The 72,089-nt window shown below is 36.8% G+C and overlaps 3 long non-coding RNA genes across 3 annotated transcripts; all 3 read left to right on the forward strand.

The window, feature by feature from the left end:
• Positions 1-20,895: 20,895 nt before the first annotated feature.
• On the forward strand, positions 20,896-21,899 carry LOC138122243 (uncharacterized). The gene is made up of 3 exons (XR_011156396.1): positions 20,896-21,351; positions 21,420-21,725; positions 21,784-21,899. It is a non-coding gene; the product is annotated as an uncharacterized lncRNA (long non-coding RNA).
• Positions 21,900-44,107: 22,208 nt separating this feature from the next.
• Positions 44,108-44,982, forward strand: LOC138133396 (uncharacterized). The gene is made up of 2 exons (XR_011160352.1): positions 44,108-44,545; positions 44,742-44,982. It is a non-coding gene; the product is annotated as an uncharacterized lncRNA (long non-coding RNA).
• Positions 44,983-47,968: 2,986 nt separating this feature from the next.
• Positions 47,969-49,234, forward strand: LOC138141259 (uncharacterized). Its single transcript, XR_011163057.1, has 3 exons — positions 47,969-48,126; positions 48,184-48,297; positions 48,362-49,234. It is a non-coding gene; the product is annotated as an uncharacterized lncRNA (long non-coding RNA).
• Positions 49,235-72,089: the final 22,855 nt, after the last annotated feature.

Below are 72,089 nucleotides of genomic sequence, written 5' to 3' on the forward strand. Positions count from 1 at the left end.
AAGGAACAGATTTGTGACTGGGTGGATGAAGATTGCTCCTTAACTCTTCAGCAACTGAAAACAAAGTGTTTAACCCAGTGGCCAAATATTAATCAAATTTCATTATCTACTGTCAACAGAGCCGTTCAGAATTTTCATTATTCAGTTGAAAGAATTTCATTGGTTCCCGAGAAAAGAAACACACCTGATACCATTCAAGCTCGGTTTGATTATGCAGTTCAGTATAAGAAAAGCATTTTGTATAAAGTGAAAGTGATTTGAAAAGTGATTTAAAAAATTGGAAAGTCATTTGACAAATCGTGAAACACAATTGACAAAAGGAGAAAAGCAAAAGAAAAACAGTGTAATATTTTAATTCTAAACTAAAATAAAAAAAATATTTCCAAATTTTTTATTGAACAAAACAGAATCTTCAAATTATTAAAAAATTCTTACAACTATGTACCACCTTATCAGTACCGTAGCCAACGTTAAATAACTAGCCGTGCTGAGAAAAAGGCAACGTCGCAATCGTTCAGACTGGCGGACCGGGTGAACCGCCGAACATCGAACGCCTAACAAACATAAAGGCGCGTTTTTACACGTTCTCAATAAATTGACATTGTTTATTAGATGATTATTAGTATTACAACAATTCCCATCTTACCCCCATGGAGGATGATATCTAATTTTACACTGTCCAGCAGTAGCGGCTCGTAACAAAATTAGAAGGGGGAGCAAACTTTTTTTTACAGACAGAATAGATATTTATAACAAAGGTGCTGTGCTACATACTTTTCCTCATCACCGTAGAGGTAGAGTGCAAGATGCGTTTTTTTACTGTGGTTTCCCCAGTAGGCCTAATCCACAATAAGAAAAATTCTTCCTAACAAGTAACTAAATAACTTGTGGAGATAATTCTAAAAACTTTTACTTGAAGACATTCATTAATATATATTTTTGTCTCAATATTTAAAGAATTATTAAAACGCTGTGACTAGCCTCCCGGCTCCGGTATTCATATGAATCCCGGTTTTGTTACGACATCATGCAAGTGACGTCATCGATGACCGGGATTATTTAAATCCCGGCTGGGAACGTAATATTTGCATCCAGACGGGATGGGCAATACTCGTCAATATACGGATCTCGGCCCAGTGAAGTTCAAATATGCTAGGTAGAGGTGATAACATTAACAACAGTTGCAGTAGTAGTAGAGGGTGTCCCATCTAAGAATTTCGAGCCTAATATCTCGGTTATTTGCCAATTGATTTTTAGGAAATTTAAAATTTAGATATGTTAGACGGTAAAGATTCAATTAGTGATAATAAAATTTAAAAAATGTAATTTTAACTCATGTTTCTTTATTGAAAATTAAGCGGATTATTATTAAATTGTGTCTACACAAACAATTAACTAAATCGCTCGTCTGATCCAACCAAAAAATTAGATTTTGTTAAAAATTTGATCTTAATTTTGAAGGTATTTGAGCAGTCATCTTTTGAAATAATTGATGAGCAACATTTTGTACACTCCTTAAAATCTGTAAAAAGTGGGCGCGCTTTATTAGAAAAGTAAAATTGTATAAATTTATTGAAAATACTTTAAAAATAGAAAATAATAGCAGAAATTTCAATATCGTTGACAAAGGAAACAAACTTTGCAATAAATAAATAACAATAAAACGTAACAATAAACGTCAAATGTCACCTGCGTTTGTGCGACGAGGGGTGACCAAAATTCGACGATAGTGCTTATTTGTTTCATTAACATTTTGGACAACTTGCCAGGCAGCATCAGAGAAAAGGTTACTGAAATATTAAGTAATAGTTGTTATCATTAAATTGTCTTAGAAATTAATTAGGTATTTATTGTTACCGAACCGCATGAGGAATGATTTCCGATCTAGTTTCAACAGACAATTACGTGAAAAAAAGCACTGCGTCGCCCGCCGAGATACCGGTCGTCGATGACGTCACTTGCATAAAACCGGGATTCGTATGAATACCGGAACCGGGAGGCTAGTCAGTCACAGCGTTATTAAAATTCAATGTAAAAAAATATATACTTACCAAATTCAACAATTTTATGTTTCCAACCAATCTAATTAAGTTCGATTGAAAATGTTGTTATTAAATCATTAAAATTGTTTATTATATCTGCTTTCATAAAATTCTCTACTTCATCGTTTTGCCTTTTAGAAATTGTTTCACCCCTAAACTCTGGATCAGTTCTCGCTTTAATTGCTGGCTTTGATAGATAAGACGCTAAATTTGGAAACACGCTAGGAACAGCCGCATCTTTTAGTCTGGGGCTTTTTAAAAGCAATTGTTTACAGTTTCCATCAGGTTGCAAATGTTTATCATATAAAATCATATCATCAGAACTAAAATGTAATTGACAGACCACACTTTAAGCTGAAGTTTTTTCAAGGGATTGCTTTTAACCATGCTTGTTTGCGCTCTACATTTTTAGGAAATTTGAAAACACTTACACCGCGATTGTTTTGTGCATTTCTTAAAGACGAGTCGTAATTACTTTTACAGCCTGTTACACAACACCTACTAGGCATGTTTGAATAATATTTAAATTTTAAATACCTGTTAGAAGTTAGAACCAACGATATTTCGTTTAACACACAAAAGTTAGGTTAGGTTTGTCTCGGTTTAACTTCCACCAAGTTGACGGTTTTAATTCCTGAAGAAAATGCCACAATTTATTTCACAAACTCTATACTAAATTCCCTTCAACATTTAAACAATTTAGTAGCTTAAAATTTTGGAAATAAACACAGTTTTCTGAAGTTAAAACGTTAAGATCACTGTGTACACAAATGCAAATCTGCACAAACTGACTCGGTCCTAGGTCTGCGGGCATTGTTGCCAAATTTACTTGAGCACGGCTAGTTCATTTAACGCTGGCTACGTCAGTGTTACGTTATGTCTTTTGGAAATAAAACTGTTGTTTTATAATTTAATATAACGTTTATTCTGCGTTCGCCATCTTGAGCTCGTCTTGCTCAAGACTCTCCGGGAGGTCGCCCACGTGTCATAGGCAACCAACAATACATCCTTTTTTTTTTAAACATAATCTCTCATCCAAGCTGGTTGAGAAGTAATTCGTTGAGATCTTCTCGGAACAAAACCACTATCGTTACTATCTTGGACAGACGTAGTTTCATCACGATTTTCTACATTTACAATAGGATTTTCAGCTCCCAAGTCAACAATTTCAGGTTCTGTTGATGTAGTAGCTGGTACATTTGTATTATTACTATTTTCTATATTTTCAGGATTTATTAAACTAAATTCTTTTTTATATGGAACATAAGGCGCTGAAATCAAATGCCATCTATTTCTACGATAAGTCCCTGAATCTGTTTTAACAATATATGAACGAGGTTCATCTGTCTTTTTAACAATTTTACCATATTGTCTTAGATCAGTTACCCATACCGAGTCATTTTCCCCTAGTTCACTTAGATCTTTTACCCTATGCCTTTTATTATAGTTCCTTTCCTGCTTCTCTTTTCCCTTCTTTTGCGTTACTTTTACTGAACTTGTGTCAATTATTTTATTTAATTTTGAAGGCAAAAGAGGCACAAAGGTTTTTATTTTCCTGGCCAACAAAAGCTCCGAAGGAGAAAAACCGCACTCAAGAGGAGTTGATCTGTGTGCTAACAGAGCTAATTGCAACTGCTTTGTTTGCAACCCGTTCTTTTTTATTAAATTTTTTGCTACTTTAATAGCTGCTTCTACCGCCCCGTTGGATTGTGCGTAATGTGGACTAGATACTCTATGATTGATATTAAATTCTTTTAAAAATTCTTGAAACTCCCACCTGAATTGTGGGCCTCCGTCAGTACAAACCGTATCAGGAATACCAAACCTTCCGATCACCGATAACAAAGAATTTATTACCTTCTTACTTGAAAAATCATTATCCAACTGGAAAATTTCTATGAATCTAGAATAATAATCGGTTATGATAAGAAACCAATTTTTACATTTGAAAAGATCTAACGCAATTTTTTGCCATGGTCTGTCCGGAAATGCATCTTTTACGAAAGATTCTTTTTTATTTACTCTCTCTTCTACGCAATTAGGACAATTTCGTACCAAATTTTCGATTTGTGTTGCTAAACCCAACCACCAAACTGATTGATTAGCACGTGCTCTACATTTTACAATGCCTTGATGTCCATTGTGTATAAAATTTATTATTTCTAACTGTAAACTTGATGGAATCACTAGTCTTGTGCCTTTTAGTAAAAACCCTTCAGCTTGTGAAAAATCATTTCGATATTGATAGTACGGTAATAGTTCATCCGGTAATTTACTCTTCTCCGGCCAACCTAAATGGTAATATTCAATCAATTTCCTACAGACCGAATCGTTACTTTGCATTTCTGCAATTTTTAATAAATATTAATCTTTACACGGTAATACTCCAATAACTTGATTTACATGAGCTTCGATTTCTGCTCCCAACTCTTCATCCGTTGATTGCAATTTTATCGGATTCCGCGATAAAGCGTCTGCTACCAGTAATTCAGTACCTTTCGTATATTTTACAGAGTATGTGTAGCGCATTAAGCGAATTCTAAATCTCTGTAGACGCGGTGTCAATTCGTCAAGATTCTTAGTTTGTAGTATTTGTAATAGCGGCTTGTGATCCGTTTCTAACACGACATTTAACCCCATTATATACTCTTTAAACTTTTCGCACGCCCACGTAAGACCTAAAGCCTCTTTCTCGATTTGCGCGTATCTAGATTCGGTTTTTGTTAAAGTCCGTGATGCGAATGCCACGACTTCACGCACGCCTTCCGAATTTACCTGAAACAACGCAGCTCCCAAACCAAAAGAATCTGCGCTTACAATTATCTGTTTCTCTAAGTCAAAAAATGAAAGATTTGGTGCTTTTGTTAAGATATGCTTTGCTTCATCTAAAGCTTTTTGTTGGGCGATTTCCCATACAAACTCTACATCCTTTCTTAGTAAAGCCGTTAATGGTTCTAGTAAATGCGATTTCTATGGGATGAATTTATCTACAAAATTAATCATTCCCAATATCTGCAAAACTTCTTTCTTATTTGTTGGACTGGGCATGTTAACTATAGCCTCGACTCGACTAGGATCAATCGTTAAACCTTTCTCCGAAACAACATATCCTAAATACTTTACTTCCTTCACCCCGATTTCACACTTTCCCCGATTCAAAGTAATTCCTGCGTCATGAATACGTTTCAAAACTTCCTTTAATTTTTCATCGTGATCCTCTCTAGTCGCCGCATGCACTAGAATATCGTCGATGTGAATCACAACACCCTCCTTTATATCGCTCAAAATACTCGTGAATTTCTGACTGAAAAACTCTGGAGCACAAGAGATACCAAACGGCAAACGCGTAAACATATATCTCCCGAAAGGCGTAATGAAGGTTGTAAAACGCTGCGACTCATTATCTAACTTGATTTGGTAAAACCCTGAGCTAGCATCGAGCTTTGAAAAGAACTTTGAATCTTTTAACCTAGCTAACGTAGATTCAACTTTCGGTATTGGAAAATGAGGTCTCAAAACACTTTTATTTAACCGAGTGTAATCACAGCATAATCTAATATCGTTATCTTTTGGCACCACCACAATAGGCGCAACCCAACTGGTGTGTTCCTCAACGGGTACGATAACTCCTAGCTTGAGTAACCGGTCAATTTCTTTTTGCAAAGGTTTTCTTAACGCAATAGGAACTACTCTCGGTACAGACTGCACGAACGGTTCTGCATCCGAACTAATATTTATCTTAATTTCGTCTTTGTAAACGCCTAAACCATTAAATATTCCTGGATACTGGACGGCAATTGTCTCAATGTTAAGATTTTCCAACTGACTCACATGGCCCACTAAATGACCTTGACTGAATTGGATTAACTTTAATTGAGATAATCCTGTCCTACCCAATATAGGAACTTTCAAATTTCTAAACACATATACTTCAGATACCGCCGAAATTTCTTTAAATTTAAGCATTAAATTGATTTTCCCTACTAAATCTAATTTAGAGCCATCTGGGCCTGATACAACTTCTGTACACTGTTCTACTTTTTGACTATTATTTAGCAAATCTAACGGTAAACAGTTAATATCAGCTCCAGTGTCTACTAGAAAAGGAACGGATTTCTTTAATTCTTTTACAAAAACATTTGCGTACCACTGTTTATTTATTCCACCTTTCCAAATGGAACCCAAAAATAGCTCGTTCGCTTCATTTCCATTGCTGCTTTCTACAGTGATGGACTTGACCTCCTTCTTTTTCCTGCACACTCTGCTGTAGTGACCCTTTTTCCCGCATAAATTGCACTTTGCTTCTTTCGCCGGACATTTGTCTCATGTTTCATGCATGTGTCTTCCGCAGTAACCGCATTCCACATTGGAATTGGATGTAGAAGGGTTGGCATTGACCTTGGAGTTTGATTGTTGCTTGCTCATTGACCATTTGTTGCTAGACACAGCAGCAATCGTTTTGTTCTCCTGTCTTAACACCTGATTTTGCTTCTGCTGGTTTTCCGCTCTTCTTGCCATCATCACCACCTCGGCCAGCTGCACTTCACCTCTCAATTGAATGGTTTCACTAGTTTTTGTGTCGGACATTCCCACTACAATTCAGTCGCGGATTAGTTCTTCTTTTAGAGCTCCGTACTCGCAATATTCAGCTAACCCATGCAAAGCTGTTATAAAACTATCCACGGACTCTCCCTCTCTCTGTGTTCTTGAGTTAAACTTGTATCTCTCGAAAATAACGTTTTTCTTTGGGATGAAGTACTTATCAAACGCCCTTACCGTTAAGGCATAATTGGCGGGAACTTCTGCAAATTGCAATAATATTTCCTCACTCTCTTCTCCCATTAAATATAACAACACGTTTATTTTCTCGTCGTCGGTTCGATTTGATAAACCAGACACGATTAAATATCGTTCGAAACGTTTCTTCCATTGTGTCCAACTTTCAGGCCTCGTGAAGCAAAATTTTTCGGGTGGACTCACATTTAAACTTAAATTTAACGCTGCCCCTGGAACGACTTCTTCAACTGCCATTTTTTCTCACCACGGTTTTTTCTTTTAAACTTTCACCGCTGCCACCATGTTACGTTATGTCTTTTGGAAATAAAACTGTTGTTTTATAATTCAATATAACGTTTATTCTGCGTTCGCCATCTTGAGCTCGTCTTGCTCAAGACTCTCCGGGAGGTCGCCCACGTGTCATAGGCAACCAACAATACAGTCAGTACATACTTAAGGCGAATTTACACGTGTCAAGTAGCTAAAGCAAGTTACTAAATCAAGTAACTAAAATTTAGTCGTTTGTATTTAGTGGGCGTCTACACGTCGTTAGTCCGTTTGTGTTTAGTGAGCGTCTACACGTAGTATTCTTCATATTTTTGGTTGTGAGATAGTGTTCATTTAAACATGGACCCAAGAAAAGTTGTCCGGGCAGCAATGCAGAATTGTATAGTGGATATATGTGGTGAATTGTCAAAAATAATATCTGACGAAATCAACAAAAACAAGCGTTGCTGGGTACGAAAATGGTTGCGTCGGAGTGAAACATATGGTGCTTCCTCTACATTATTAAGAGAGCTGGCAGAGGAAGATTTAGAGGAATACAGAAACTGGATACGAATGACAAAAGAACAGTTTGAGACGTTGTTGGCTCAAATTGCGCCTCAAATAAAAAGAAACGATACTGTAATGAGATTGGCTCTTCCGGTCAGAATAAAATTGGATATCACATTGAACTTGACTAAACTATCTGTCTAGACGTGGAGGTGTCCATTCGGCCTTTCCGGTGGTCGAAAACGGTGGTGGGGGAGGTTACTTGTTCAAGTAAATAGAAATCGTTTCTATCCACTTGACTAAACAGTTTGCTAAATCAAGTACTTGCGCAAGTACTAAATCAAGTGGTTTACACCATACAAGTAACTAAATTTAGTTACTTGTATGGTGTAAACCACTTGATTTAGTACTTGCGCAAGTACTAAATTTAGTTACTTGATTTAGGCCCGGTTTCTGGAAACATTTTATTTGGCCAGTTAATTAACTCTCCGATAAATACAAAAATCATGCAATGTGATTGGTCACTTTCTAGCGTTTCTATAGCAACGCTTGATTTAACCGGCCGTTAAGTTATCGGACCGTTCCAGAAACCGGGTCTTAGTAACTTGCTTTAGCTACTTGACACGTGTAAATTCGCCTTTACTTAGAAATGAATGTGAATACTAAAAAACTTGTCGTTCAATAAAAGAAATAATTAAAAAAATAAAGTCAGTCTCAGAAGAAAAATAAATATTTCTTGGAAGTACACATCATTACTGCTAGGAAACAATTTAAGACTTCTAAAAATGTGGAATTGATTTTCCTAAATCTTCCAAATTATCACAACTGGGTAAATTGATCCAAAAGATTTGCTTTCTTGGAGGCATATGAGGCAATAATTCCTTTACAATGGCATCCTTCTTTTTGGAATAAAACAATTTCAAATAAAATTGCCAAATATTTTAATCTTGATTGCCCTATGGACACAAGTTTGAAGTTCCTAAAACGATTCGTAATGACTGATGGCCTTCCTTCAACATCAAAAACAAAATGTACTGTGTTGCAGCTACAGCTCAAACAATGGTGAGTTGTATCACAAACTTCGATACATTGACAATTCCATCACCAGTACCGTAAGAGAAGCACCAGTACAACATACTGACATTCAACCCAGAAGTAATAAAGCTGAAACCTGACAGTAACCAAATAATTTCTGCATTGTTCTCTAAAGTGGAGAATTGTAACAATAATGTTTACAACTGTAATTTTACAAAATAAATTATGTTAATAATGTTGCAAATTATTAAAATGTCTTGTACTTAACCACTACTTCCTGGTAAAAACGAATCATCTTTCTTCAGGTGAATACAAGATTTTGAGGTTAGAATGTTTGGTATATTTTTATTTTCCAGTCGCACTTTAGCACTAACAGCTGGATAAAGTAGGTACACAAAACCATATATCAACTTGTGTGGTTTTGTTTTATTGTGCAATTTTGCAGATTTATGAAATAAAAATTGTCAAACTTTTTGATATACATATATAGCTGCCAACCCAATAGGTTGCATTTTTCCTGTTAGGATTATGATTATTTATTGGTCGATATAAATTAAACAAACACATTTATCGGAAAAAGTATACAGGCAAATGTGTTTTTTACACTAAATTAAAGTAACGTATGGACACTTTAATTTTACAGTCACTGTGAAAAGAATAAATTAACGGTGTCCGCACATTTTTCCCGTACTCCACCAGATTTTTCCCACACTCCACTAGAAATTTTTGACATTGTTCTTGAAATCGCAGCTCCCTTGACCTAAAGTGTAAGGTAACGCTATATTTCCCAGATTGGGAGGCCGAAAAGAATATTACTATTCTAATTGGGCCTGCATTACCGATCAATGAGTTCAATACTTAACTTTGCAAAATGTGTGTTTTGCAAATAAAACAAATGATCGTTTGGAATCTGTAAATAATAAATTAAAAAGTGTAATAAACACATACAGATGTGCAGATCTCTCATATCTGCCGTACAATCGTAGAAGGTAGTAACTCGAGTTGCTTGGAAATTGAGTTTTTTGGTTATTCCGACTCCCATGAATGAAACCTACTAGCAGCTATCAAAGAAATTAAAATTATAGCTCTAGTTACTGAGTTATTAACATATAGATTTTAGCATGTCGACTTACTAGAAATTCTGATTTAGCATGTACACTTACTGCCAACATTTTGTATTTTTGATTATAAATTTTGGCACTTACGAACGTAAAGGTACGTAAATAGTGTTGCTAAAAATTCGTTTACACATCTGCAATTTAATAGTTAAGTAAGTTGACATACCGTTTATGGGTTTCTTATTATTGCAATAGTAAAACCAAGTAAGTCGAGCTGTCCTGTTTTATCTTTTAATTTTTACAAAGTTAAGTGAAGCATCTATTGTTACCACCGCCAAATTTTAACACAATGCAATTCAAACGTTTAGTAAATCTGGTTAATAAACCGTCACTAGTGTTGAAATCCTACAAAAAATAGGCTGGGTGTAACTTGTCTTAAATTGCAAGACTGTTAGTTTAAATCATTTAAAGAAAATCGTGCATGGAGGGCTCGACGTGCTAGCAGTGGCAATACAATAATACAATACATATTCCCGCCTTAAGGCCTGTGTTTTATCATTAAAGATTGTTCCAGTTAGTATTTTATAGGAAAATGACTAGTGGTCGTGGTAAACATCTAGTAAATCTCGCTTTGGATGGGTACGTATTATTAGCAAAATAATCATTTTAATATACAGGGTGGTCCCGATATAACCTGCCAAAAAATTCTGGGTCATTAGAAGGATCTAACAAGTCCTAAAAAACCCTTTTCATTAGGTCCAAAATAATGGGGATAAATTAACCCCTATCCACACCCATTCGACGCTGCTGACCACAAAAATACGTACCTACTCAGGAATTAATTGTTGGTGTTTGTAAGGATGGCAGTATCTATATACCATTCACGATGTTTTGGCATAAGGGGAGGCTATGATTTCATTTTTTAACGTTGGATACATGTTTGATTTCTGTCATCTCTGCTGTCACTAAAGTGCCTGACATGCAGACCTATCAAAATGTACGTAACATGTTGCCGAATTTACCGTAATCATAATTAAGCGAGTTTAAAACGTATTGATGGTGTTTGTATTATACTGCAGAACATATTTTCAGTAAGTTACAATGAAGTCAAGTTTTTTTTTGTGTATAAATTGAATCGTAGGTGAGTACTATGGCGGACAAAAAATTTTGAACGATCAAATTTTGGCATATCAAAAAATGTCAATGTAAGCTGCCCTTTACTGTCATTATGACGTTTATAAATTAAATCGAAAAATTGACGGTTTGAAGTAAACGTCTCTCAAGTTTATAATAATAATTTAGTGATACAATGCCAGCCGTATCTGAATTTACTAAAGCCAAAATAGTAATCTTTCACCAGAGGGGTAGGATGTCGTATGGGCAAATTTCGACGAATTTAGGGTTATCGAAGGGCACTATCCATGCCATTATGCGGACTGGGACGGTGGTTCGGCGTCCAGGTTCTGGAAGAAGGCGGGTGTCTTCCGTGGAACAGAACGAGGCACCCCCGAACTATCACCGAAATCTGTGCCTGTCCATGAGGAATAGATTGCGCTTGGTTGTACAACAAAATGGAGCAATGATCAAATATTGACTTCTTCAGTTTTAGTTGTAAAGTTTTTTTTTTATTTTAAACTTTTAATTTTAAGTTTAATAAATAAATGTTAAATTTGTTAGTATTGTGGGTTGATCTGTACTTTGAATTTTTTGATATTTGCGTACCAAAATACAACCTGTTGGGTCGTTCTGTCTTAACGTAAATAGAACTAAATTTGGTTTCATCTATGATGAAGACATTCCTGATTTTGTGTTGATGCTAAACCTCTAAGAACTAGATAGCTACGTATCTACATTCTAGACCACTCGATAGCCTAGGGGCTGCAGCGACTTTCGCAATTTCGACGGCAAAGACGATTGACTAATCTGTCACTGGTGACATGACAAGAAAGGCAAAAATAAAAAATGAGGTTAGTTGACCATAAAGCCAGTTTTGCATTTATATGTCAAAGGAATAACAAGTCGTTCAAAATTTTTTGTCCACCATAGTACAAAATAAATAAATAGCACGGATAGTGAAGGAAGAAACAACGACCCAATTGAAATGGCACACGGTTTTGTAAGACCTATTATAACTTCGCGATAGAGTTGTGAATTTATGGCTTGAGTCTATTTTGAAATGTACTCCTGAAATTTGTCAACATTTTTGTAGATATTGTGAAGAACTTATTTCGGAAGATTGGGCAAAATTAATGTGAAATCTTTTATTTGAAAACGTTCTTCCTTTAATAATTTCATTAGGAGAATGTGACTCGGTATTTGATTGGGATTTTGATGCAGGTAATGATGATTCAGAATTTTCTAATGAAATTATGGAAGTTGAATAGTTTTATTCTTTTTTGTCATAGACGATGGGTGTGTAAATATTTTGCAGAAAGATTCGAATAAAGTAAGGCTTAATAAGTAGGTACAAGATTTTATACAATCTAGTTCTAGGAATGTTTTGGTTAAAATGAAAAATTCATTGAGAAGTTACTAACTGGTTGGTTAAGACACTGTATAGGTGGGTTATCTAAGTGGTGCATAAATTAACAGGATCCACTTCGTCTTCCGGTCCCGGTCCCTACTATTCTGTAGTCCGTTCAAGTCAGTTTCCTGTTTTGTTAAATTGGATTATAGCTATTAAGACAACAAGGGTTTTATAGACGATTTAAAAATCGAGATCGTAGTTTAAATCAGAGCGACCGCAGGGAGCGAGGATTTAATAGATCGAGATTTTTAAACTATAAAACACGCGTTGTCTTCAAGATTTTTTCTAACACTAACATCTTATCAGAAATTTTATTAAATTCAGAAATTATTCGAGGTAATAATATCAACAAATTTGGAAAAAAACAATTTTCATCGTTGAAATGTGCCAAAACGTTCCAGAAGAAATAAGAAAAAAAGGGCAATTTGTTACCAATGAAGTCTAAAAGTGCATACGAAAAGGTGTATGTTTCGTTTCAAGGCCGGAACAATAAAAAAAAGCACCACGGAGGTAACGGAAGATGTCATTTTGGCTTTTCTTGATATGGGGTAAGCGTGTAGAACTTCATTAAAAGTTAATTCACACTACGGCAAGAATCATTTGAAGAAAATGTAAAGATTGCCATTTTCGATGGCCGGGCACTTGCATTGGATGAAACAGCAGAAGTTAAAGAAGAAGATGTTATGAACAAGAGCACGAAGCTAATATGGCAATTCCAATTCAATAATTGTACTTTTCACTTTTGTGATAATTACTGTAAAAATGATGAATAAAATGTTACTTGAATGATGTGTGTGAGCGTATTTTATGACTCTATAAGATACGTTGCTATTGACGACGTGTCTTATAGAGACAAGCGAATTTTATGGGAAACATAAGGTGTGAGCTCAAATGCACCATGGAAACAGTATAAGATATTAGTGTTAGAAAAAAAATGTGTGAGTATTGTTCTATTGCAAACTAGTAAAACTGACAACAATGCACTAGACAATGACGCAGTTTATAACCTCAAACTTAGAAAAACATAACCTAATTCAACAGACATCTTTACTGCCAACTTAAATGCACTTTTTCCATGGCCTCCCCTTATGCCAAAACATCGTGAATGGCATATAAGTAACATATAGGTACCTGAATCGTTTATGACAAATCCCAAATCTGACAAATTAAATCAAATTAATGACATTTATTGAAAACGCTCTACATTGTGTGCGTTAATTCACAAGCTTATTTAGGTACAAAAGCTGATTTTGTAGACTGAAATGAATTAGTAATAAATAAAGTAGTGTTCCTCAATGTGTAAATAAATGTAGAGGTAGTGTGTGCAAAATTGTGGAAGAACTGTGTAATAAGAGTATCGTTTTAATTGTGATTAAATAGCCAAAATAATGTATTGAATAAATTTATTTACGCTTTACATATTCGTACTTTCAACTCTAACTGAGAATATCTACTAACTAATGAAAGGTAAACTAGACTAGAAAAATTATTTTATAATAAGTGTTCTGTGTGCCTTCCGTTTAAGCACATTTGAGTACGCCGGTAACAATTTTCATAAACAGAATTCAGCATTTCTGGGTTTTTACGAATCTGGTTCGCGGCGTCTGTGACGCGTCTCTGGAGTTGGCCTTTTGTATTTATTTCAACTTCGTATACCAAATCTTTCGTGTGGCCCCAAAAATTAAAATCCAGAGGGGTTAAATGGAGGATTGGGGACGCCATCGTATTGGAATCAGTCAGGACCACGGTAGAGAATAATATAAGGTAAAACGACGAAGCGCTAAGCGGTGACTCTCGAGTGGTAGACCGTCGTGTTAGAAAGAGACGGAAAAGGTAGTGCTGCAGCGGCTCACTAATTTCTGCGTGTAAATTAATATAAAAACCCAAACAACTATCAGAGAGTTCTTGAATAGGTTTACTCGTAGTGCCATAATGGTAAACGACATTATAAACCAATAAAATGGCTTAAAATAGTGATGTATCTAGACAATGAACCTTTTAACGTTTAACGTAAATACGGCAAACGTATTGCAAAAATACTCTACTAACTAATGGTACCTCCCATATTAAATTATTCCTTGTTGTTGAATCTCCTATTTAAGTTTTCTTTTGCATCAGTTTTTCGCAGTAATGGTTAGGGAACAAAATCAAATGAAAATGAGATTGTAAAAATATTAAATATTTATTGCGCTTGAAGTCTTGATTCTTTCTTTTTTTTGATGACAATTTTTTTGTGTTTTTGAAATCAGTTTTGTAATATTGTTTTATTCTCATCACCAAAAAATAATAAATTAATTTTGACATAATTTCTTGTTGATGCATTTGACAGGAAAATTCAAGTACAATATTTTTAGAGAAAATCTCGTCTATTGTTTGGTCAAATGCATCAACAGAGAGAACGTGTTTTTTAAATATGCACTCTATTTTTAAAAAAAGATTGAAAATTGTTAAAGGTGGGTGATTTAGACCACCTCGAGATTTTATGTTCGTAAGAGCGCTAAAATTTGTCTCTTCTTGTTGGCATGTTGAGTACAGATTCTTGCGACATGTTTCACAGTTACTGCTTTTATAAATTTTCTTACAAATGAATCCGGTGAGATAATAGATTATGCAATCTATGGTTTCTTGATCGTGACTATAAAAACTCATATTATCATCGAACTCTGCATTTTCCCTATCTGTGTCAGTTTTTTCAATTAGCAAATCAATTTTTTCCCGAATTTTCTCTAATTGATTACTTCCAGCTTCTTCATTAAAAATTGATTTGAATTTTTCAAATGTCAGCTGACTTTTCTTCATATCGGGATCTAAAACTGAACAGTTGCCGAACTGTGGTGGCTTTAATATATTATAAGTTGACAACATTCTGTACAACTGTAAAAAAGTTGTAAACGTTGGATGACCGTTGGCCCCTCCAGCTTGACGTATAGTGCCAAAAAATCTCTAAAATAGATGTTAAATCGGAGATACTTGTTGAAAAGTTAAAAAAATATACCCGTAATGGTTCTAAAAAAGAAATGCACATTCTGTGCGTGTTATACAATACCCATCAATAAGCGAAATTTCTTTTAGTTATTTAAATAAAGAATAGTATATTATTATACGAGTTTAACAAGACGTTTACCGGGTGATTTTAAATGAATGTGACTTTTTTTCATAGGTTGGTGATATTATTGTTGGTTATTCTGCTTTTTAATGTGATAGTTGACATAAACATAGGCGTCCTCGCCTATTTGACACTATTTATTAATACATAAAATGTCAAAATGACGTACGTACGCCAATGTGTTGCTTAGGGTATCAAGTGTGCCAAAATAATTTATGAAAAATGTTCCCAACTTAAGAAAAAAAGTCACAATCATTTAAAATCACCCGGTATTATCACATGAGCACGACGAGCGTAGCGAGAAGTGCTTTAACGGAACGAATGTGATAATACGTCTTATTAAACGAGTATAATATACTATTTTATCTACTTTGCTTTACTAATTCCTGAAATTTCAGCTGTTCAAGTTTTCATATTAGACTAGGGACTTTCGGGTGGGTTGGTAACAGACATTTTTCAGAAAAATGTAAGGTTATTTTACTAAATTTGCTTCGTAGTTTCACTGGTTACCTTGACGCCTGACGTCAAACGGCTGATTTTGCCAATATAACAAAAGCTAAAAGTTACCAAAAACAGTTTAATAATATGCTTCATTATTAAACTGTTTTCAGTATAATAATGAGCCTATTTGTAACTCAAAGTAGATAAAGTAATTTTCTAACTAACATACTCGTACGTACATAACAACAAATACATTTAATTTTAAAACTACTGCAAAATAAAAAATAAAAACGATAGTCATGCATAGCATGCGCAATACACATAATTCATTATACATTTTACCAACGTAACTACATACAAACAAATCATAAATAATAAGCATTCCTTAAACCTAAAATAGAAGATTACCTCAAGTGGATCCTGATTAAACTTATTGCTTAATACGTAATGAAATCCACAACTTAATAAATATTGACTCAATTCAATAGTGGACAAAATTGTAACGCGCAAACCTTCAGCGGTACTTTTAGTTAGAAACTGATCTTTTGTAATTTGTCCATCTACGACCATTTTTTCCCATTTGTCCAAGTAATTCAAATTTGAATTCAATATCTGCAAAAATTCTCATTTATTCAACGAAATGCTTCACTATACTTAGGTAACTATACCTCAAGATCCTTGCTATTAACTCTGATAGCTTCTGCAGGGTGGCGACGGTTTAAAGAATCGAATAAATCATTTATTTTTTTTGTAAATAATATTGTTACATCGCAGTCTTTTAAAAAATCATCCTTATCCTTATAATATTTTAATCCATCCGCTACTGAATTACTAAATATCTATACAAACCTTCAGATTTTTTTATGCAAACTTTACTGTAACCTTACCTGTGTAGCTAATTTGACTCGCATTTTATGTAAATTAGATGGTTTTATATGCATATCCGTTATTTTAGGGCAAATTCGTAAATTGTCAGGCAGCTTCATGTCCAAACCGTAAAGTCTTTCATAATGCATCCATTTTATGGTACCATCCGGTGTCTAAAAGAATGAATTCATCCATATAGGTTTTGTAATTGTAACATATAATTTTGTCAAAAACTTACATGCAGTACTGGTTTTTCTAATAACCTATTGCGTAAACATTTAATGAGGTGCGGTGCATCAGAAAAGAAGAATAAAAAACGGTCTTTGTCAAAAGGATGCATTATTTTATTGACAGGGTTTTCAGTGTTGCCAGAAATACCAAATTCACCCCACATCTTTCTGTTTGTGGTCGCACCATCACAAACAATTCCGTCTACAATACCACCACAGTTTTCATTTTTTTTAATAATTTCTAGCATAAGTTGTGCTCAACATGTTCCCTTAGTGGCACCTCTTGCAGCATATACAGCTACAGGTTGACAAAAAGGTGATGATAAAGAAGCAAACATAAATACCAAAGCATGGTTGGCTCGCTTATCTGTGGTTTTGGCGGTTGAAACATTATTTTCACCAAAATCTTGGATGCCGCTAAGTTTCATATTTTTAACGTTTAGTGAAATGCTTTCTCTCACTTGCATTTCATCAAATATCAAAATTCCATGAAGTTCGTATTTATTTCTTTCCCTAAATTTTAATTTCAATAATTCAAAAAATTTATCATCCAAGCCGCATTTTAGATTTATTTTGGATAAATATTTTCTAACTGTTGACACTGCCGGCAGAGGTAAAATGTCATTTATACGTAAAAAATTGTAGCTTGCAGGCCCTTTGATATGTAAAAGTAAGCAAAGAAATAACCATTCCGACGAATCGTCTGGAAGTTTTTCTTTTGCACTTACAAACAGAAATGCATTCTTCAATCAAAAGTCTCTGGGCAGGAGTCATGGTTCCCAACCTATCTATTTTGGCTAGGATATCTTCCTTCTCGATATTCATCATTTTTTTTTCGAACTTCTTTCAATTCCTGTATAATTTCTTTATTTTTTAATTTGAGACGTCTTGCTCTTTTTTGTACAATACGTGAATTCTTTAAAGCCAGCTGAGATCTTGTCGATCGGTTTAGTCGTTTTTTTTCATTAATTTTAAAATTTGAAACTGCTTTTCGTCCTCTTTGACATAAAGAACAAATACTTTGCATCCCAACCGTATTTGTAGGAAGAAAAAATGGACAAGAAACATGTCGCAGTGACTTCAAATCTGGATTTATGACATACCGCGGATTTTTGAAATTAGCTGGCACGTTCTTTAAATGCATTCCTTCACAGCTTATCAACGTATCAATTTTTTTTTTTAAATATTCTAAATCAGCTAATGTACTTAAAGGTTCTTCGTGGATACCACAAATATTAATTTCGTTGTTAAACATAAAACATCTTACATTGCCTTTATCAGTAACCAGAACTTTTTTTCTCAGGATAGTATTAATTAAAGAATTTGAATTATCGATACTTAATACCATCTCTGAGATACAAATTAATTTTTGATTATTTTCAACAACATAGTGACTAGCCCATGCTCGCGAAGGAAGTGCTAAGATATTAATATTATTAGAGAGTTGTGAAAATAATGATTCTTTGGAAAAACTTGCAAAAGGTTCTTCAACGATTAATTCTAAAATGTGAGAATTTATTTACATCAAATTAATGTTTTGTATACTTATTTATACCTAGATTCAAATTACTACATTCTGGTTCTGGTCCCAATTTTCTTTTTTTTCTTTGAAAAACATTGGTTTGTTTGATGATAGGTTTTCTTTTTGTAATAGATTTGGTTTGGTAAGTAGGACAGTTTGGAAAAATACTAGGTATTGCATCGTCTGATAATCTGGGACAATTTAATCGATACTACAAAAAAGCAAATGTTAAAAAAATGCAACATTACGATCTAAGATTGAGATAAAATTAGTTTTTAAAAGTACTTACTGAATAAGTTTCCGTTTTCACTTCCCGTATTATGAATTCAGTTTGGAAATGTTTCTCGCAAATAAAATCATTTTCGGTCAAGTTCTTGTCTTTACGGGGAATTATTTTCTTCCATTCATTTACTTTTTCTTTTGGAACGCGGAAAACAGAAACTTTAAATTTTTCACTGCGATAACCACTTTTTCAATTTGGTACGAAACAGGTTCTACCCATGTTGGCACCTTCAAGCCAAATGAGATAAAAAAACAAGCGGAAATCATCCCACAATGCAAAAAAATTATAGCAGTCCTTCGCACACGTGCATTGGACTAAGCACTACCTTTTCCATCCTTTATATTGATCTCTCACTCGCACATGTCTAGCGTTCGAGGGACAGAATCTCAGCGCTGGACACGCTTCGTCGTCTTACCTATATTATTCTCTACCGTGGTCAGGACCAACCTCACATAAATGCAGATGCAGCTCCACAACAGTACAACGGGACGGAAGGACTCCTTCAGAAAAACGCTCGCCGTGTAGTCGCCTTGCCTGTCTTGAATTACCACGTGTTTCGCCATACAGTAAATGCAAATCGGCGTATTCTTGTTTTGTGAATTTCATAACTTTTTGAAGGATTCGCAAATTTAAAATTAAACTTGACAAATGTGTTACAGGTGTTACAGGTACCGTTGCTAAAGAAATTGCAGCCAAGGAACCAGGATTACCTTTTTAAAACCGATTAACTCATTAGCGTACAGCAAATTTTGACCAAATTTTCAATTATTTTTATCTCGGAAACGAAAAGACTTTTATTAGAAACATTTTTTGTGTATGAGTTCTACTCATCGTCACCTATTACTGGATTTCTTCTGCAGGTTATATCGGGACCACCCTGTATATTACTTGAAGAAATAATTTTTTAATATTGTCACGCATTTTTGCGATTGAAGTTGGTTTAATAACGCCTTTACAAAAATATACATACATTTATAATCGATATTAAATAATTATATCTATTCAATAATATAGATGATGAATGTGTCTTAATCGCCAAAAATGCCTTAAAAATTCAGATTTTGATTTCAACTCTATTCATTTTAGTTATGACAGTAATGAGGCATCAGCAGCTGCCGCTGCTGCATCGAAAGCTTCCGATTCTCCTGCTGATGACTCAGATAGAAATTGCCACGATATTTTTCCGATATTCCGATATTGTTGCCGGTAGCTCAGTCTTGGGCGGAGTAAGGGAACGAATCAGCCCGACCCGAAAGACGAAAGAGTAAGGGCGTCAGGATCCTCCGGCACTGATGTTTCGGGAGTATCCGGATCCGGTGATACTCCGGGGCCGATACCCGAAATGAAACACACGTGTCCCAGTTAACCAATTTAATTAAGTTGTATTCCCTGGTACAGCGAAATATTTACAATAATAAGTGAAAAATAAGAAAATTTGTACAATTTATTTTTGGTGAAAATTAAATTACTGTTCGATGTGCGTGGCCAAAGACAAATATAATTGCAGTAAACAAAAAAAAATTGAATGAACGGTCCTGACCGGTAACACTACAAAATAAATATAAACTAAAAATGAAATTCCCGTTAGCCGCCAACGATACTTGTACAAGCTTCGGTGCGACCGCAAAACAAACAGTATCGAATCAAAGCGCAACTCTAAAGTTACCGGCGTCGGATTTACAAATAATATTATAAAAAAAAGGTTCGGATTCAAATTACACATATAAGACAAAATACGCGACACAAGAAGAGAGAGACAGTAAAACAAAAGAAGGGACGTTATCTCCCTGCCGAAAAACTGCTGCGGCCTCGAAAGATGAAGATAACCCCGACACGAGCAAAATGGAGACTCGGTTCCTGAAGGTGAATATTCGGGAACGGTCTAATCTGAGCCTCCTGCGTCGTCCTTCGGCGTCCTGCGGGGGTTCGCCGCTCGGCGGTCCTGCCGCTGTTGAGGCCGCTGCTGACTCCGGTAGAGATGAAGGAAAGAAGGCCAGAAAAAAAGGGGACTCGACGGATCCGCTTGAACGGATCCGACAAAAGGTCCTCGTAAAAGATCCGCTTAAAAGACCTTTTCATAGAAAAAAGAGAACTCCATTAAGGTAACGTACGACGGGAAAACTGTGACTTACTCAGTCGGCGTGAGGTCTTTTTTTGGGGCGACGAAAAGCCAAAAAAAGTCCGTGACTCCCAAGATCCGGAAATTCCGACAGAGTTGGGGTTCCAAATAAGGTACTATATCTAGAAGGTAGCGCCATTCCGCTCCACAATTTTTCGCCTCGAAATTAAAAGAGAGGACATTATCAATAAATCCCGTGAGTGTGACAAAGCTAGAAGTATACACAATTTCAAGGGTTGTTTGTATCGTGTGAAACAGATTAACTTACATAGAAAGAGATGAAGAGTATTTTTTAGGGAGCTTGAATTTTTCACAGTTGTTCAACTGTCATTGTCATTAGTATCAAATGTTAGTATTAGTAATAACCTCACACTTTATTCTTTTATAATATTATTATGCAAACTGGAAATTGTTAATACTATAAGTTTCCTGCAAATGGATTATTCTCTGCAGGAAAAACAGACTGGAAAATCTTATATTATAATTGTTATAATTGATAATTTTTGTTTGACTTAGTGTTAATGTGTTGGGCAACTACTAAAATTTTTGTCGTTCAGGAGAAAGTACACAGGTAAGTATTGAAATTCATTGTCAATAATAAAGGTTAGGTTGTAAAGGATTAATAAATATTTGTTACAGCTCTTCGCATGCCAATGCTTTTGCTGTCACACTTGATGGGATCATTGTCTTTGTGATAATTTTTGTTGACAGATCTCAGAAGGAAATAAATTTTGGATTTGAAAAATAAATTAACAATAGCTTCTTTTAAGTGGTGACACTTGGGCAAGCTATCAGTTGTTGTTCTCAAAAAGCTTCTGGATATAAATTTCAGTTTGGTTTCTCCATTTATTAAGCAACTTTGATACTTCTGGAAATAGACTTCTGCACTTTCAACTAATTTGAACACATTTCTACAAAAACAGAGAGGAAAAAATAAATTATTAGGTAAGGTTAATTTAAAGTACCTTGAAGGGTAGATTAATTTATCTAAAAATGCTTTCAGTTCAGTCAACTGCTTATACTGAGTTATCGAGGGATCCTTTGGACTGGTTTGGATTGCCTCTAAACATACCTTGCAAGTCAGATGACTATTCTTGATAATTTGATGTATTGTTCTGCTAGTTAAATAATACAAACTTTGTATTTCATCAATGTTTAAATCTTCAACAAAATCTTCATTGAGTGAAGAAGTGTCGATTTCAATTTCGTCAATGAGTGTTGTGTTTAAAAAATTCGCAAAATACTCTGAGTCATCTATTTCATAATTTCCACGATTGTTAGGTTTAAAAAATTGTGCCACTGAAATTATTCTAATGGCCATTTTAAAAAATTTTGGACTCGGGACAGGATTTATATATCTGATGTTGGAAAATAAGTTTTCTAGAGCATCTTGGGTAAAACGGCCTAAACAAACATAATGGAAATTTTTTTCTTTTAAATAAAGATTTGCAAGTTCTATTGCATTGGTGGTGGCCAAAAGAACCCCTGTTTGAACCGGTTTCCAAATTTTTTGTGTTCCAATTTTCAACTGTTCAAACAGTTTTATCACATCTTTTAAGAAATTGATGGCATCCATATACTTTTCACTAATCTTAGTGCTCAGTGCTAGAGATCTACTGCGGCTAGTCACTAATTTAAACCATCTAAATATGGTTTTGCAAAACCAGGCTGTCGTTACTGCGTTTGGATTTAATAAATTCCTCTTAACGCAGTATCTTAAAGCCGCGCCTGTATCGTGGTTCAAAAGTCTCACCGCTAAACCGACTTTCATCTTTTCAAAATGTGATGGCTTTGCACAACTTTCATTGAGAAAGGGAGCCAATTTAAGATCTTTGCAATCAATTTTAATCAGTGCCTTTATGTATTCAATATCCACAATATTTGTTGGTAGTGCATTCTTTTTAACAAATTCGTCAGAAATGGTAATTTTTTGACCATTAGTTAGGTGGTTACGTAAATTTTTTAAAATGTGTGGGGCATCTGGATTAAAATATAGTTTTCTGGTAGGATCGAGAGGATGTGGGGCTGAATTTTGGATTAGAGAATCCCTGCCTGCATGAATATTATATAATCTCCAAAGGGCTTGGTTTTGACCTCCCATGTCGCTAACTACAGCGTCAATTTGTAGTCCTATTGATTCACCTTTGGAGATTATATTTTCAATATCCTCTCTAAGAAAGCCGGCATCAAATGATTTTCCGGTAAACTGATACCCGACGACTTGCTTCCATCGAGAAGTAACGCCGGCCAACATGTAAACTAGCCCATGGGTAGCTACTTCCTCAAAAATTTTATTAGAAGAGGGTATTGTTGGTTTTCCTAAAACTAAGCCAGTACTAGGATCAAAATCCAATTTGGGCGTGATAGCCATTTCATCGATTAAAATAACACAACGCCTTTCTTCCTCCACCATCGTATTGACTTTCACCTTCATCACATTTAAAACTTCTTGAAGTAGCCCAGGAGAAAATTTTAGATGCTCGATTCTTCGTTGTAATGTACGTTGACTTGGTAGAGGTTGTCCAAGTTCTTTAACAACCTCATACCCGGTGGAACCACAAGCCAATCGAATTTTATACGCTTTCATCATGGTTTCATTGGACCATTTGGTACCCCTCATTGATTGCCGTCCTAAAGATAATTTCTGATCATCATTCAAAAAAGAATCTAAACCTTCTTTTAGGGTGGAGTTTTCCGTCTTAATTTTTTTATTCTCTTGGCGAAGCGCATCAATTTTTCTTTTATAATGTACTATTCTTTCATCTGACTTACTATTGATATTAAATGAGGGTTCGGGAGAGGATTCAGAGGGTGGTATTTCCATATCTAATAATTCAAAAGCGAAAGTGTGTAAATACATATTACTGTGTGCTATGAATACTCACGATCTGTTTCAGTAATATTTTTAAAAGATGTAGAAGTTGTGGATAAGGTATCAAGGCTGATTAAGGTTGAGGAGCATGGGCTTGTGTCAGGTAAAGGAATTATTTTTTTAATATTTGGGAAGGTGGAGCGTGGAATGGCTTCAGGAAGTGAAAATTTGGTCCCAGGAATGTTTGGTTCAGAGAAGGAACATATGCAATCTAAAGAAAATAACGAAATTGCTTTAGTTTAGTTTAATACTTCCTAAGTTACATATAAGTATACATAAATTACATACATACGAAATTAATATCATTATGTATATGTGGTGATAAAAGTTAAGGTGAATCTCTCTTATCAGTTGGTCCTGGCTTATAAAAATTGCAAAAGGAAAGAAGCTGTTGCTTCAAACCATACTTACCACATGCAGTATCTTCTCTTATACCTAAATTTAAAGGAGGAACTGCTTTAGGCTGCAACCTCAATTTTTTTTTCACGCTGAAACGAGTACTAACATCAAAATCAAATTCACAAAAGTGTACCTAAAATATATGTTTGTTTAATAGGGTAAATTAATTAGTGAAAGGAAGTATTTTACAGAACAAACTCGCAGGGCAATAAAAATGAATAAATATTGAAATATACCTATAAAACACTTACCTATAGGGACACTAAATAAAACTATTCGTCCTTTTTCGGCTCTGTTTTTGCAATTTGCAACACAACACTTAAGCACCATGTTTATAGTTTTGAAAACAATTAATAAAACACCACCTAGGTATATAACTACCTATCTATAAAAACTAAAACTACGAACAAGCAAACAACAAGAAATTAAAAATTATCAATTACAACAGTTAAAAATATAAAAACATCCACAAGACACAACAAACGCTTTGAAAATTCAAATTTTGACAGCTGAATTTACATTAATAACATTTCGCTGCTGCCTCGAAATTAAAAGAGAAGGAGATATATCTCTGCACCGTTGGCGATACCTTTGTGATATAGTACCTTAGTTCCAAAAGGTACGCTATCCAGCACGAAACGGAGAACCACGCAACTCTTCTGACGGGCACAAGAGACTTCGTGAAAATCCCGAAAATCGGTGCGATCCACAAGAAAACGCTGCCACGAAGTTTACCCAGTCACGGTACTTTTACGAAAGAGGAAGAGTGGCACCCAAACGCGAACTTATCGTCTTGCCCAAAAAAGTCTAACCAGTCTCGGTGAAGGAAAACAGACCTTAACAGCTGTCGACAGAAGGAACATCGAGAACCGACAGGTGCGTGCGTGCTCGAATTTTTGACGCGCGACAGCGGGACCGAGATAGGTTAGAGAAATCGAAACAAGGGGGACCAAGATGCCTAAACTCTAGGCCGTGAAGAAAGAAGAAGATGGGAAAGAGCGAAATTTTTCTGGCGTAGGGCCAAGGTTGGCGACCTGACAAACCCGACGGTATGTAGCTACCGTCCCGCTGAAATTGTGATGATAAGGGCACGATTCCAGCTGCCTCTTCAGCTGGGGCCAAACAAAAGAAAACGAAGAAAAACCGACAAGGAAAACCAAAAGAGAAAGCAAGGTAGAAAGGATTAACGACAACGACAAGCGAACGGGAGGATGATGGATCGGGAAGGAAAAAGACACAAACAAAACGGTCGCGGTAACATGCGATTACTCTCGGCCTAACTGTGAGCGAGAGTTTACTGAACTCGTTACTTTTAAGGTTACTTTCGAGGTGTCCGAGTAACGATGGTGCATCCCCAAGCATTAGTGGAACCCATGGGCTTTCCACTCCGGCCAAATCCACAAAAAAAACGAAAAACGAACGGAACAGAATTTTCGAACCGTGACAAGATCCAAATTACGAACCGGAGAGAAGAGAAGGAAAATCATCCATACCTCAATATTTTCAGAACATCGACATTTTTCCCTGTCATAAAAAGCCTAAGGCTGGTCCAGAAGTAGCTTCAAAAAGAGCTAAAATAGTTGACCATACTGATGAAACTAACGTATTTCCCAGTCCGCCTACTTGGGAGTTTCAAGGATTGACTGGATCAGAAACGAAGATTGCAATTGAAAATGATAACTTAATTCTAGGACCACAGCAAATTGAAACAAATACATCGGAAGATAAAATTTATTTTCAACTTCAAACTGTACATAATAATCAAGCTATCAATGAACCATCTATAGTTTGTCCAGCGAGAGATTGGTTCACATAAAAATCACTAAATTCTACGCAGAGAAAGTAGTACCTAGCGCGCGTAAAATTGTAAATATATCCTTCAAGCAGTAACATTTTGTGCCCTGAAATTATGCTCTAATTAATGAAGTACCTTAACGAATAAGAGATAAAATGAATGAAAATATTACAGTTGGAGTATTTTACACGAAGACGTGTACCTACTCTTGATAACTACTTGCGTCAAGAATATTTAAAAGTAAAACCTCAACCAACAAGATCGTTTATACTTATATCAATTTTATTTCAATGCGAAATCAAACAACTTAATTTTGCTGGTCGTGAAATGTCTACGAAATTGTTGTGTTCAAAATAGCGGAAGATCAGTTCGTGAAGCAAAATATGGGGAACTTTTCAGGGGGCTAGGAGTTAAAATAAAACAATTCCTTGGGTTGAAGGACGCCTGTATTTAATTTTTCAAATAAATAAAATCAAATACGTTCTTGTTTTCACCTGCAGTAACTGGTTAATTTCTGACTTACACAAAATTATGGACAGTGCTGCTCGAATATCCTTAAGACATAATACGTAGATAATATAAATATAAAACAAAAATGGACAACGAGATCGTCAAGGTTAATTTAAATTAAATCCTGAGACTTCCTGCAGACGTTTGTCTGAATGACCGACTATAGTGCGCCAGTCCGAATTTAATTTGTCTTATTAAAATATATTTTAGAATATTAACTTTACTTATTGAATACACATCAGAAGGCCCTGTGGCGGTAGAAGGCTGAAAATTTAAAAAAGAAATCTTTCATTGAAAAAAAAACTAGCTTTACAGTACACAACCCTTGTTTTACTGCTCTGCACCATATCATTGAGTACAAGTTGAACTTCTTGCTTAATATTGCAATGCAAGTCTGCTGTAACTCTTCTGGGACGCTGCCTCGTCAACTTTCTTGATGATGTTTTGAGTTGGACCACCTTTACACTTTGACACTGTGTTTTTACTCCTAAGCATCTCGCAGTGACCTTTAAGAAAAATACTTTTAACCCTTGACTAATCTGACCTAATCAATGATGATATCAAAAAATTATGATATAATACTATTTTGTGTTATATGGTATGAAAAGCAACCTTCAGTGGACTTTCAGTTGTAAGTTTTTCATTTATGAAAAATGAATAAGCACTTGCATTATCCTCTGGGCTGCTGGGTTGCCAGCTACAGTCAAATAGCTTCGGGTTGCCTACAAAACAGTTTTAAAGCAATATAATTAAATTAAAAATATTATCTTCTTACCTTTGCATCAGTGTAGATATTGTTCGTGATATTGATGTGCGTAGGTCCGGGAAGGTGTTCGGGAGAGCGAAATGATTAACGTGCGAGTGCTGGTGAACGACTTGTTTATTCAGAGTACAGGTGCGCATGTGTGTATGTGATAACATAAATTTGACATATTCAACACCCCCCCATCAAATTAATGTTCAACAAAAATAATAAAATAAAATTCGTCGATCATGGGTGGATTAAACAGCGTCACATAAATCGCGGGAGTAACTCTGAATTCTTACATTAAAAATTCGCGTAACAAAAAATAACGCGCAACATAATTAAAAAACACAATACAACAAATAAAATACAACATTACAAAAATGATTGGAGCGTAACACGGTTTTTCAGTTATTTACCAAACCATAGTGAGAAATACATGACTGAAATTTAGCAACGCATAGAGGTTTCGTCAGGGCGTCTGCGATCATGTCTTGGGTAGAGATGAGCTTGACTTTGATCTTCGCATCTTCGACCAGTTGACGTATGAAATGGTGTCTGAGATCGATATGTTTAGTTCGTTGACTGAATCCTGCGTCAGATGCTAAGTCGACAGCACCCTTGTTGTCGTTGTACAAGGTCGTAGGTTCCTCGACGGACGTGGGGTCGAGTTCTGACGCTAAACTCCGTAGCCAGATGAGTTCTTGACATGTGTAGCTCAGCGCCATGTATTCTGCCTCTGTTGTAGACAAAGCAACTGTTGGTTGTTTCTTGCTGGACCATGATACAGGATTTCGATTGTGGAAAATGATAAATCCTGTCGTAGATCTTCGATCTGCGAGGTCATTTCCCCAGTCTGCGTCGCAGTAGGCGGTGATCGTGTTTTCTTCAAGTGATGAGAATTCCATCTTCAGGCTGATTGTGGACTTGAGATATCGAAGTATCCGTTTCACGGCTCTCCAGTGTACAATATCGGGATTCTGATTGAAGCGGCTCAAATAGTTGACTGCGTGGGCGATGTCAGGTCTCGAAATTTGCGTGAGGTACAATAATCCTCCGATCGCTTCTCGATAGGGAAAAATAGGAGTCGTTTCGGTTTCGTTGGTGTGCAAGTCCAGCTTCTGATTCACATCTTCTGGGGTCCTCACCGGGTGACTATCTTCCATCTTGAAACGTTTAAGTAGATTGAGGATATAGTCTGATTGGTCGATGTGGATCGTATGTCGTTTCCAATCTCGAGTGAAATTTATCCCTAAACATTTTGATACTTGTCCTAGGTCTTTCATATGGAATTTTTCGTTGAGGCTGTTTTTCGTGCTCGAAGTTGCGAAGTCGTCGTTCGAGAAAATTAGTATGTCATCTACGTAGACTGCTAATAATTCCATTTTTCGTCCTGCTCGTTTCGTGTAAACACATGGGTCTGTTTGCGATCGTGTGAATCCAATTTTCGTAAGTACTGAGTTCAGCTTGGAGTTCCACGCTCTTGAACCCTGCTTGAGCCCGTACATGGCCTTTCTGAGCTTGCAAATTTGATTCTCCTTCCCTGGTTGTTCGAAGCCAGTGGGCTGCTGGATGTATAACTCTTTCAGATCTCCATGAAGGAATGCGTTCTTCACGTCAAGCTGATGAATTTTCAGGTCGTATTTTGCAGCCATCGAAATGAGAAAACGTAGTGTTTCCATCCTTATCACAGGTGAGTAGGTCTCTTCGAAGTGGATACCTGGAATCTGCGTGCAACCTTTTGCTACGAGTCTAGCCTTGTACAAGGTTGGCTGATCTTTCCCCCTTTTAGTTTTAAAAACCCAACGTGTTTTTAAAACTTTTGCGTTCGGTTTGGGATCTGTCAGAGTCCAAGTGCCGTTTTCCATGAGGGCTTTGTATTCCTCCTCCATGGCAGATTTCCATAAGTGACTTTGCGGGGAATTGAGGGCCTCTTCGGGAGTTTGAGGATCCTCGTCTTCGTTTTCGTGGGTGATTGCGTTTATCTTGTAGTAAACGTAATCGTCGTCTTTCTTGGGTTTCGGTTTCCTGGTGGTTTTTCGTAACATGTTCTGCGGTTCTTCTTCATTGATCGTTTCGGGAATCTTGGTCGTTGCCGTTGGTGATGCCGTTTGAGGTTCTTCGTCGTCTTCGTCGTCTGTAGGAACAGCTAACTCGAAAGTTGCAACGTTAGTTTCGTTACGTTTCAGCTGGGCGAGAAATTCTGTTTCCATGAACACAGCATCTCGGCCCTTAAATACCTTGCGGGTTTGCGGATCGTAAAATCGATAGCCTTTGGATTCTTCAGGATAACCTATAAAGATGGCGTCTCGTGTGGGTGAATCCCACTTCAACCTAAGAGGTTTTGGTACGTAAACCATTGCTTTGCAGCCGAAAATTTTTAGGTGACTTATATCGGGCTTACGTCCGGTCCAGACTTCTTCGGGAGTCTTGAAGTTGAGGACCCTGGTGGGGGTGCGGTTGATGAGATAAACTGCCGTTGAGACCGCTTCGGCCCAATAAGCCTTGGGAAGACCTGCATCGGATAAGAGTGATCGAGCCTTCTCGACGATGGTTCGATTAGTCCTTTCTGCTACGCCATTTTGCTGAGGCGTGTACGGAATGGTCAGTTGATGTCGTACTCCAGTGGACTCGAGGTAGGCTTTCAACTCGTTGTTGACGTACTCTCTGCCGTTGTCGGATCTGAGGGCCTTCATTTTCCGTTCAAGCTGGTTTTCTGCAAAAATTTTGAAGTCTTTAATACACTTGGAAACTTCATTTTTATGGCGTAGAAAATAAACGTGTATTTTCTTGGAATGGTCGTCTATGAGGGTCAAAAAATATTTTGATCCTCCGAGAGAATCGTTTTCCATTGGTCCGCACAGATCGCTGTGTATCAGGTCCAGAAGGTTCTCGGCTCGTTTACCATCCTTGGGGAAGGGGCCTCGATGGTGTTTTCCTTGAAGGCACGGAACGCAGGTGCCCTCTGTGGCGGGAACGGAGTTGCAGCCGGTAACAGCTTCCTTGAAGTGGACCGCAATGGAGTTTCCGGGGTGACCAACTCTTCGATGCCATAATTCGGGTGCGTGTGACGTCGTGGTGATGTTTGCTGACTGTTCAGCTGAATCGAGTTTGTAGATTCCTCCGTGATCATGTGCCGTTGCTAAAAGGTCTCCGTATTTCGATTTTATCTCGCATCTTGATCCTTTGAATTCCACGGTGTGGCCTTTTTCGATTATTTTACTGACCGACAGTAAGTTAGTTGAAATTTCTGGTGCGTAAACGACATTGTGGACCTTGATGAAGTCCGGCTTGTTGTCAATCTGGATTGGTATCAAGGTCGAGCCAATGGATTTGCTCTCAATTTTCGTATTATTCGCGAGCACGATTTTGGAATCAGACGTGCTAGAGACGTTGTCGAGCCAATCCTCACGATGAGTGAAATGCGCTGAAGCGCACGAATCCAGGTACCAAGCATCAGGATCCATAGCATGGGCGGTGGAGAAAGCTAAGAAGGCTTTTTCTTGCTGTTTCCTTTTTTGCTCGGCTCGAATTGTTGCGTCCGTCTTCGGTAACCTGCAATCTCGGCTGAAGTGACCAGGTTTATTGCAATTGAAACAATTTTTCGTTTTTTGAGCTCGTGCGTTTCTGTTTTGAAATTTACTCGCCATAGCAACATTATCATCTCGCGTTTTTTTGACGTTATCGTTTTTCATCGAATATTCTAGAAGGAGCTTCGTTTTTATTTCGTCGCCTGATAACGGTTTATCGGAGCTGGTGATACTCATTATCAGCGGATCGTATTCGGGAGTAAGGCCAGCAAGTAAAAAGGTTCCGATCCATTCATCGTCTACTTTGAACTTGATTGCGTTGAGACGATTCGAGTACGAGATGATCTGATATATGTACTCTTCCATTGATTGACATTTGTCGAGCCTGGTGTCAGTTAATGCACGCATCAATGCTATCCTGTTGTTTTGGCCTGCATCCTCGAAAGTGCGAGCGAGGTTGTTCCACGCGTCCTTGGCCGTCGCTGCATCCTCTACGTGGATATAGATGTGGGGCTCCGTGGCTAGCAAAATTCGGGATCGCGCCTTCATGTTTTTGCCTTCGTCGGTGACGTCGCCGGTCACACATTTCCATAGGTCTTCGAGATGTAACGTTGCTCGCATGGCGGACTTCCATGTATTATAGTTCTCTCGACCTCGAAGTTTTTCAAACGTAATTTGGTTGTTCGTTGGCGGCATGTTGTTCGTGAGCCTTCACAAAGGACGTTCTCGTTGTTCGTTTCGCGGTTTGTTTCGTCGTTCGTTTCGTGGTTCGTTTCGTTGTTCGTTTTGTCGTTCGTTTTGGCCGTTCGTTTCGTTGTTCCTTTTGTCGTTCGTTTGCACAATTTCCAATTTTCGTGGTTTTTTGGACACTCGTTTTTCTTGCGTTTTTTTTCGGTCGTTCGTGTGATATGGCGGCGTGCGTTCGATTTCGTGTCGTTACGTTCACGTTTTCGGAATTCAATGATCGTGGGTCTCCACGAACTTACGTAAGAAGTGATCAGCGTTGTCTTTGGTCACTTTGCGGGCCCATAACCTGATGTGCGTAGGTCCGGGAAGGTGTTCGGGAGAGCGAAATGATTAACGTGCGAGTGCTGGTGAACGACTTGTTTATTCAGAGTACAGGTGCGCATGTGTGTATGTGATAACATAAATTTGACATATTCAACAGATATCACTAAAGGGATTCATGTTTATAAACAGAAATGTCACTTAAAAAAGGCACTCGAAGGTAAACAATAGGGAACTTATAGAACAGAAACAAACTAAAACAACAAACTAACTAATCTTAAAAACTTAGAAAGTTTAAACACCACAAAAAAAATAATTAAGCAAGAAATAACGAACAAAACACATTACTCGGAGGTTAACAATACAGAACTTAGTCAATACAAACCAACAAACTAACTTATCCCAGATAATTAAAAAGTTTTAAACACAACAAAATACCTCACTTGACGACGAAAGAGCAAATAAACCACACACGGTGTTGACGATTCAAAATGACAGCGGCAACGACAACAGCTGAAATTTGACAATTTGCTGTGACAGCATAAATTGGCGTAGGATTACAATGCCCGCGAAATTATTTCAAAGGTACCACCACAATAATTTATTTTATTAAATTTTTTTGTATTGTATTCTAGTGCATTTTGTAGTGTTGGGTTACAAGCCTACAATTTAAACTCTCCCAATCTCTCGCTGGACGGAGTTTACCAGCAAAATCAGCACCAACAACTCGAATACAGATGGAATAATAAAGTCTGTTTTAACGGATATCCCTGATGATATTCAAAACACTTCTGAAAATGTTATGGAGGAGTCTACTCTGTTCGATAGTGAGGGATCTAATTTTCAAATTACAAATAATAATTTTGACAGTGAAACTTATATTTCTGGAGAAAGGCTTAATGATAAAGAAACAAAAACAATAGACTCAAAGAAACAAAGGAAAACTGCCTCCAGTTGGAAAACTACAACTTTTACCTCCCTGTCAAAAAACTTGTAGGAAGAAATGTTTTGAAAGACTGAGTTCAGACCAAAGAAGCACAATTTTTGATTACGTCAACCCGTAAAATACCGTAAAGTTGATGCTGAAACAAACAAGAATTGTTCACCAGCAGTTAGTAACAGAAAGCACTAAGCAAACAAATAATATGGTCAACCAATTCCCAGATGATGAAAGTTTTAATGTTGAGATCACTACAACTCACATTGAGACAAATGAATCGGAAGCTGCGTCAAATGAAACCCTCGTTAAACCCAAAAATGCAAACCTTACTGAACTTAACGAAACGCCTGTCCATCAAAAGGAATCAAATGCGCAGGTATGATTTCCGTCTGTAAAACCATGTTTATACACACGATTGGCTATAAATCAGATGGCATAATAACACACTTTCTCAGACGGACTGCAAATAACCTACCTTGCATAGAAGACCAAAGGGGAAAAGCTAATGCACTGAAAATGAAAGAGGTTGGCCAACAAAATTATAAGGTTGTCAAAGAGCACATAGATTTATATCATCCGCAAGTATCACACTACAACATAGATCATGCTCCCAACAGACGTTATTTACCATGTGACATAACCATACATCAAATTTACTTACAAAGATTTTGTTTCAAAATATCAGAATTTAATCTATGAAACTTATCCAAAAGTATTTGATAAAGAAAACATTGAATTTTCATCACCCACACAAGATGATTGCAGTGTGTTCTATTTTCAAACAGCATACACATTCCGAGGTACCTAACGTATGTGAAATACCATCTAGCCATAATTCCAGTCCTTCGTCCAGTCAAACATCGGAAACTAGTAAAGACATAGAATTAGAACAGACTAATATTTCTGTCAATGAAAAACCTAGGTCATGTTCAATTTGTGATAGTTATCAAATTCACAAACGAAGATACACAGTCGCTCGCCAAACTTACAATAATGACACAGCAAAGAAATGGGATGATAACCATGAACTATACACCGTAGACATGCAGAAAGTACTCATTTTGCCAAAGACGACAATTAGAAATTCTTTTTTTGTCAGTAGACTCGTTGTGTTTCATGAAACATTCGCAAATCTCAAACCGGTGGGCCAAAATAAGTGCATTTTATGGCATGAGGCAATAACTGGAAGAAATGATCCTGATGTTTCCGCGTATTATAACGCTTTAATTAGACTTAACGATGAAACTAAACACGTTATATTTTGGGCGGACAACTGCAGTGCCCAGAATAAAAATTGGGTGTTATTTACTGGATGTATAATTTTTGTCAATGAAAACTGGGGTCCCGAAACCATTACTTTCAAATATTTCCAGCCGGGGCATAGCTTTATGAAAGCAGACTCAATTCATGGTCAAATTGGAAAGAAATGGAACAAGACCCCTGAAGATTTGGAGAAATTGATAAAGTCCTCAAATAGATTCAACAACATTGTATAATCTATTCCATCTTTAAAAAAACGATAGGTTGCCATGCTTTAATTTTGTTAAATTGGCAGTACTGAGGAAAGCAGTAGTTATATTTCATTTCATTTTGGTTGTAAATCTTTTGTAACTAAATTTGAAGTGCTATGTTGCAAGATGATTCTAAAACAAAAAGTAAATAAAGTTATCAATAAATGTCATTTTGACGTTTTTCCAATTTATTTTAAATTAGACAACACAAAGTAATAATTTAAAGGGTTTACTACAAGTGCATAATGCCAAAAGTTGTGTTTGTCGAGACAAAACGTGGTGTGTTGAAGGGCTAGACACATTTTAAACGAGATAGGCCCGATCTAAGTGCGATTATTAACTGATTGATGGATATCTTCAATGTGAGAACAATGAATTTGTATTCGATGAAATCCTGAACTGTATAATTAATTTATAGGTGGGAAGATCTGTTATATATTGCATAATAACAAAAAAGGGTCTGGAGGATACTAGAACTACAAAAAGACGAAAATCAAAAAAGTGGAACCATTTTTTAAAAGAGATCTGAACGAAATTATTCGTAGATGATTCGGAATCTAAAGATGAAGATAATTCTGAAATAGAAATAATGGAGGAGGTTAAAGTGTAGATAGATGTCTTTTAAAAAAAGTGATTCCATTTTGGAGAACTTATCCGTTTTCTGCTTGTTAAACTAAAGCAAGCGTTCTTGAAACTCATTCAACGACTAAAGCCTCCACCAGATGTTTACATTTTGATTTGTCTTTTTTTTTTCAATTGCTATTTTTAATAAAAAATGCTGGGTTCTCTATTAATCTCTTGTAATACAGTTTCAATTGATTCGCAAAAAAGCGGAACCTAAGTATGGCAACACTGTGCCTTCAAAATTCCTAACCAAACTTTTATTCAGATATACAGGATGAAATCTGTCAGATTGTCATGGCCAAGCATCGTTTTTTTTAAGTTAGAATACATTATAAGTTTACGCTCCGAGGACTTTAAGTTATTTGAAAATGGGTGCATACAGAGAAAGAAAGGCTCCCCAATACCAAAGCTAGGTGAGATAAAATCCGTTCAATTTAGGAAGGGGTTAAGAAAAATGTTTTTTAAACAAGAATTAGAAAACGAAGAATTTTTAGAGTCCTCAATCTTGAAACCCAAGTTTAAATTAGAATTATCTAAAAGTGTTTCAACCCAGTTTGGATTGGTAATGGCAAATGATCTACAAATATTGGTTTTTGTGTCAGTTATCGAGATAATATCTTCTCTTGACATTTTCCATTTTCAGAGTATATATAAATTCCTTTCGGCGACAAGTGCCACAAAAATCTATTATTAAAACTGTCTGTAATAAAATATGGTTTATTAAAAATTTGTGAATTAAAGAATAGTTATTACTTGTTACATACTTTCGTGAGAAGAAATTGTCCTATGTAACGTTGCTTCGATTTTTGTGGTAATAATTCAGAATTTAGTCCTGCCACTAGTTGTACTGCCTCTGGTGTCACATTTAACTCACTCTATATTATATAGTAGACATTTTTTTCACTCGATTAATACACCAAACTCAAATTTTGAAGCACGATCGTGAAAATTTAGCCGGCAAATAATTTGTTAGGAAAAAAACAAATGAGTGGTCACCGTCGTCAAGGAATTGATTCCACAGAATTCGATTCTTTATTGACGATGTCAAATTCTACAATAAAATTAGTCTTAATTTTTAAAAAATTTAATATTCTGGTCAGCCGAAAAGTCTAATACAAATGTCGTACGGGAGGTATTTTCCGGCGCTCCAAATAATCAGCCACTCGGCTGCGCCATCGTGGCCGAAACCAGTTGTCGCGCCGGAAAAATCACCTCCCGTACTCTAATGTAAATAACTATTTACTATTTTCCGGACCTTTGTTGTCATTTCATCGTAAACTTTGTTGTAATCTGATTCCGATAAAGCATTTGCAAGTTTCTGTAAATATTCTTTACTGATCTTCACTTCATCTGCTGTTATACCCATTTTTTAAATGAAACTTCTCTATTGAATATTTGAAATAAATACATGAAAAAGACATATCTGTAATTTTGCATCCGGGAAATGCTTTTTTAACATTTTTCGTTCTGTTTTATCTTTATCGGACATAAAGTCCATTCACGTTGGATTTTCCTCTCAAGGTCAAATAATAAATTTTTTTCGCTCTGTAATTATGTTTTGTAAATAGTGACATGCAGGTAAACACCGTACAGGTTGGATTGAGCATTGCTAAATCGCATTATGTTGGTTAACTGCATGTCACTATTTACAAAACATAATTACAGAGCCAAAAAATTAAATTATTTGACCTTGAGAGGAAAATCCAACGTGAATGGACTTTAATAATTTGTACTTTTTCCAAGCAGGATTTCGTTTCTATACAAAAATTAATGGACGTTTCATCTTCATCAACTAATAAACACACTGCGACTATCTCACTAAAACCACAACTATCTTCTATCATTATAATATACCGGGTGTATTATGAAAAACCTTTGGTGCTATAACTTCCTTATTTTTTATCCGATTTTAACAAATGGTACGTCACACAAAATCGTTTTAGAAACACTAGAGCCCGACATGCTATGATTTTTTTTAACATTATTTTTTTTGACAGACCGCAGCTAACTTGGTTTTTTTAAGTTGCACTGTATATTTTTTTATCTTTATTCTGATAGATGTTTATCTTCTGAATACATTAAAATTAAAATAAAAAAATCAAGTAACCATAACTTTAGTATAGCAAATGTTTGAAATTACCTCCATTCTCTCTAAGGCACATTCGACACCTTCCACTGACGCCCATTGCGGCGTTTAATAAAAATTCTGGTGGTATTTGTTCACATACTGCTACGATTCTTTTTATTAAATCATCTCTGTTATTGGCCGGAGTCAAATATACATTGTCTTGAATGTCCATAGCTGTCTTAGTCACTTAGCAAAATTAGAATGCACTTTTGTTACTGTATAATGTGATTGCTTAATTAAAAAAAAAATACATCATTTTTTAATTTCTTCTTTTTGTTTCTATGCATGAGCATGGTTGTTTACATTTTCATATTTAAAATAAAAATCTCTATAAAACTGAGCAAAAAAAGTTAATAGTGCCATTTGAAAAAAAAAAGTTGACTATCATTTGTCAAAAACAAAACTCAAGAACAAATATTGGATCAATTCAAATTGTAGCCCATTTAAAACGATTTTGTTTGACATATTATTTATTAAAATCGGATAAAAAATAAGGAAGTTATAGCACCAAAGGTTTTTCATAATACACCCGGTATATGTTGCTCTTTTAAGGTCAACTAAGCAATAATCGAAAGCAGGTTTTCACGGCCGTTGTCAATATGGTTATTGTTTTCCGGGTTGTGCCGCGGTCGTCTGGAATGCTGGGTAGCTGACGTTTCAATAGCCAGTTTACTTACAAGCTCCGAAGAAGATAGCAGCATGGCAATATGTACCATCAATAAACAATATTTCCGGAAATGCCTCCATGTATTTTTTCATTCTTTCATCTTGAAAATACAGTCCTTTAAAAACTTCATCCACTAACAATTGAATATCACTACAGGCATGTGTTCTTAAGCATGTTAACACATTCTCGGAAGTTTTTTCTCTCTGAAGTTCTCCTGCTGATGTTAGTTAGATCTTTAAATGTAACCTTGCGACCGGTCTCTACTCTTATTTTATCCAGCACAACCTTTTTATTTGCATCAGCTCTTAAAGATTCTCTTACAAAATCTTTAACACTTTCTGGGAGCTGTAATCTTTGTTGTGAAAGGGTTGTAAAATATGTTTTGGAAGATGTATGGTTGTGATTGTCTTTCAATTCCAGTACACACAGATATTGTTTTCAGGCACTGACGCGTACAAAAAGTGTTGCCTCACAATCTTCTTTATACGTCGTACATTTTCTTTTGGAATGTTCATTTTTGGATTTAAAAGCTCTACCACCTTTAACGCATGCTAGTCGCATATGATAATATTTAAAGGATTTATTAATGTTGCCGACGCTTTCGGGGGCTCGTTTACGTTGATTTTCGATTGTTCTAGCATCCCGTATCCAAAATTCATTATGAACACTTTTCTTATACCTACAAAGTTAATACACTTTTAAACGCTTCATGTGAAGAAAACTTGTCTCCAACTTTCATTTTCACAACCACGCGATTTCTGTTTACGAGTTACCTACCTACACACTGTGAGGTTATATGTAGTCGATAGCCGGCATCGTCCACAATATTGTGCGGGAAAGCACAAGCAGCCATTGGCTTATTTTTCGGGCACCGTTGCCGGCAGCGGAGGCACCGCCTAAATTTTTTGTAATTTGCTGTTTTAAGAAAGCTGTTAATGCATTCATTTTGAATGCGTTAATAAACCATTAATGCATCCGAAATCTACAAACTTTTTTTCCGTTAGTAACACACATTGAACGGAATATCAAATGTCAGTGAATTTGAATATATAGTTTCAGATGAGATACATAATAGTACATTCTTCAATGAGCCTATAATGATGGTTATTATTCAAGAGAATGAAAATTCCAACACGAGCCGTAGGCGAGTGGTGGAATCATCTGAGTGAATAATACCTATTATACGCGAGTTGAAGACTATACTTTCTCCACGACTGTATCAAGAAAAAACAATATTCGAAAATTTAATTTAGTTTGATTTTTAATATTTGATAGTTTAAATTGTGCCTCGTTTAGCGGTTGCTACGCAATGCGCGACTTATTCTTTACAAACGCATCCGATTGACGATGTAGCCGTGATAGGATAGAATGAAAATACGAGGGCCGACAGCCGTGAGTTTCAGTATATTCTTTCACCGGGTGTGGAATTGATATTGTAGGGAAACGAACTTTATAGAACAATCGGTTTTATTTCTGACAAGTCTCAAAACTATAATAATAATAATAGCTTTTATTAACCCAAGAACAAAACTGTCCACAAAGGGTAACAAATAATAAATAATGTATATGTATATTCATAGGCATATACATAAATAACAATAAAAGAGAAAAGAAAAGGTAAAAAAAACAACCTAGAAAATAATATAATAGAGAAAAATTAAATAAAGAAAAATTAAATAAATAAATAAATAAATAAATCCCCAACATAACCAGCAAATACATCAACCACATCTAATTCAACAAAGACAATGCTTCAGATATTCGACGACGGAATGTACCAGCATGATATTCAAATATATCAGCAAATAGCTGCAACTGGTTATACAACGTACACATAGCAATAATTGGTGAATTTTGATGGTAATTAGTGCTTGAAAGTTGATTGCAGAATGTAGCACTATAACGAATTCCCAATTTTGGGATTCTAAACTTTAACATTTCAACTAATTCCGAACAATCAATCTTGCAATGCACGATTCTGTGTAAGTACAAAACAGATGCAATCTGACGCCTGACATACAAGGGTTCCAGCTGAAATTCATTGATTAAACATGTGTAGGCATAACCCCTAACTGGATAAGCACCAAATTTAACAAGGTACAAATACTTTAAAAATTTCCTTTGTATGGACTCAATGGAAGAAACATGAGTTTGATATCTAGGGTTCCATACCACACAAGCATATTCAAGGTGAGAGCGAATGAAAGCATAGAATAATAGTTTAAGGCAATCAATACTTTTAAAACTCTTAGTGTTCCTAATTATAAATCCTAACATTTTATAACATTTAGAAGATAGATGTTCATAATGTTTAATAAAATTTAATTCTCGGTCAAAAACAACACCCAAGTCTTTTTTATTGTGACACCTATTCAATACAACGCCGTTAATACTATATGGATACTCTATACATGACCGTATCCTAAAGAAAGACATTGCTATAATATAACAATAACAATTGAATTCCCTCCCAACTTCCTAACTCTAGCCTACTTGCTTCGAGGGTCACTGCACAGCTCCCCCCTGAGTGATAACGTAATCTTTTAACAAAAAAGCTGGTTTAACTCGATCAACGGAAACAACCTTTGCACTATTTTTGATTTGGATGGTGATCGTTTTTTCATTCCTTGAGATTACTCGATAAGGTCCATCATAAGGGTGTTGTAAAGAACGCCTCACAGCATCATGTCGGAGAAATACGTGGGAACAGGTTGCAAGAGCTTTCTGAATTAAAACGTTCGATCTGCCGTGATGAGCAGCGGCTACAGGACGGAGAAGTTGCAGTTTGGTCTTCAAATTTTCTGCGAACACTGACTGACTGACCTCTGATTTCAAGTCGGCCAAAAATTCTCCTGGTAACCTGAGAGTATCTCCATACACTAGCTCGCTTGTTGAAGTACCCAAATCTTCATGTAAAACTGAACGAAATCCCAATAAGATAAGTGGCAATGTTTGTATCCACTGAGGGGTAGCATGACACATAGCAGCTTTCAAAGGTCTATTTGATTGCGGGTGATAAGCTGTGGTGTGGCTTGTTTTAGTTCAAATATTTTGGTTACCTCTTTAAAAAGTGAAGATTCGAACTGGGTTCCTTGGTCGTGTTTTATTTCAGCAGGTACTCCGAAACGCGCGATCCAGGCCGACAAAAACGCTTGCACTACTGTTTCGGCTTTGATGTCTTCCAATGGTATGGCTTCTGTCCAACGAGTAAAACGATCAATACACGTTAGAAGGTATTTGTATTCTTTTGAACAAGGAAGGGGACCTACGATGTCTATGTGCACCGTCTTGAAACATTCGCTTGGCGTTGGAAATGTGCTCACTAGACTTCTTGTGTGTTTTCCAATTTTACTTTTATGACATTGAATACAAGTACGAGTCCACAAAACGCTATCTTTATTAATTGAAGGCCAAATAAATTTTGTACGAAGAAGTTTCGTTGTCGCTCTGATACCGGAATGGGATAAATTATGGATACTTTCGAACACTTGGCGTCGAAATGTATGGTCTGATGACACCTGTAGAAACGTCACAATACATTTGTTTGTTCGAGTCAGGTATCGAGATTTTCTTGAAATGTAAATTTGAATGGGTCGATGTCATCAACAACGATTTTAATTCCTCGTCGTTTTCCTGAGCTTCCGCCACTGCTTCGTAATTGACAGGTTTAATAATAAGAACCTCTTGAATTCTGGAGAGCGTGTCTGCAACAATATTGGCCTTTCCTGAAATATGTTGAACATTGGTAGTAAATTGACCAATGTAATCGAGGTGTCGTAACTGACGAGGACTTGCTTTTTCTGATTTTTGCTTAAAAGCGAAAGTAAGTGGCTTGTGATCCATGAAAAGAACAAATTCACGTCCTTCTAGCATGTGACGAAAGTACCTGATGCTCAGATATGCTGCCAGCAGTTCACGATCATAAGTGCTGTAACGCTGGTGAGTAGCACCCAATTTAGTAGAAAAAAATGCGAGCGGTTGCGATTTTCCTTTAACGAGCTGTTCTAGAACTCCGCCAACTGAAAAGTTTGATGAATCTACATAAAGTGCTAACGGTGCTCCTGATGTTGGATGAACTAAAAGGGTTGCATCTGCTAGAGTTTGTTACAGGTGTCGAATGCTCGTTTTAACTCTTCTGTTCATAATATTTGGACTCCAGTTTTCTTGTTTTTACCTGACAATATGTTTTGTAATTTGAGTTGTGCTCCTGCTGCGTGAGGGATAAATCTCCGGTAATAATTTACCATTCCTAAAAAACGTTGTAAGTCTTTAATCGTCCCAGGCAACTTAAAATTTGTAATGACGAAAGCTCGGATTATATGCACTAAAAAATGAAGAAAATATGCGCATATACAAGAGTTCAAGAGTTATAAATTTGTTAATGAAGCCCTGCAACCTCGCTTTTTTGCAAAAAAGATGACAGGTCAAAAACGATGACAGATAAGTGTTGACAAAAAGACGCTCTAAACTCAAAATTTAACGTAGAATCGAAATGTGAAGTCAAAATGAGGCCTTTCGGTTAAGAAAAATAAAGATGGCGTCGATTTCCGGTATTTCCGGAAGTGCCACCATTTTGAAAATATTTCATTTGAACTTGGAGTTATCGGTTATAGTCAACTACCAATTCTCATATTAATATGATTTGGGGAAATCAGAAAGTTTCTAATGAACGGGCTACGTGAATCAGCCTGTATATGCACACTTTTTAGCTAAAAATGCACTGAAATATGCACAAATATGCAAAAATATGCATAAACATGCTATAATATGCTCTATCATTTTTATAATAAAAGAAAAATTTCACAGAATTAATCTATTTATTCAAAATTTATTAATATACAGTGAGCGGCAAAAGTATGGAGTAAATTCATTAAAAATTAAACAAACTTTATTTCAAAAAAATCTTTGGACGGGTCAATTTTAGTTTATAAAAATACATATTTTAAAACTACATAAAATTCCAAGCATATTCCCCATATATTTTTTTTAAACTCTGATAGTCCTTTTAATTCTCTAAACGACAGTGTAAAAGTTTTGTTATCTTCGATAAGTAGGGCCCGGATTTTAGGCAAAATGGACTATTTTTATTTTTTAAGGCACATATATGAAACTTGTCTATAAATGATTTCTGGCTTAATTAGAGTAATTAGAGCCATATTTGATTCTGCCTAATCGGCCTAAAATGCCCTTTAAATACCTATTTTACTTTTTAACTGCCTGAACATGCCTAAAATGACCAAAAATCAATTTCATTTTCGCGATTTTTTCCCAATATTCGAATTCTGGGAAGTTTACGGTATTAAAAATGTAAAAGTGGTACCTCAATAAAATTTACAATGCTTTATGATTGTGAAATTTAGTGAGATGTATTTATTGAAATGTACAAAGTACAGTACAATAAAGGAATTACTTTTTCGCTTTTACGGTTGGGACCATGATGTCAGCGGTAAATACTCCGACAATACAAAAGTACCACAAACCATTAGACTGGACTGGCATAAATTACAGAGTTTATCTGTTTGCCTCTGTTCGAAGGGGTGCAGGTATACACAGTCTAATGGTTTGTGATACTTAGGTATTGTTAGAGTGCATTTCAACGAGAAGTACACAGGCGTGGCTACCGAGATGCGTTAGATGTAGGGGAAGGACGACCCAAAATCGAGTGCATTGGCGTAGTCCAGTTTTATTTTTGTTTTTACTTTCACAACACAGAAAAGATCAGATTTTCACAACCGGGATTAGAAGTCGAGTTGTATGACATAAAAAAGAAGACGGTGAAGAACAATAACCTGGCTGGCTAGAAGCTTTAACGTTTATACAATGGTCTCTGCCATAAAAACGAAAATTAGAGATTTAGAGATGAAGATGTGCCGGAACATGAAACCAAAATGGAAGAAATTAATTACAAATTTGCGCCTATTACCTCTTGCGAGGTAGAAAGAAGTTTCTCAAAATATAAGTCCATTTTGGTGGATAACGGACAATGTTTTAAAATAGAAAATTTAGAGCAATATATTGTATGCAATGTATGTAAATGCAAGTATATAACTAACAAACTTGTAGGTAGATATATTAATTAAAGTATAAGGAATAATTAGTAAATATCTTGTTGGGTGTACTTAAAACTTTAAAAACCCATTTTTTAATTTAATTAACCACAACTTTAAGGACCTAATGTGGCTTATTTTCAGTTTTTAAGGGACTATTTGCAGTAGTTTAAGGGACTATTTTAGGCACCTATTTTCGACTTTTTAATTGCCTAAAATCCGGGCCCTATCGATAAGGAAATTTTTGAGGAAAAATTTTTTTTTGAAAAAATTATTTTTTTTGTTCGACACTGTCAGAATTTGAGAATTTTCTCCTATGTGAACGGATTTTGATAAATGTCACAACTTGTCAAAACGAAACTTCAAGCTAATTTTAAAGGTTTTAAGCGATTGGAGCCTTTAAGGGGCTCGTCGAACAAAAAAACGTTGTATTCAACTCGTTCGTGTGCAAATTGGGGCTTTTTTTGCACTCGTTTCACTCGCGTTTTAAAATGGCCCACGCGTGCCAAAAAAGCCCAATTTACACACAAACTCGTCAAATAAACTACTACAGCGTGATCAACAAGGACTGAAGCTGTTGGCAGCAAATGACAGCAAAATATTCCCAAAGTATGAAATTTTTTTGTGCGTCAGTGTTGGCACCCGCTGCAAGTTGTGAATGTCAAAAAATTTAGGTTATGTTACGTGTTGGTAGTTTTAAAACACGATACGTACAAAACGACCAAAAACAGTATAAAATGTAATTAGCGGTAGGTACTTATAAATGGCCCACTGTGTCGATATTCATAAAAGCGACAGGCCGTGCCCGCATGCCCCTCCTGAGAAACAGAAACATGTTATTATTTTCGAGTTGAAAGTCTGCGGGATGCAGGGATTAGATCCGGGAAAATTTGTAAGGTTGGAACTTTAATTTCTTCTTTAAAATGGTTAGGCAACTTCCATATGACAAGCCTGTAAAGTAAGGAAAAGGAATGACGTGATTTTTAATGGTAAGGATTATTAGGCCCTGCATTAAACGTGCCCAACAAAGAACTTTGGATGCGTGTGTTTTACATAAGAATCACGCCTGTTTGGAGTGAAAGCTTTCGCACTGACTTTCGAGGGTTTTGTTCCATTCTACCTCGAACATTCTCAACTACATCTTCTGCCAGTAGGTTTTGCCTTTTTCACATCACCTGTTTGTAGGTAACGTTGCACCAATCTCGTGCAATGCTGCCTAAACGCGACTAAGCTACCGCGCCGCCCAAAGTACCAACTGGCTCGGGGAACATTTGTTGAAATTGGTGCAATGTATCGTCCGTGCTCCGTGGAATACTGCCAACCGTCAGCAGCATCAAAATTTCCAGTCCGAAAGTACGCCATACCAATAAAAATGTCTTGCTCTAGTGTAAAAACCATTTTCATTAATAAATTGATACAAAAATGACACTTGATTTTGAAGTTTAAATTTGCCCGTCAAAATTGACAACTGAAAATGTAATGCTACCAACTTCACTGAAATTTTCATCATGTTGTCATTGTTGCCAACAGCTTCAGTCCTTGTTGATCACTCTGTATTATTTTTCACTTTAGTATAATTGCATGATAACTCCTAGGATACGAAATACGTAAACATGTCCATAACAACCGGGGAATAAAATAGGGCACCTGTATCAATCAAAAACTGTGTTTTAGTTGTGACATCTGTCGTAAAAAGGCGACTGATTTCAGAGCCACTCTCGCCGGTCGCCGCGTACGAGTGGCTTACAAGTTTTCCGCTTGATCTTTCCCTGTTCTTACAGGGGGGCTGGCAACGATGAGCTCTAGAACCAAACTTCATATTCATATGGTACCAACATGGTCGAACATCAGGGGTTGAATCTTCCCTTCTCCTTTGTGTAGGTTTATTGTACCAGTTTTTGGCTGGTCGGTTAATCAGAGCCTCAACCTTTTGAATTAATTCCTCTACTTGATTTTAAAGGTTTTGGAAAATTTCAGGCGGATCCGCAATTGCTTCATTAATGACTGTGTTAGTAGTAACCTGCATGATTTTATCTGCTTTTGATGCTAATTCCTCTAACTCAGAATCAAAACAGGACTGTACTGTTTGACATTGTGCCGGCAATCTTTGAATCCACAAAATTTTTAATACGTCATCAGAGAATTTGTTATCTGAGAGTTCCTGCATTTCGCGCAATAGTTGACTAGGACGTTTGTCGCCCAGTTCGAAAGTATGCAATCAGTTTTCTAATTTGGTTATCTCTGGTTCTGAAAATCTATTTATCATTGTTGTTTTCAATTTTTCGTATAATACATGTCATTCTCGGGAGTTTTCATTATAACACCACTCACTTCGCTTAAAATGTTGCTCTCAATTGCTGCGACTACGGCATGGTATTTTGTGCTATCTTGTACAATACCGCAGTTGATAAATTGAGATTCCAATAGATTGAACCAGAAGGGAGGAATCTTGAGTGAAACCCTTGATACTTGTGACGTAGTTTTTTGCTTATTCTCCTGTTTAGACATTCTGTTCGACATCGGAATCACCAATGTAGGGAAACGAACTTTATAGCTGTTCCAGCAAAATGAGCTGCACCGAATACAGTGCAATCGACAATTATTCAGATGAAAGAAGGCCTTGAAATCTTGATCGTGCGTCGACAAGGATGGAAGTATTTCTGGTTGCGTATATTATACCACCTACCCGTTACAATTTAAATTTCGAAATTTTTTCCGAATCTCGGCCAAACAGGCAATAGCTCTGTACCTATGTCTATTCTTCGTTATTGAAAACACCATTACGAAAGTAAAATTAATCTTTTAAGTCCTGAAGTAAAAACCATTTTTGCGTTAAAATTTGGTTCATAGTGACAGTTATTTGACGTTTATTAGCTGAGTTATAATCAAGATACGAAAAATCTGACACTGTCAAAGTTATAGCCGCCCCTTATCTAAGTAATTGTTGATTGCACCGTATGAGCAAACTTGTAGCTGCTACGAGTAACAATTAATAAACAATAAATAACAAATTTGTGTCTTGGTCGGCCACCATTGATTTTTTGACTTTTACTTTTGCGGTTGCGTACCGAATGCGACAGGCCAATTTATAAAATGGTCTGTCGTCGACTATGACACGTCAACGTCAGCGGTACCGTCAACGTTTGCGTCATACGTACGGACGTCAATCTATAAATCGAGCTTCAATATTGCTGAGTTTGCGACCTTGGGGGGGTTGCCGCTCGCTCCGCCATATTGGTGAATAAGGTGGAAAATCACATTTTCGCGATTATTTCATTATCCATGCGAGATACGGCTAAATACCGGGTGATCAAGAAGGACTGTTTTACAGCCCTTTCACAATGGCGTTAACGTTACGTTGATGTTAAAACGTTAATGTTAACGTTAGATCTAATTACATGTATTTCAGTACTTTTTATAAATTATTTCCGTTGGCTAATGTTAGAATGTAACGTTAAGAATCCAGAACATTTCTAGGACTAACGTTAACGCTAACAATATCATGCAACATTAATTTTCATCATAACGTCATTGTGAACGGTCTACAATGAAATACATGTAATTTTGAATTTCTAGATCTAACGTTAACATTAACGTTTTAACATCGACGTAACGTTAACGCCATTGTGTATGGGCCTTAAGTTGGCAGTAAAATTAAGAACATTTTTTAAGTCGTTTATTTATAACACTGCAACCGGATATGTTTTGTTGGTTTATTTGACAAATATCTAATGTAGGTATAGCATTAACAACGACAAGCCATCAACAACCGAAAGTTACTCCTGTTATAAGATTTAAAATACAATTCAGTGTTACCAACTTAAACAGTCCTTCTTGATCACCCCGTATAATCTGTTTCAAAATCAAAAATCCACCAACACTGCATTCTACCCCGAAAATACAACCGACAACGTCGCCAACTTTTGTTTTTAGTGTGTCTGCAAGTGTCAGAAAAAGTGAGGTTATGAAACAAAACTGTTGGACAGTCGTTTTGGTCGTAATTCATCGTGTTTTTTATTCTCATTTTATTATTTCACTCAAAAGATATGATATAGTAACTACTACCTTTTTGTACATAATAATTATTTTGTGTTTCGTAAATAAACGCACCAGTTCAATGTCAAATTATGGCGGGAGGCAGGGCTAACCCAAAAAAATGAAACTTATTCCAGGGATTTCTTTTTTTCTGCCAACATAATTCAACAGGTGGTGGATTTTTGATTTTGAAACAGATTATAAGTTATTATAAAAATGTAGAGCATGCAATTCTCTATAGTCTATTTTTTCCTGGTAGGCGCGTGCGTGCGCATTTACAAAATCCTGCAACGAAATGCGACTTTCCTATTGGTTACTTTTTTTCTACTTACACTAGAGAAATGTGCAATATTACAGTGTTCTGTACTGTCAATGAGGTCCAAGCTGCCATTTTTGTTTCATCGTGTCTTAGTTCTCCTTTCGTGTTTTGTGTTGTGTCCGTTTATTTATTATAAAAACAGTTCTTAGTTCTTAGAGGTTAAGAAGTTTTGATATGTCAACAAGATATCTCAATTTCGATCACCAAATAAACGGCGTAAGTTGGATTTATGCTAACTACAAGTAACAGTTTTTTATTAATGCATATTTATAGCAAATTTCTCACAAGCCGAGAAAGAAATGATCGTTAAAGTATTTCGTGGGATCTCCAAGGATTTTGCCGAGTTAACCAAGACGGCTCAAATGGAAAAAACTGCAGATTATACTGGTATTGATTTCTAAGTGTTTTTTTTTTTTTTGTTGTATCACAGCTTAATTACTTTGTGTTGAAGGTTGTGGATTTAGAACCATTCAACGATACTTGGCGGAAGAAAAGAAGTGTGGGCAATGACAGGCACCGAAGAAACCTGATAGGAAATGTATGATGCAGTTGGATGAACATCAAAAATGTTTTGTACCCAATTTAACTCCTGTATGTATAAAATAAAAATAAAAAATGTTGTACAGTCGCGGCCGTTGAAATCTCAGACAGGAAAGATTTAAACACTCTCTATAAATTCCGAAATTTGATTAGCGCAAATGGGGTTTTCATCAAGGATTGTAAAGTCAGTGTCAGTTTTTGGCATATTACGAGTAAGTCAGAGTCGTGCGTAACATTTGAAATGCCGCAATTATCTAATTTGCACAAATGTGTTAGCATCACCAGGCTGAGGGACGGTGTGAGTATAAGGGCCATAGCGAGAGAAATTAATGTGAATAAAAACACTGTGTTATTGGCAAAACGTAAATTTGAAGAAACTGAAACCATCAGAAGAAAGCAAGGCACCGGAAGAAAGAACGTATCACAGGGCAATGATGATGCGTTGTTGGTCAACTTCCTCAGAGAAAATCCCTTTGCCACCGCAATGCAAGCCAAAATTGCTACAAATTTTCCAGGCTCAACAAGAACAGCGCGCAAAAGGATAAGACAAACTGAACTTCGAAATCGATCTGCGGCTAACAAGATTGTTATGACTCTTGCAAACAAAAGGGAAAGACTGCATTTTGCCCATCAATACTTAAATGGCGATAACTTTTGGGCAACTGTAATTTTTTCTAATGAAAAGACTTTCCAGTCATGCAGCAATGGCCGTGTTCGTGTATATCGACCAATTAGGGAACGATTTGTAGAACAATATGTTCGTCAAATCAATCGCAGTGGAAGATTCTCGGTAAATGTTTGGGGCTGGATAAGTTTAAAAGGACTTGGGGTATGTATAGTTATCGAGGACAGACTAACGGCAGTGGTATACCGTGATATTCTGCAAAACGCTATGTTAGCGTCAGTAACTCAAGTTTTTGGCAATAATTTTACTTTCCAACACGACAATTGCCCAATTCATACAGCTCATATTATTAGAGATTTTTTGGAAGTGAACAATGTGCTGTGATGAACCAAGTGGGTAATTCAAAATTCCCACCAATCGGCCATCTCATTTTTTTTTTACCAACATACACAATGAAAAATAAAACCCGCGAAATTCAAAAAAACTGGCCAAGAGCGCGTGATCGTACTTAGTTAATTTCCCTACGTTGTGTTTTTTTTTTAATACAAATTAAACATTACCAGATTCGTTCCAACAGGGTTTGTGAACCACACAGAAGAGTGCAAATAAAACAACACAATAACTAAAACCAGCTATTTATTCAAAGTTATGATTTTCGTTAACGCCGGGATTCATTAATAATAAAACGGCTCGGGAGAGGGCACCCAAGTCTCCGCAAATGTGAGAAGACTACTCATTTAGAACTCTAGGAAAATGGTGAGCTCTGGCCATCCTCCTAGACCCCCGAATGAGGCTCCGCTAAAAACCTCTCCTAAAAATACGAACAAGTCCGAAGTGACAACGTAGACGGGACAGTTAGTGAAAATTGAGCAAAACTGATTTCATAAACAACACAATTCAAATTCAAAAGAAAACAGGAGGGTCATGTACATTACAAACAAAACAGTTACTTCGGACCGTTCGAGCGGGAGCGAGCACTAGACGAGAACCTTAGCATGTTTTCTCCTTTTCAAGTTAATTTACAATGTGCGACAGATACGCTATAGAAGGAGCGAGTGGCCTTGGGTGGTCCGGTGGGCTGTGGCACCTATCCTTACGACTTTAACATTTCCCGCCTACCCGTGATTTAGTGCTAAGGGAAAGGTCCTAACTGCTTTACGTAAGTCAACAAATTGAGGTACTCTAAGTTCATCGGTTGAAGTGAACATTACTTTTCCAAAGCAAAAGAAAACACAACGCGCTTGTCAGGCTACACAGACTCAGGGAAAATAGACCTGATCACATTTCCGGAAGTGTGCCATGGAGCTCGAGTAAAACCCAGCATTCAACAAGTCCTGCCAAGCGTTAGGTTTTTGGGTCTCCCTGGGGTGCAAATTTTATGAGGGCCGCGAGGTCGTGTTCAACGTTGGGAGGTTAGAGGAAAAACAAAACCCCTCAAACAGAGAGAGACCCTCGCGGTAAGGTCTAGAATTTACAGCTACAGCAAACTGGAAAAAACAAACAAAAGAAGAAACGCGACAAATATTTGTTGACAGAGCTATCTAAGAACACTTTCAATTTGGGATGGAAGGGTGGTAACAACCATTAACACATACATAACAATAAAACAAAAAAACCACAGTCCAGTCGACCCTAGCCTATTAGAGCCGGATCATCGACAAGGGGGGCGCCCTGAATAATATGGAGGGCGCCCCGGGACTAAATGTAGTAGATCCCTAGCTAAGGAAAAACCCACGGAGACACCTGAAATATAAACATTTGGTTGCTACCGGGATGGAAAGTGGAAACTTTGCAATTTTGATTAAAGTGTTGAACCATAACTAGATGCTTATCACCCCAAATGCGTCACTCGGAATAATTAGAAGGGGATCAAAAATGAGGGAGTGCGCTTATAAAAGTAAAAGCCACAGACCCGCGCTAAAACTTGGCGCCCTTTTCTTTTAGGAAAGTTAGTGAATTGTAAAACCAGATTTGACAACAAAAAAAAACGTGATCCGTGCAATTTTATAACATTTACAAACCTGGAACCAGGCGGCCTTACTCTCCTTCACAAGCTTACAAATGTTAAAAGCGTGATACATGGGGATGGTCGAGATAATTGCGGATTTTATACAATATGGTGGGAACATCAACAACCCACGTGCGACCATCATGATAATTAAAATACATTTCGCGCGAAACAGACATAATTTTAGTACCGCAAACATACCTAGTTCAAAACAGAAGCTGGACAGCAACATTTAGCACAGTTCAATAAAAAAACAACTAAAATCGCACAATTAGCACACAGAAAAAATACACGGTACTTCTGTACTACTCTGCGGTCAAAAAAAAAGTGCCCTCCAAAAAAAAACATGGCCGTTCATCCCCTGTCGACTTTCACCCACGCCCCCAAGCGGTCGCCGACGGTACCGAACGCCGGTAATTCTATAGTTTTCATTGGCGGTTAGTTTTGAATTCAAAAGCGGTTATCTCAGTGCCAACATTGAATTGGCCAAGCAGGAGCCCCGACATGAACCCAATTGAAAACATTTCTGGAATCATGGCCAAGGAAATTAATGATCGAGTTCTGCCACAAAATCGGGAAGAATTGGTGCAAAGTATTGCGAACATATGGCATCAAATTCCGAGAGAGTATGTTGAGGAAGTAGTACTGTCGATGGCAAGACGCCTTCAAAAGGTGATAGATGCCGATGGCGCTCAAATAAAATATTAATCACTACCGTTTCATTATTTTGTTTAATTGTTGTTTGAAGAATCATTTTTGCAATAAACTTTGTTCTACACCACTGATTTATGATGTTTGAGTGACATTATGAGAAACTTCACTTTCAGTATTATTTACAAAGCCAAAATTTTGGCGTTGTCAAAGTGTCTTAGTTTTCAACGGCCGCGACTGTACATACAGGGCAAGTCACATAAGGTTTATTTCTGAATTTATTTTGTACGCAACCAAGAATACTAATTACGCTGACCACTTGGTACCATTTATAATGTGAATTTATTTAGTAATCCACGTAGGTATGTAATTTGGCTAAAAATGTCAAAATGACAGTTGTTGAATTTAATTTTTTATTTCATTAATCAGAACAGGAAAACGTCATTGTGACATTTTTAGCCAAATTACATACCTACGTTGATTACTAAATTAAATCACATTATAAATGGTATAAGTAGTCAGCGTCATTAGTATTTTTGGTTGCGTACAAAATAAATTCGGAAATAACCCCTATGTGACTTGCCCTGTATAATATTTGTTATCAATTTTTCCACGAGTTTATTCATAAACTTTTTTGTTTAAATTATACAAAAATTAAATCATAAACATGAGTTTTAATGTGCAACCACAAATACTGATCCCCCTAGATAATATACAACCAAAAATACTATCAATTCCTGCATCCTGCTAAAAATCTTAGCTATGTGATTCTACCTTTCGGAGATGCGCACGCACGCGCCTACCAGGAAAAAATAGACTTTATAGTTTTTGTTCTTTATGTTTTTTTGTCAGATCAATAGTTTCGTAGTTAGAGCGTGTTGAAATCGAGCGTTTTTATTATTTTTGTACTTTTTACTCTTTTCCACATCACCACAGGGGAAGAGCAATAGGGCGCGTTTTTTTAACGTGGTGTCCCCAGTAGGGATACTCCACGATGCAGTGGAAGTTTAATGTTTAATCTTTTCCATCTCTTTGTTACATAGACGGACCCGATTGATTTGGATCGATCGGTATAGATGAGCTGAATTCGTCAGAGTTTATGAATTCCTCTTGAGAATTTTCCTCTTGTTCTTCTGGATGATCATCATCAAAAAAAATGAGGAGCCCGAGGGCTCTTTATTCAGACAAAGCGCCAAATTGGGCGCTGGGTACAATCAATAAATGTCGACAATTTCGAAACATTTCAAGATATAACTCACGTTGGAGACAGTACCTGCCTGCTTAACTATATTAACAGGTGTGAAAATTTGCGGATTGGCCCATTATTATTTTACACTGCTTCACAAGCACGACGCAATTTACGGACTATTCTCTTAGTTCACACTCGGAATCATTTCATTCCACGGTGTTCTGGACTCGATTTGGTAGTTCGCTACTGATGTGCTCGTCCGTCTCTAATCTACCTGTTGTCGATTGGGTCTTCATCTTGGGTGATTCTGGGAGGCGACGCTCACGGCTCCCGCGCGAAGCCGTGAAGAAGTTCTAGTGGGATGTGTGGGATCCGCTCAAGGTCTGGAATCCCACCCAGGGCCACTTGAAGCTCATCCCTTTCCGCGTCAAAGGTAGAACACTCCAGAATGCGATGGATGGGGTTATCTAGAGTGCCGCAGGTTGGACAGTCTCCTGTGTCAGATTTGCCTATTCGGTGCAAGTGTGTGACGAACGGTCCATGACCGGAGAGGACTTGGGTGCTGAGTCTCGTGAACTCCGTTCTAGGAGCCTCAGGAACGTTTGGAAAAAACGAGTGGGTGACCGGGGCTCCTCGAGAGTCGTCCCATCTGCTCTGCCACCGATCCAGCGTCATAATGTGTAGATACTCTCTCAGGTGTCTTAAGCTTTCGAATTCCTTCCTGTGGACCATCATGTCCAGGTAGGCCGCCGTCTCCGTTCTTCGAAGCATTTTTACGCAGTTAGTCTCCGCCATGGTCAGGTCCAGGGGGGGGATGCCCGAGAGCACCCCCGCTGCCTCATTGGAGACCGAGTTGTACCCCCCGCAGATCATCCTCCCCACGGCACCACCCAACGACAGCAGCATCCGTCGAACTCTCGACACCCTAAGCCGATGCGCCCAGACCTCAGATGCGTAGGCGACAATGGGGAGAATACCACACTTGTAGATCGCGTGTAGCGACCTCCCCACCGGAACATCCCATGTGACATGAACCTTCCTCCTTAGGGCTAGCACGATCTTCCTCGCCCGCTCGCAGACTGCACGCACGTGCGTGTGAAAATTTAGCTTTCTGTCTACAATTACGCCCAGGTATTTCATTTCGCTGACGATGCCGACCTTGGAGTCGCCCAGCCTCACCCTGATGTCCCGGTGATGCACACGGGGAGGGGACTTGTTTATCATAATCTTCGTCTTCGTGCCTGAAATTGTTAGCTTCTGTCTCAAGGCCCACTCCATCACCCGCTCAACGCTCTCCCTGATGTGGTCTCTTAGTTCTTGTCTGGTTCTTGCTCTTACAACTATCGCAATGTCATCTGCGTATGCGATGGTCTCTGTATTGGGCAACAGTTCCGAGTCGAGGTACATGTCCAGCACCGAGTTCCAAAGGGTGGGCCCCAGGACAGAGCCCTGAGGGCAGCCCTTCGTGCAGGCCTTGGAGACCTCTACAGACCCGTCTCTGTAGGTGACCGTCCTGTCTGTCAGGTAGCTCTTCAGCGTCGCCAACAGGTACTCAGGGACCCCCTTCTGCCGCAGGCTCCTAATGACCGCTGGCCACCAAACGTTGTCAAACGCTCCACTGATATCGATGAATATAGTCGCCGCATATTTGTCCGTCGTTTCCTCGATGGTCTCTTTATATTTGAGGAGGGCACTTACAGCGGAGCGACCCGAGATGAAGCCATACTGCCTCCGGGAGTGAAAGTCCTCCGTCGTCGCGAAGAGTCGCCTCCTGATGAGCCTTTCGAATATTTTCCCATACTCCGTGAGCAACGTTATTGGTCGATAATTCTTCCTGTCACTCGGGTCTCCAGCAGGGTCCTTCATTAGGATTTTTAGGCAGCCCTCCTTCCAGCGCCTAGGGTAGTACGCTGCTCTTAGACACGAATTATATAAGTGCAGCATGAAGCCCCGAACCACCGGGTGCACCAGCTTCACCAGCCTGCCCCTCATCAGGTCCACCCCTGGTGCCTTCTTTGGTTTGATGGCTTGTACTAGTTGTTCCAGTTCCTCATTCGTGACCTCCTGGATGTCATACCTATATTCGTGCTGCAGGGACTCGAAGTCCTGACGCCAGATTCTGTGCACAACATCTTCTGTCGTCTCGTCGTCGTCTGGAAGCAGTTTGTTCACCAAGTAGCCCGCCGCTTGCTTGGGCGTCAGGGTAACCTCATCTCCCTCTTGGAAGGCCGCCATGGGTCCCCTCTTGCGGAATTTTTCGGTGGCAATCTTATACACCACACCCCATGGACTCGGGGCCAGGTCATTTTCAACGAACTTAACCCAGGATTTTTCTCTTGTCTTAGTCAGCTCTCTCTTGTATTTATCCTTAGCGAAGTACATCTCAGTTGCCAGGAGATTGGCCTGGTCCGGGTATCTGTTGGTGTACAGGATCTTCTTCTTAGCTAGGTAGACTTTTCGGAGCCTCTCGATCTTGCTCGTCCACCACTCTGGTCTCTCTGGATAGGTCCTCCGTTTCTTGGCCTTGGCGCGGACAATCCGGTTTATTCCCTCATAGAAGCGGTCCACTGCAGCGTCTATGGTCCTAGGTGAGACCAGCACCGGGAAGTCGCGGAGCAAGCCTCTGCAAAGGTCCGACAGGTCTGGTTCGATGTCCTCTAGTTTCAGGTTGGAGCAGTCCATCACGTATTCCTCGATGCTCGCTGCGGACTGCAGTGGCAGAGCGCAGGTAAATCGTATGACCCGGTGGTCTGAGGTGTTCACGTCCTGGAGAACTGTCCAATCTCTGACCCAGTTAATCGTGTCCGTGGTGCCTAGGGTAAGATCGATGTTACTTGATCCATTGGCAGAGGAGAAAGTTGAGGGCAGGTTATCCTCGTTGAAGATCACTAGGTCATTAGCCAAGATGAAATCTTCTAACACCGGTGAGTTCCTATCACATAGTGTGTCAAACCAGATTGTTGAACGACAATTGAAGTCCCCACCTAGCAGAACCGTTTTGTCTTGCAGGTTCGTTAGGATCTGCTGTAATTTGTAACCATGTTACGGACTGAGTCATTCTTAGGGGGAGCGTAGATCGAGATCACAAATACGGACTCTGTGGATATACCATCGATTGATACTACCGTTACATATTTGGAGGACAGATGTCTGAGGTGCAGCACATTCAAGGTGGGGTTGTTCACCAAGAGACAGCTAGAAAACCTGTTGTCGTTGTTGGCAATGAGGCGTTGGTTCATGAGCCCAGGGATTGTGTATGTTCCTCTGCTGGTCTTGTAGTTGTACGGCTCTTGGCAGAGGGCTATGTCAATGTTCTCTTGCCGGATATATGCCAAAGTCTCGAGTGTAGCGCAGCGCGAGTTGTGTAGATTCGCTTGTATGACTGAACATTTATTCTTCATAGTCGATGCTAGCCTGTATTTCTTCCAAGTTCTTCCACTATATCGGGCAAGAGTAGACGTGTGTGGAACCCGTTTATGTTCTTTTGCACGATCGAATCCGTTTAGAAGTAGTGTAATATGTGGGAACGAGATTGTTAGTAGCTAGTTTGAGAGCAGTCGGTGTCGGATTCAGTAATTGCAGATTGAGGGCCATCTGGATTGTTAAATAACTTGTTGAGTTTTTTCCTTGCCTTGGTACATCTTTGTTTCAACCCTTTCGAGCCTATCTGTGGATGAATGTCGGCCAGAATTTTAATTAACGCAGGGATATCGTCGGTTAGTTCTCTAGCTAGGGTTAGCGGACTTGGACACCCAGATATATTTTCGAACAGGTAGATTAGCTTCTCTAGGGCGAACGTCGGGGCAGGAGTTAGGTTGCCAAAGAATGTCCGTAGTGGTTCAAGTTGCTCCTTTATATCTTCTTTAACGATGGCTGGGTCTATCTTTGGACGTTTTCTCGGGTTTTGTGTTGGGGGCTTTGTTGGCTTCGCGAATGGTTCGTCCCCTGAGGAGGGTGATGGGGGTGAAGTTTCTGTGGTTGATGGAGTGAGTGTGTCGCCCAATCGTTTGGTACTAATTTTATTGAATTCAACCACTGGTGGTGACTCGGGTGACGTTTCACTATCAGAGACGGTCTGCTCTATGGAGTTAGAAATAATAATAGGGGCGTCAGTAGTTGACCTGTTTTGTGCTACAGTCTCCATGCTTGGTTCAGCGTGTTGTGTGCATTGACTTGCAATGTGTCCCGGTTTTTTACAGATGAAACAGCACATATCGTCGTGATTAAGAAAGATTCTATAGCTGGTGTCTTCAAATGTTAATACCATGGAGCTTGGTAGCTCTATGTCTTTATTATCTTCAACGTAGATCTGTCTTCTGAAACTCAGAATATGGGCAAATTGTTCGCCGGGGATGCCAGCACGAAGGAATGAAACAGTGGAGAGTGGCTGCAAACCAATTTGCCTGATGAGTTGTTCCAGCATGTTGTGAGGGATAGAAGGACAAACATTAGAGAGGATAATTCGTTTCGACGGAGTGATCAGCCGTCTAATGCTTATGTTAATCCCTTTTATGACTATTGTTTTATGTTGACGCGCTAGAGATTCCGCCAGTTGGGAGCTGCTTAGGTATATGCAGACTCTATTATTTGAGATTCTTGAGGCAAATGTGATGTTCTTTGGTTCTACTATTTCTGATATGCTGGTTACGTAGTCGCCGAGTTTCAAGTTGTCGTCGACGGACAGGATTATAGCTTGGTCTTTCTTAGGAAAGGGATTCATTTTTGTGGGGTTCGAATTATGTGGGTTAGACATTGAGGGTTCTGACTGAGATAGCGTGCATATCTCGTCTCTGATAGCCGAGCGTTGAAAAAAAACGCCGGCACTCTCGCGTGAAGTTTTTATCGGGAGTGTTGTTGTTTTCGAAAAACACCGATTGGCTTCTTACGCACTAATCTCACCCAATAATTATAGAACTACCTCCCTGAACTACCTGGCTCTGGAACTCGCGTGTTCACAGCACCACGACTGATGATCATCATCAGTATCATCTTGCATTTGCCATAATATAAAATCATTGATTTCAAGTGTTTGCTCGTCTTCATCTTCAGAGTCAAGGAGTATTGCTGGAACGTCCGCGATTATTTCATTATCATTGCGAGATACGTCTATCTAAGTTATTATAAAAATGTAGAGCACGCAATTCTCTACAATTTTTGTTGTTTATGTTTTTTTGTTAGAGCAATAATTTTGTAGTTACAAGCCTGTCTACGGGCATATGGGACTCCAGCGTGTACCTATACCTACTAATGAAATGAAGCAGGTAGAAAACTATTCAATTCTAATTTCCCTGAGAAAAACTTTGACCTTATCAACCAAACTATTTTCCCCTTTAACTCATCTGTAGAGTAGAATATCTGCTGACTACTACTTAGGGCTGTTAGGATAATATTCAGTTATAATACAGTGTGTATCAAAACAACCGCACCAACTACCTGTAATCGTATAAAGTAGTGAGAGGAACGTCAAAAAAAATAATACAAATGTTCTCCTGATGCATTTTTGTTTTTTCTTATTTTTCGAAATTTTGATTTTTTTTGTTGACATATACAAGCACATGATTAATTGACTAAGATTTATTCAAAAATTGTGTAACAAAAATTTTAAATTTCGGTTTTTAAAAAGGCAAACGGACTAAAAGAAAACTAATTTAATTAGTGAATGTTATTGCAATTGAACGAATACTCCGTCTAATGTACTTAATTGGAACAAAAAAAATTTTTTTTCAACATTTTTGATTAAAATTTTCTAAATTTAACACGCTGAAAATTTTAATTGAAGCTGGGAAAAAAAAATTTCCAATTTTTTTATATTCTTCTCCCTGTATTCTGTACAACTGCTAATAGTTGGTGCGTTCGTTTTGAATCACCCTGTATACATATAACGGTATTAGGCCTATATGGGTTATATAATAGATGAGGTTGAGATTTTATAATCAACCGACAGGCCTATTCTGTAAGACACTTGGTTAAAAGTTAAACGTTAAAACAACGGTTAAAATATTTTAAACCATTGCGCCATTCTCTAAGCCAAAATTTTAACCAAAAGTTGTTAAAATTTAACTCAAATTGCTAATTTGTAGCGGGTGGTCATACCCAGCCGTTAAAAATTAACTTACGTCAAAATGGTCCCAAATTATAATGGCATTCGCAATGAATATTCTTTTGGTGCATGAACTGGAATGAAGGCGACAAATGTACTCGTAAGTAAATTTTTCGACAAATCAAATCTGTCAATTCCATAAATTTTTCTCAATTCTTAAGGGTAAAAGATGAATCACCCTGTACAGCTTTCTCATTGTAGCTTGAGCTGTAAGAACCGGATGCGCAGTGGTCTTACAGCCCCTTCACTAATTTTGTCGCATTTCTTTGCCGCTTCCAGGACCTCTTTATCTGACCTTTTTATTCAACTTTGCGCATCCCTCACAGCTCAAGCTACAATGGGCAAGCTGTAACATATTTGAGTTGATACCTAAAGTGCATCTATCGATATTTAAAACGACCTTTTGATTCCTTGAGTGGTTTATTGCCGCTTAACGAGGTTGTCGTAAAAGTGGTACCAATTACCAATTACTTTCATTTATACAGTGAGGGGCAAAAGTAATGCAACAATTCGATCATAAACTGTTGAGTTTTGAAAAAAGGACAAAAACCGGTCGATTTTTAATTTCAATTTCACGTTTTTGAATAGTCTGTGCCCATACCAATGTAGTCTGCAATTATTAGTTGAGGTTAGGTATAATTTTGCAAATAATTATGACTGTTGTTCCTCCAGCTGACAGTGATTTGCGACGTTGCCCTATGTACAGTGTGGAATAAAATGATTTACATCTAGTTACCTTTGCATTACCCTTGTAAAAATACGAAATGCCGCTCTACAAAAAAAAGAAAGCCTAACCTCAAAATATTACTAAATTTCAAATGTGATTTATTGCGAAGGGATGATATGAATGCAAAGTAGAGATGCAAATTAAAAAGGAGCTAACAAAAGCAAGTCACAGCTAGTGTTGAAAGTGGCCACCAACGTTTGTTAATTCAATTTAGCAAATTGTAACAATTGTCAATTCGATTGATGACATTTATTGACAGAACTAATAGTTCGGCACTTCAAAAAAAAAAAGTAGAGCGGTACAGGAAAATTTACATGTGCAAAAATTCCAAATGTAACTCAGATGTTAGTACTAACAAATATCTGATGTAACTAGATGTAAATCATTTTATTCCACACTGTATTTGTACGCTTCCGTGCCTGACTTCATTCTTCAAAATAACCTAGCCGCTAAAATAATGCTTTTTAACCTACCCGTGAATAATTTGTCTTACAGAATAGAATTTTGGTTATTTGTAGATAGTCGGTTGTTAAAAATTAATTTATTAGCGGATGCTTAAAATTCACAGACGAGTTACAGAATAGGCTCGCGAGTCTGTTATATCCATATCCATGAAAATACAACTGACAACGTCGCCAACTTTTGTTTTTAGTGTGTCTGCATGTCAGAAAAAAGTGGGGTTATGAAAGAAAACTGTTGACAGTCGTTTTGGTCGTAGTTCATCGTGTTTTTTATTCTCATTTTATATTTTACTCAAAAGGTATGATATGGTAGGTACCACCTTTTTGCACATAATAAGTATGTATTTTGTGTTAGGTAAATAAACTCAACATTTCAATGTCAAATTTTGGAGGTGGGGCCAACCCAAAAAAATGAAACTTATTCTAGGGATTTCTTTTTTCCGCTAACATAATTCAACAGATGGTGGACTTTTGATTTTGAAACAGATTATAACGGGTGACTATTAAAATTTTCACTTGGAGTTGGCTTTGAACGAGTTTTTATTTTTTCTGTTACTTTAGACACATGCAAGAACGAACGACAAATATCAGTCAGTACAATTGAAACATAACCAACCATAACATAACCATAAGAGAAAAAACATTTATTGAAATGTCAACTTGTCAGTGTCTAAGGTGCAACGGAAAACAAAGAATGATCCATAGCCAACCCTAAGTGAAAATTTTAATAGTCACCCGTTATTAAAGACCACATTTATTATAGTGTATATAGATTTACACAGTTTTACATTAGATTACATATTTTTATTGTTATAATAATTTACAATGAGATGTTTCTCTAAATTTTCTATTAAATAATTATGGCGTCTATCGCTCAATAAATATTTATAGGAAGAAAAACTACGCTCTACGTCGACTGACGTTATTGGCGCATATTTCAAAGCACTAATTACCTGAGGGCTCAACTCTAAATTATTATCTTCAAAATCAGCCATCAGAATTCGGTTAGCCTTTCGTAGGCTGTGATACCCAGTATTTTTTCAATTATTTCAAAAAAATTTTGTTTGCCTTTTTGACCAATTTTCCCAGGTACCTTACAGATTTTTTCTTCAAAATTAGTGATTATTTTAATGGATTCGTGTAAAGGTAAACATTCTACTTCTAGATTGGTAATCGTTTTACTGACAAAATCATAATTTGCTTTAATAAATGCCAGTTTGCTTTGTAAAGTGGTCGTTTTTAAAATAGATTGACATTACATTATTGAACTGTTATGAATAATAACTTGGGTTAGGCGGAAAATAGTCCGCTACAGCGTCGTACCACTATCTTTTCGCTGCGATCGTGATCCGTGGATCGTTTTATAACACGAGCGCGCTGCACTGGATCGTGATGGTGGGAGGTAAACAAAAAGTTCAAATTTGTTGCACAATGTTATTATTCCGAATTCCAACTTTGATTTTTTTTTGCCGTTAATTTTTACTCTCATAACCTACCATTTTGTCGTTATTAATGCTACGTCAGATATCTGTCAAATAAACCCACAAAACATATCCGGTTGCAGTGTTGTAAATAGTCGAATAAAAAAATGTTCTTAATTGTATTGCCAAATTAAACAGTCCTTCTTGATCACCCTGTATATACTACGGTCAGTGACGTGGGAAATACATAGAATAGACGGAGCATCACCATGTAAAGCGTTGATTCCTAGATATATGCAACATTATAAGTAAGGGCAAGTTATGCAGCAATAATAGCAAATCTGTTCTGTATTTGCCTAATATTTATGTGACAGTTGCGCGGGTTGCAGAGGTATCGTATCTGTTGTTTTTATACAGGGTTATTCACGAGAGGGGTACCTACTTCTGAATAGAAAGTTGGATAGATTTGTGAGAAATGTTAGATTGACAGATAACCTGTAGTTAATCAAAATTTAACAAATAAATTAACAAATTAATTTAGTGTAAAAGGTGTTCGAAGTGTCTACCATCGGCTTCTAAATATCCGCAGCGGCGACAAAATTCTTTCCACACTCTCCATAAATGAGGAGCATGTCAGCCTTTTCGTCGTTATTGTAAAAACACATTTTTCGAATTGACAAAGATTTTTTGCTTTAACGTCAAAGCGACAGAACTGAGACAGAACTAAGAGCCATCCTGGATTCAGTTATAATTATTTAAACATTTTAAATCAAGATATTGTTGGAATGTGCATACTGGGTTGCCGTAAAAAGAAATTCAGAAATATCCCTCTCGTGAATAACCCTGTATTAACAAAAGGACCTATTTGTTTGCTTTCATATAATTTTAAAACTCATACTTTTTGAAGATGACTAGCACGTGTTATGTTAAAAATTGCAAAAAAAAACAATAATCCTTCTATAGATAATGTCATTACAAGGATCTGTAATGTTGTTTTTGCTACTTTACCCTCTAACTTATTTTCTTCTATAGATAGCCATATTTTAGATTTTGCAATTTTTTCAGAAAATCATAATTTTATGTTATTCAAACAAATAATTTTTTATCAAACAAATAATTTTTAGTTATACCGAAATTAGACTTCATTACGTTAACAAACAATTCAACAAAAATTTAAAAGGTAAGTCTGTAAGACAGCTTTTTTGTTCGACACTGTCAGAATTTGAGAATTTTCTCCTGCGTGAACGGATTTTGATAAATGTCACAACTGGTCAAAACGAAACGTCAAGCTAATTTTAACGATTTTAAGAGATTTGGGGCTCGTCGAACAAAAAACGTTGTACTCAACTCGTTCGTGGGTAAATTGGGCCTTTTTGGCACTCGTAGGCCTTTAAAACGCTAGTTTCACTCGCGTTTTAAACTGGTCCACTCATGCCAATATGTCCCAATTTACACACAAACTCGTTAAATAAAGTACTATTTAACAAAGGTTGTACTTTTTAAACATCGATAAATTGATTTGGCTTTTGTCCGTTTTTATTTAATGTATCTTTTTATTGTATTTTGTTATCAACATTATTATAAAACTTTCGCAACAGCAACCAGCAATACAATCGGTGGCCATCTTGGTAAGGGCAAAAATGTACATGTGGGAATCAAAGCGGTGTATCCAGTGACATGGGAAATAGAATAGACGGTGCAGCAACATATACCTAGTTGTTTCGTTTTGATTTCTTAAGTTTTGCCACTCCAGCCGCAATATAGGAGTGTTAAATATATGGGCGCACCTATAAAACAAAAATAATGCGTAGAACTACGAATGCGGCAGGCCGGATAAGAGACGATTCTCATATGAATCTAGGAGGCCGTGCTGCAGTGTTGTATTTACTGAATAAAAAAAAATTCTTATTGCCAACTTAAACAGTCCTTCTTGATCACCCGGTACTAACTTTAGTTCGGAAATTTTTGGAATTCATTTTAGGTTGGTATTTCTGTCCCCCACCATCATTATTTCCACTCCACGTGCAACGTGCATTCGATAGCGTCGCGTCCGTAGTCTCCTAGTCTCGTGGTTTTAAAATGTCTTGTGAAATTTGGTGGTTTGTTAAGTTGACAGCAAATGTTTGTGTTAATAAAATGTGAAATCCGAATGCAGTCATCTTGTGCAATCCAGACAATGGCGAGACAACGACGAGAACAAGGGGTAAGTTGAATTCATTTTTTACGTTTGATTTCGTCATGTTGAGCAAGAAATCAGTTCTTCTGGGGTGGCTCTGTTTTAACTTGTCCGTTGCAAAATGCAACATTGTCGGCTTTATGTCGGTTAACGTGCCAATTAGTGCGATTCTGTTTCAAAGTTTAGCAACATTGTTATTGAACAACATTGATTTTGCATAGATCAAACCAATCAACAGCTTCATATCATAGCAACTACAACCTTTTTATACAGGTGTCTCAGCTAAGACTTTCGAGCCTAATATCTCGGTTATTTGCCAACGGATTTTTATGAAATTTAAAATGCAGAATTTTAGACGGTGAAGAGTTAATTAGTAATAATAAAATTACCTCAAGTTAAAAAATGTAATTTTAAGACATGTTTCCTTTATTGAGAATTAAGCGCTATTATTATTAGATTGTTAAACATTAAAAAATAGGTGGGTAATTGTTCACTTTAACTACTTCTGGAATTTTCGCGTTTTTTCTGGCTAGACAGCCTCAGGGCGTCCTCCTAGATCGTGTCCCACCATTCAAACCTTGTGCAAATGCCTTTTTTTCTCTCTTGTTGTGTTTCAAGGTCGCGTCAAGATCGCGCCAAGTCTTAGTATAACTAAAGGGTAAGGAAAATTTTTATTTGCACAAGGTTTGACTGGTGGGAAACGATGTAGGAGGACGTCCTGAGGCTGTCTATCCAGAAAAAACGCGAAAATTCCAGAAGTAGTTAAAGTGAACAATTACCAATAGGTGCTTACACGAACAATTAACTAAATCACTCGTCTGATTCAACGAAAAGATTAGATTTTGTTGTTAAAAATGTAATCTAAATTTTGAAGGTATTTGAGCAATTACCTTTTGAAACAATTGATGAAAAGTTGCCAAGCAACATTTTGTACAGCCCTTAAAATCTGTCAAATGTGGGCGCGCTTTATTAGAAAGGTCAAATTGTGTAAATTTATTGAAAATACTCTAAGAACAGACTACAATGGCAGAAATTTCAATATTGTTGAAAAAGGAAACAATTTTTGCCTATGGAGAGTGTCGTAAGAACTTCAATGACACAGTTCGTTTTCTCGTGCAACACTATCCAAATGTAGGCTTTATAAAATGTAAGTTTCAGAGAGTCGTCAATTTATTTGAAGACACAGGAACCGTACATGAACTAAATTACCTTGCTAAAATATCCCGATCGTGTTTTAGTTGAAAATAAATTAATTCAGTAAAATAAATTACGTCCAAATGTGGTCTTTAACTTTGTAAATGTTTGTAAGGTTAGCAAGATAAACGCCAAATATGTCGCCTGCGCTTCTGCGAAAAGGGATGATCAAAATTCTGCAAAATTGCGCGTTTGTTTCATACGCGTTTACGTTTTTGCCTTTGCAGCCACGTTTAACACAGTTTTTTTCTTTTTTCTTGCAAACCAGACGTCTTTCAAGGACGAGTTTCTCCTTACAGCAATTTTTATTGATGATAAATTTTTTGATATAAATCTTAAGTAATTAACATTGTAAAAAGGCATGTAAAAATTACGTTTTTAACACTTGGGTTATTGCATTAATGGGATTTTACTCTTCACTATCTAAAATATCTGCATTTTAAATTTCACAAAAATCCGTTGGAAAATAACCGAGATATTAGGCTCGAAAGTCTTAGCTGAGACACCATGTATAGCAATATTGGTAAATTTTAAAACAGATAAATTTATTTTATTTTTAATATTTATTTATACAAATAATCACTTAATTTTTTGCCTAAACACCTGCTACTCAGTCATCCTCCATTATTTCGCCATGAAAGTTTGTATCATCGTTATCGTCATCTGATTCTGAATCAGATTCTCCCAGCGAAATAATAAAGGGAGGTATGTTTTCATAAGATACATTTCCCATATGTTTTGTCAAATCAGCCAAAATAAGTTCTTCGCAATGTCTACAAAAATTTTGCCGCATTTCTGGAGTACATTTGGAAATGGACTCCATAAATTCTCAACCTTATCCTGGGATGATTGAATAAGATTTACGAAACCCCCATGCCATTTCAATAGGATTATATTGACAATGGAATCGGGCTAATCTAAGAACCTCCAAGTTTCCGCAATGTCTCATCTACCAAATATATCCGTTGTCTATTAGTCCGAAAGGGTTTTATTAAATTCCAGAGTTGTTTCTTCGTAACCATTCTTGCATTTTGCACTGAATCGCACTGAATGATAAAGTGCATTGTCCATGACCACCACACATTTTTATTTCAAACTAGTCAAAGCAGGAATAAGTTGTTTAACCACCCAATTTTGAAAAAGTTTCCCATCTATTGTCTTATGATAATCTATATCGTTATTTTTTGAATTTAGTCAAAAACCACACCCTTCTGCAAACCCTAAATGACATCCCGCGTATCCAGCGACGGACCTACTGATTTTGATAGATCCAAGTTTCGTCAAGATTTACGAATGTTGAATTTTCACTAGAATTTCGAAATTGTAAAAATGTTCTCAAAAAAGTAATTTTTACAGCTTTGAATCAAAATCACGACATTTTGTCATCATTTTGAGTGCTAAAATGAGCTACTTTTGCGCACTAGTGGTAATATGGACTTTCATTTTGCAACGATGTTTATATGTACAACAATTTTATTTAGAATTAAAATAAAAATTACAATTGGTTAAATTCGAAAAACAAATACCAGAAGTTACACGCAACAGTTTCATTAAATTTCTTTTTTTTTTCAATCTGAACATTCGAAGCTCCCGAAGACGATGAGGCAGTAACAGTTTCATTAAATTTCATTTTTTTTTCAATCTGAGTGTTTTCCTGATCTTCTCCACCTACTAACAACTTGCAGATCTTCTTTTTATTCTCTAAAGAATAATCTAAACTCGGCTTTTGAGATTGTTGCGGATAAGCCGTAAAACTGGGTAGTCATAAATCAATAATAATCACCGCTTAACACACGGATATGCAAATTCCTTTTGTCGGGAAGATACTGCGCTCGGCTTACGTTAACAAACTGGCCATTCTCGTTCTGAAAGCTGTGTGCGGGCGTAAAAGTGAGAAAACATGATGTTTGGAAGATGCTAGGTAAGGGATATTACTTTAGAGCAGGAAATCCAAAAAGTTCATCTTCTTAGAAATATTAATTCTTCTGCTAATAATTAATTATTCATGAAATGTTTTGGACGCACTGGAATCTGTCAGCGCTTCGGTCGTTTTATGGCTTAGCCGCATAGGCCTCACAAACAGAGTATACGTATCCTTCAGCTACATTTGAGGATTTCCAGGCTCCATGTCTTTTTTATAACCGACATATCAGCTCCTGCATTAGCTAATAAAGACGCTGAAGTTCTTCTAAAGCAATGTCCAGTATATTCTTTTGCACTTGGGAGTTCCAAAAAATTTACAATTTTACTTGGGAGACCACCGAAGGTATTGATGCCCACTGGTTGCACGGTACATCTTCCCTTTTTATAATTTATTAAAAATCTGGCATGAGGAGTATGAGATGGGCTCAGTGTTGCATATTTGCGAACCATATCCACCAAGTTTAGGTCTTTGAAATGTCCTTTTGTTACTGTGAACTCACGAGGCACTTTTGTTTTAGTGATCGGCAACATAATTTTCATAAATTCTCCTAAATCTTCTACATCATTTACTTTTAAATTGAGTAATTCTTGCCCCCGTAATTACTATTATTAAAACCACCTGAAAACAAAAAATAAATAGTAACCAAACTTATACGACAAAAAAAACTCTTACTTTTTGCATTAAGTAATCTTCGTCATTTGCTGTTGTAGGAAACTTTTCAATATTTTTCTTACTGAAGCTTTTGGATTTCTTAGCGCAATATCCTTCACTTTGTCGTTTAAAAAATGCGATCAAATTTGTGTATTTACTCAAATCAAGGTTTTTGTTGATTGAAATCATGGTTCTTAACATGGAATATACACTCCACAATTTTTGATTTTTCAAGGAAGTACGCCAACATCACTTTCTCATTAATGCAATTTACTTTTTGTTTAGACTTCCATTCTTCGAAACGGCTGTATGTTGTCTCTCGTAAGCGATGCGGGATTTCTGGGGGATTAAATTTGAGACGGCCTCTTGTGCAGCAGCTTCAATACGCTCTAGAACATTGTCTTCTTCTGAATCGCTCATAAATAATCGCAAACTTTTAAAAATGCGAAAATCTTCAGATCGTTTTCGTTGTTTATTATAAAAATGACAGTAACCAACCAAATATTTTCAGCCACCTATCTTTTAAATTCAATTTATTCGCAGTAAAAATTAATTAATATTTTACTTGAATTTTGGTAGAATTGTAAAAAGCCTTGTATACGACTCGTTGCAATACTTCGCTTTTTTCGCACACGTCTAGTGCTTTTGTTCACATAAAATTTTGCGACCGTTTACCTCTATATTTGTAACCAATTCACTTTATAATTTTATATAACGTTGTTCGCCCCCCTTTTCCAATTGTTCTCGCGAATCTGCCAAAAGTCTCTGTCCAAGGTAAAATATTGTTTTTTTTTCGTTGTATTGCCAAATTAGTCGTTGCAGATCTTTTCGAAATATGAAATTTGTAAAAAGGTCAGTTTTGTTCTGTTTGCCAGAGGATGCTGTTTGCAAATTTTGAGTTGTTGTTTTCACAACCTTTTCCAAAGTGTTTCGGCTTATCTAGAAAAAATGTCAGATTATAGTAATTATTTTAACCTACAGGAAATATGTTCTCCAGTCTCAACTTCAAATCGTGTTGTTTTAAATCTGGTCTGTCCTTTTTTAACTTTTTTCATTCGGTCGAAATTTTTTGTTGTAAGAAAATTATTTTGGGCATTTTGACTTTTCCTTTGACGGAAGTTTAAATTATTTTTTGCATGACCTGTATATAATGAGTAACTTGACTCCCTGATTGTATGGAGTAAACCGGGTCTTTTTTCCCCTTAGGCAAAAAACCATAGCCAACTCAAGCTTTTAGTCATCTTTTTTCCCCTTGGGCAAAAAACCATAGCCAATTGAACCTTTTGTAATACATATTTTGCAGTCCCGAGGTGCAGATACTATTATTTGCACGATCCAAATAGTTATTTATTTAACGAATTCGTGTGTAATTTTGGCTTTTTTTTGGCATGAGTGGACCAGTTTAAAACTCGAGTGAAACAAGAGTTTTAAAGGTCCACGACTGCCAAAAAAAAACGCAAATTACACAAGAACGAGTTGAATACGTTTTTTTGTTCGACGAGCCCCTTAAAGGCTTCAAATCGCTAAAAATCTTTAAAATTAGCTTGACGTTTCGTTTTGACAAGTTGTCAAATTTATCAAAATCCGTTCACACAGGAGAAAATTCTCAAATTCTGACAGTGTCGAACAAAAAATTTTTTTCCCGCTTCCGATATTGTAAGTTAGTGATGCAATCCTAGCAACAATACGTGTAAATTGACGATTATATTTGTTTATTTTTTACTCTTGACAACGAAACTTAATAATTTACAAAAGTTCCTAGGAAAATAATAATTCACATAAGATACTCGTGCACGTTCTCCATCAGGATTTTCAACAATCGTAAAACTTCTTGGTATGTCATTTTTTGTTTGTGGAATCTGTATTATGACATACATATTGGCCATGATCAGTAATATCAGTTAGATTCATTTTACAAAACTCATCCGTCGTGCAGGCTCCCGCAATGCCCTCTATCATAACTGTTTGAAACAGGTCAAAAGTAAATAAATTTTTTCATAATTGGACGAAGTTATGCAGAAAGAGATCAACCCACATTACTATATTAACGAGATAATAATGCTCAATGTTTGCAAGTAATTCTAAATTAGCTTTTGAATATTATATAGTTATTACATCAAAATAAACATTATATTTATTTAGTTTAGTCATTTACTAATAATCATGGTTATAAAACAGAAAACTGGAGAAAAAAAAATTTTGTTGGTTGGTTCTGTTCTGCAAAATTTTAAGTTTACCAATCCATGGCAGCAACTTAGAATATTTTATTAATATAACAAATTACAAGTCAGATTCGATTTCAAAATCAGGATTTCCGGTAAAACCATCTACGTCATCCTCGATAACTTGATTTCCTACAAGATTTTGGTAGAACTCTTGCCAATCTTGTGGAATAAGGTGCATGATATCTTGAATATCTTTCAACTTTGGAGCAGAAATCTCTTTGCCATTAGGCCACATGTTGATAATGTGGTCTTTAAAATGAAAGGTAGCAGGTCTGCCAACTTTTACCTTTTTAATATCTATTTCATAGTAACCTTCTTGTTCAAGATCCTCCTTCATATAAATAGAAAATGGTTTAGACTTTTCTATCATTACCTCGCGAACTTTCATCCAGTTACTTTTGTTTTTATTTACGTCAACCTTTCTATTGACAATTTCTTTTTCAAGATGCTCAGTACTATAAAATTTCTTTGCTGTCATTCGGTTCACAACAAATTTGTTTTTTTTTTAATCCTGCAAGAACTCATTACACGCATGTAGTCTTCTGGCATATAAAGTCTTTGCTGATGCTTTAATGCACATTCAATATCTGAAAAGTCCGAGTCATTGGGCAGAAAAGTGTGGCCTAATACCAAGAAGCGAATGTAAATTTTTTCTAAAGATGGATGATTTTCAAGTGCTGATTTCAATAAAAGCGTTATTTTAATATTTCGGTTTTGCCCGCCGTAAGAATCCGCCCATAGTATCAATTCAGTGACATTCGGAGACACATTACCGTCAGCAATATGCTTTAATAGACAGGAACCCACCTCCTGTGCCCCTCGACCAGCCTGGTTCGCAGTCCAAACATAACAATATCCTTTTTTGCTCTTGGCTAAATGCACTCCCAGGTTGTACAACCAAATTTGACGTTTATAAAATAAAATTCCCGTTTGAAGTCTTGGTAAGTGTAAAGTTTTTTCCAGATCGAAAGTTAGGCATTCAAACCAGTCATTTGCGATTGCCAGTTGCATATCATTTTTCATTTTGTTTCTTGCACTTTGCCACAGCTTTACGTGATCATTGTGTTTGGCAGATAGCTCCTCTTTTAGTTCTTCATTATCACACCCTGCGATTGTGGCCTGTTATTTATCGCATACATTGCAGGTGTATTTTTTTAGTCTTAAACTTCAAATTGAAATTTGTATAAAATATGTGGCGAAGCTGACAGGGTTTTGCACTTCCTCTGCATATTTTCTATACATCAGGGATAAGGTCATTTCAGGTGGTAAGAATTCTGTGTCGGAATTTTCCTGTCTTCTATAATGGCTCTTATATTTTGGAATTTGATTAATCTGGTTAATGATTTCTTGTCTTTTGTCCTCAGAAATTTTGTTCATGCCTCCTTGTTTCTTTCCACGTTTATCTACTATGGAGGATGATCTCAGTTTTTTTAGAGCAGTGACAACTCTTTTAGTTGAAATACCTAACGTATTTATGAATGTTTCACGACAAATCTGAATGTTGTTAAAAGAGTATGTTCTTGAATACTGTCTAATCCTGTTTCCTCTACCGTACTCCCTTTTCTTCAACGTTTCTTTGACAAGAGCCCCAATAAACATTGTTTGAGCATCGTAGTTAGCCAACTCCCAATATATATTAAATTGTTGTATTTTGAAATCTTCAGTTAACCTTGCGTGGCACTGCATGGTGCATGAGCATTGATAATTTTTATTACATTTCTTTTTTTTTAAATTGTATTTCCTTTGTAATTGTAATGTTTTTCATTACTGTTTCTATTCTTTTTATTTTATTCTCTAGATAGTCCTAAATATTTTCTCTTCCTGCCCTTCTTTATTCTACCATTGGACTTCTCCCTATTTTCATCATTTACAATATCCAACTTTTTTCTTTCCAATTCTTCGGCATCGCTAATACATGTTAACATCATCGGCTTCATCAGGTATATATTCAGGATCGTTATCAGAATCATAACTAACAAAATCCATGAAGTCACGTTCAGGTGTAACCTCCACAGCTGAAGTAATAATACCTTCTTTTGCGTAACTTCAAAACGTGCTTAGTCAAAATGACACTTTCGCATTTTACAGAAAGGAACCAACCCACTTGGATCTTTTGTGCACAATTTTTAAAATAGCTGATTTTGTTTGTTGGTTGGTTCTATCACCTATAGAGTGAGACACATTGCTATTCTGGGTTAGTTTTTTTCTGCATAAAATAATAATACTTGTAACCCACCACTGGTACCAATAGTGGAAAATTGTCAATGTTGTGGGATGGTTCTCTTCT

This window comes from Tenebrio molitor, chromosome 1 (assembly GCF_963966145.1).
Source record: "Tenebrio molitor chromosome 1, icTenMoli1.1, whole genome shotgun sequence".
Lineage (NCBI taxonomy): Eukaryota > Metazoa > Arthropoda > Insecta > Coleoptera > Tenebrionidae > Tenebrio > Tenebrio molitor.